Source organism: Protopterus annectens, chromosome 8.part0, assembly GCF_019279795.1.
Source record: "Protopterus annectens isolate FY-2018-M chromosome 8.part0, PAN1.0, whole genome shotgun sequence".
Classification (NCBI taxonomy): Eukaryota; Metazoa; Chordata; order Ceratodontiformes; family Protopteridae; genus Protopterus; species Protopterus annectens.
Genome location: NC_056741.1, coordinates 839,786,078 through 839,858,166, shown reverse-complemented (window position 1 = coordinate 839,858,166; position 72,089 = coordinate 839,786,078). Strand labels below are relative to the sequence as shown.

Sequence of the window (72,089 nt, the reverse complement as noted above, 5' to 3'; positions counted from 1 at the left end):
ATCTCACTTCTAATGGAACTGTGAAATAGAATGCTTTCAGGAACACAAGTCTAAAACAGCTGAGCGTGACAAATGATGCAAACCAAGTAAACAATAACATGTTGCAGGGGACTAAAGGGACAGCTGTATACTGGGTCCTGTACAGGCATGAAGCACTGCAGTGCTGGACTTCAACTAGAGACTATTTAGAGTAAAAACAGAGTAGTGTTGTGGTTTACTTCTGAGAGGAACAAGCACCCAGCTGATAAAGCATAACAAAAAGTAGTACAACTAGATGTTAAGTGAACAGCACAGCACAGCAATAAACTTCCCCTACCTTCAAGATGGTCCCACACTGTGATGTCCCAATCTCTTGTCTGCCTACCTAATGAGAAAGACGACAGGCATTCAGCAGCAAGTGAAATGGTGGATTATAGGAGGACATCTATAAGTATGAAAAAAGAAGTTTGTCATCAGAAGGGTATACATTGATGTGTACATTATTACCTTTTAACCCTATGACATATTCTGTCCTTGCATTTCACACTTTTGTCATATTTCACTTCTTTTATTAATCTTATATTATCTGTATCTCACATAACACACACACACACACACACACACACACACACACACACACACACACACACACACACACACACACACACATAATCACGCAAACACACACACACACACACACACACACACACACACACACACACACACACACACACACACACACACACACACACACACAATCACACAAACATAGATATGCCGACATACATGTTGAGGGTGGGAGGTTGGCATAACGGTTAAGGTGTTTACCTTACAGACACAAGGTGCAGGCTTTGATTCTCACATGGAGCAATTGGCTAGGCTTAAAATGGCCCACAAGGGCACTTAGCCTAGTACTAATCTATGAACCTATATATATGCAAATACAAAAGCTTATACATAATGAGCACACATTCACACACACACACACATGCACTCACACTTAGGTACATACACACACACACACACACACACACACACACACACACACACACACACACACACACACACACAAATTTTTCTTCTGTCTCCCATTCACATTACCAAGAAAAGCAAAGGGAAGATGACATGTTACGAACAAGGTAGGGCTGAATGGAAAGAACAGTGAACAGACACCCGGGTTGTGAGGGAGTATGTAGACAGGGACGGGGACATGAAGCAGAATGATCAGTTTGGTTATCTCTTAGGTTCCTCAGAGATCTGTCTACTGTGGTGGTAGATCCTCTGAAGGAGGTCTTTGACAGATCACTGGCCAGTGTGTAAAGAGTCAGAGGACTAGAAATCAGCACATGTGATACCCTTGTACTGGGGGAGGATTGAGACTAGTAGCATTTTTAGAAGAAAACGATCTTCAGGAAAGGAATCAACATGGCTTCATGATCAGAAGGAGCAGTCATTCAAACCTGATTGTCCAGGTTTATGGATTATGGGTGCATTTCACTGGGGAGGACCAGCAAATGTGGGCTACTTGGACATTTGACTCAGTCCCACAGAGGTTGTTGATAGAAACACTGGTGGGTATGTGCACAGGATGTGCACAGGACCAAGACTGAAGAAATTAACAACTGTATGGTGGAATGGTAGGTCACAGATAGCACACACACACACACACACACACACACACACACACACACACACACACACACACACGTGTGTGCGGCATGTGTGTGTGTGTGTGTGTGTGTGTGTGTGTGTGTGTGTGTGTGTGTGGATACATATATATATATATATATATATATATATATATATATACATACATATATATACACACACACACACAGACACACATTTATATATATATATATATATATATATATATATATATATATATATATATATATATATATTACATTTGGTCGAAAATTATTTCAGGCTGCCCACTTCACTGAAAGCTCATTTGATTGAAAGCTCATTTCGTCAAATTCCATTTGGTCAAAAATGGAATTTATCCCCTGCCCCACTGCAGTGCGACCCTGGAGTAAGAATATAAAGTAAGGGGGTGTGTGGGGGGGCACAGCCCCCCACATTGGGGAGTGTGGAGGGTGAAGCCCCCCCCCACATTTTGCAACTAGTTGTTACTGATGTTATATGTTTAAATGTATTTTTAATGGATACACATTTATATAATAGTGCATACATTGCCCTCCTTACTTTATATTCTCACTCCAGGGTCGCATTGCAGTGGAGCAGGAGCTATATTCCATTTTCGACCAAATGGGTTTTCAGTGAAATGTATTTTCGGTGCAGTGGGCAGCCTGAAATCATTTTCAACCAAATGTAGTTTGACTAAAAGCAGTAGACCCATATATATATATATATATATATATATATATATATATATATATGTAGGTAAGAAGTAAAATATCTGAAATAATACAATTATTATTTAAAAGTGGTTATTGGTATATCACAGAGGCCTGTCCTAAATCCAGTACCCTGAAGTTTTAGGGGGCATGATTGGGAGTGCATTACCAGCATTCAGAAATGAATACTGATATACTACAGTTCTGGTCATAACTGAAACTGAAATGTTTTTTTCCTGGTAATGTGATAGTTGCAAGCCACACCTTGAGTACTGTATGCAGTTCTGGGGCCCTAACTAAGAAAGGCACATCAGGTTGCCAGAAGGATTACAGAAGAAAGCCATCAAAAAAATTACAGAAGAAAGTCACCAGAAAGATGTGGGGTGGGGGAAGAATATTACCAGAGAATAGAGAAGCTAGAGCTCTTCTCACCAGAGATGACAACCATGATGTTAGTGCACAAGACCATGCTAGGGATATGCGACAGGGTTGTATTGAACAAGAAGGACAGAGGGAAAAGAAATAAAGAATCATATTTATCAGATTGTGGGAACTAAGTACATGGTGGACCTCTACAAATATTTTCTTTGTTTTTTTGCTGTTTTTCCACTGTTGCCTAGCACTCATACCTTCTTTTCACTGCCAGTTGGCCTTTATGTTACCCATAACTATGACAAAGGTCAGCTAAGAGGGGTCATCATTCTGGCGCCATTAGAGGTGGTTTGAGATTTTTCTTTCTTTTTCCTAGTCAGTAATAATACAAGCAGGTTGTCAAACATCTTCTGCATATCTGGGGCATCTAAAAGCTGAGATATTACACCATCATGTTAAACATTTTTGTTGAGCAAAGCATGTCTTCTCAATCCTACTCTAGACATAGCTGTTCTAGTGGAGGCCATTAGCATGTCTTCTCAATTGTACTCTAGACATAGCTGCTCAAGTGGAGGCCTTTAGCATGTCTTCTCAATCTTATCCTAGACATAAGATGCTCTAGTTGAGGCCTCTAGCATGTCTTCTCAATCCTACACTAAACATAGCTGTTCTAGTGGAGGCCACTAGCATGTCTTCTCAATCGTACTCTAGACATAGCTGCTCAAGTGGAGGCCTTTAGCATGTCTTCTCAATCCTATCCTAGACATAGATGCTCTAGTTGAGGCCTCTAGTATGTCTTCTCAATCCTACACTAAACATAGCTGCTCTAATGGAGGCCTTTAGCAAGTTTTCTCAATCCTGATCTAGACACAGCTGCTCTAGTTGAGGCCAATGCCACATCTTAAGCACATTCACTTGTGTGCATCAGCCTTATCAGCTACAGCTACAAATTCTTCCACTCTGTGTACAATGACAGAGTTTGGCAGCTCCTGGAGTGTATCTTGAATCTGATCATAAAATAGAGCTCTGGTAAAAGAACATTTGGATCAAATAATTTGCAGCCATAATAGCCACATTACTGGAGGTATATATCTTTTTAATATATTTATCTAACAACTCAGACTCTTTATTGAAAGGTAAAGTTACCATAGCTGTTTTGGGATGAAAAGGAAAGGACAGGTCAGCTTTATCTGCATTGTAAACTTCTTGCCTGTCCTTAGCTGTTTTATACATCCTACCAGTTCTTTTAGGTGTTGCTGGTTAAAAATCTGAATTTTGGCCATTATATTTTAAAATGGCTGGTATAATATAGAAGAGAGACTGTCCGACAGATATTGGAAGCCTCACTATTTACCTGCATCTTTTCTTAGGAGGTGAAGAATTCCTTGCTGTGAAATTGAAACACTCTCCCATTTAATAGTTCCCTGAAAGTAAAGTCCAGTGGAAGTGCCCCAGGAGATTATGAGGATGTGTCATTATTTAACTGTGGTTGATAAGGAGAATCTGTTTGGTTCATATACAATTCCTCCTCATTATTAGAAGATAATCCATCTTCCCAATCCATGTTAGACAGAGCCCCTCACTAACTCTATTCAAGAGAAATCTTGATGAGTGGATGGGAGATCGTAGGTTTACCCCGGGGGTCATCTCTGTGTCACTACTAGACAGAGGCACAGTAAACTAAACCCTAAATGGGCATAGTATTCTCATCCTAAGGGGTGGTGAAAGCCACACACACTCTGGCTAGGCTTATAAATGCCCTAGGGCAGATAGCCTAGTACGAACCTATGAACCTATAAAGGAAGCATCTTTTGTCAGTGTCTCTGAAGGTTCATGTCTTGCGATTGTATTCAAAGTTCTGAGATAGTAGACAGAGGATGCAAACATCAGACTTTGTTATTGCCTAGGAGCTTACTGAACTATATTAATACATGTTTTGGTAAATATTTTATCATAACAAGTGCCTAAGGAAAGATAGAAGCAGATGTAAACACAGTTGTAGGCATTACCACTGTAATACACTTTTGATCAGATGCCTCATGTATTGCAGATGTAATTCTTAGAGAGTTTGATGAAAGTACTACTGAAAGGGTAAAAAAATTATGCTGACTTTGTCTTTGTGTTATATAGCATAAGCACATGTGAGGTGTTAACTGCTTTAGTGACTGACTGTACATACTTGTTTTGGGGATCTGTTAGAGGGTGAGTACATGCCTTGGAAGAAGCTGAAGAGGGCTTACATTTGTTTTGGTCTGTATTGTAGCAGAGTGCTTAGATTCATCCCTTTCCTCTGAGCTGTAATTTCTGTCATTTTCCTGCCAGATTCCTAGTTTTGTGTATGTCTGTTAATTAAATGTATTTATTTGACATTTGTTAACTGGGTTGGTCCAACTGAGCCAGGGGCCTATTTTCAGTGGAGCCCAGAGGAGAAAAGCTCTAGAAATTTTACAGACATAAGAACAAATTTTAACATAGTTAACAATTAATCACAACACAATTCAAAAATCAGTAGTAATGCAATTACAGATAATTAAAATATACAGAAACAAAATGTGAACAAGATAAAAATACAAAGCATAGAATGATATTAGTTATAAACCAGAATAAATATTACATAAGGAACAGAATATTACCACTCTGTTCCCCGAGTGAAATCATGAATTGTGCCCAGAAATGGAAAAGAATAAATATTACATAGGGAACAGAATATTACCACTCTGTTGCTCAAGTGCAAATATTAATTCTGCCTAGAAACTGAATGTCCAGAAGAAGTAATGACACACACAAGGTATAGAAAATAATGGGTTAGAAGCAGTGAAATATATTAAAAAAAAGAAATGTTTGGAGATAGTGGACCCTGTCCAGATACAAACCTGACCGAAATAAGTTAGAATGTACAAGCATCCATCAGTCTCATTCGTCACTTGAGGAGTGAACAGCTGTAATGGGCAAGCACTCTGGGCTACAGATTGCAATGTATGCCTTGATGGTAATTACCTTATTAGGACTAAGGTTTGCAGGGTGCAGAGCAGCTATGTGATAATGTTTCTGCATTATATTAAAGAGAAAACAAGAACTGAATATATAATTAAGTAAATATTGCAGGAATTCCTAAGTATAACATTAGCATAGTAACACAGAAGAAAAAAAAAAACTCTACCCGGAGAATAAAGGTCCAGAAAGGGTAGTAACACAAAAGAGGCGTACAAAATAACCTGTTGCTCAGCTAAGTGTCGGCAAGAAGAACTGAGGTACAGAAAACTATGTTTTCCTGTATTGGACAATGGATATCAAATATTTCTGAGTTAAAAAAAGGGTCAAACTAACTTTCAAACACCTGAATCCTGAGTTTAATGAAATGTTGACAAATGTAATAGCGTATTCAAAAATGTATTCAGCTACTTAACAAAATAACACTAACTGGATATCACTGATGGTAATCTTTTGCGTTATTGTATACTACGAGTATGCACCTTATAAGATATAGAAGGAATTTGTATTCTCTGATGACAAGAATAAAACTTGGGTTTGTTACAGATTCTCATTTGTTACTAGCTCACAACACACTTGCTCGCTGCCACTTGCTCAAAAAATAAAAAGCAAGTGCTCGAACCCCCACTAGTCCAGTCTTGTTTCTATGTAGCCCTCCCAATGTCCAGCCCTATAAAACTGTATAGCCCTACCAAAGTCTTAACTCTAATCCTAAAATGCTTATCTGTTTCCTAACACAAGTCCTCTCTCCCTTATTGTAAAACTCCACTCCCCCTCCCTGACCCTAAAGTCCTGATCACTCCCTCAACCTAAAACTTCAACCCCTCTCCCTAAACCTAATTCCCCAATTGTTCCCTAAACTTAAAACATCCTTTCGACTTCCTAACCATAAAATTTCCCTTCTGCTCCCTAACCCTAAAATCCCCACCTGCTCCCTCCCCAATTCTGCTTACCCAAACTCATATTTGAGTTGGAGCATGAGCAGCAGTCCTTGGCTTCGAGACAATGGTTTTTGAGTGTTGGGAACTTGAGCACTTGTAGGAGACCCATCAAATTCTCACTGTATTTATTTAAAAAAAAAATGACAAAAAGTAGCACAGGCCACTATGCATGTGAAAAACTCTCCAGCATGAAAAGGTGGCTTATAGTACCAAGCATGCCTCTCAACTATCTAGAATTTTGCAGAATGCCCAGATTTGTGCCTCATATTTTTGGCCTGTTTCTCATAAAATTTCTGGTTTCTTGACAAATCATTGAGCACTGAAGTCATGACATAATGACAGACATTTGAATTTTCAACTTTATATCCTACAGAAAATGCATGCTAATGCAAAACCTGTTATTCTAGTTTTTAACAGCAATATTTAAAATATGTTCCTGATTTTGGGCCTTTGTTCCCCAAATTATTTTTGGCTTTGTCCAGAATTCTTGCTCTAAGAGGTTGAAAGGTATGGTACTATAACCTTGAGAAGAACTGAGCTAAGCATTGTGAAATGCTGCGTATATAAAAGTACTTCATGTATCTTTATAAGTGGCTGCATAAAAGTATTACATGTACCTGTGTAGGTGGCTGTAAACAAGTGCTTCATGCACCTGTGTAGGTGGTTATAAACAAGTCCTTCATGTATTTGTGCAGGTGGCTATATACAAGTGCTTCATGTACCTATGCAGGTGACTATATACAAGTCCTACATGTACCTGTGTAGATGGCTATAAACAAGTGCCTCATGTACCTGTTTAAGTGGGTATAAATAAGTGCTTCATGTACCTGTGTAGGTGGTTATATACAAGTCCTTCATGTACCTGTGTAGATGGCTATAAAAAACAGCTTCCTGTGCCTATGTAGGTGGTTATATACAAGTTCTTAATGCACCTGTGTAGATGGCTATAAAGAAGTTCTTCATGTTCTTGTGTAGGTGGTTATATACAATTTCTTCATGTATCTGTGTAGGTGGTTATATACAATTCTTTTGTGTACCTGTGTAGGTGGCTGTGTACAAGTCATTCATGTACCAGTGTAGGTGGCTATTAACAAGTGCTTCATGTACCTGTGTAGGTGGTTATATACAGGTCCGTCGTGTACCTGTTCAGGTGGCTATAAACAAGTGCTTCATGTACCTCTGCAGGTGGGTATAAACAAGTCCTACATATACCTGTGTAGGTGGCTATAAACAACTGCTTCATTTACCTGTTTAAGTAGCTATAAATAAGTGCTTCACGTACCTGTGTAGATGGGTATATACAAGTTCTTCATGTACCTGTGTAGATGGCTATAAACAAGTGCTTCATGTTCCTGTGTAAGTGGTTATATACAAGTTCTTCATGTACCTGTGTAGGTGGTTATATGCAATTCCTTTGTGTTACTGTGTAGGTGGCTACATACAAGTCCTTCATGTACCTGTGTAGGTGGTTATATGCAAGTCCGTCATGTACTGGTGTAGGTGGCTATTAACAAGTACTTCATGTACCTGTGTTATTGGTCATATACAAGTCCTTCATGTACCTGAGTAGATGGCTATAAACAAGTGCTTCATGTACCTGTGTAGGTGGTTATAAAAAAGTGCTTCCTGTGTCTGTGTAGGCAGTTATATACAAATCCTTCATGCACCTGTGCAGATGGCTATAAACAAGTGCTTCATGTACATGTACAGGTGGCTATAAACAAGTGCTTCATGTACCTGTGTAGGTGGTTATATACAGGTTCTTTACGTACCTGTGTAGATGGCTATAAAAAAGTGCTTCATGTACCTGTGTAGGTGGCTATAAACAAGTGCTTCGTGTACCTGTGTAGGTGGTTATATACAAGTTATTCATGTACTTGTGTAGGTGGTTATATACAAGTTCTTCATGTACTTGTGTAGGTGGCTATAAACAAGTGCTCCATGTACTTGTGTAGGTGGTTATATACAAGTTCTTTATGTACCTGTGTAGGTGGCTATATACAAGTCCTTCATGTACCTGTGTAGGTGGTTATATACAAGTCCTTCATGTACCTGTGTAGGTGGCTATAAACAAGTGCTTTGTGTATCTGTGTAGGTGGTTATATACAAGTCCTTCATGTACCTGTGTAGGTGGTTATAAACAAGTATCTGTGTAGGTGGTTATAAAGAAGTCCTTCATGTACCTATGTAGGTAGCTACATACAAGTCCTTCATGTACCTGTGTAGGTGACTACACACATGTCCTTCATGTATCTGTGTAGGTGGTGATATACAAGTCCTTCATGTACCTGTGTAGGTGGCTATAAACATGTGCTTTGTGTTCCTTTGTAGGTGGCTATATACAAGTGTTTCATATACCTGTGTAGGTGGTTATAAACAAGTGCTTCATTTACCTGCATAGGTGGGTTATATTCAAGTCCTTCGTGTAACTTTGTAGATGTTTATATACAAATCTTTCATGTACCTGTATAGATGGCTATATACAAGTCCATCGTGTATCTGTGTAGGTGGCTATAAACAAGTGCTTTGTGTACCTTTGTAGGTGGCTATGTACAAGTATTTTATGCACCTGTGTAGGTGGTTATATACAAGTTCTTCATGTACCTGTGCAGGTGGCTATAAACAAGTGTTTAATGTATCTGTGTAGGTGGTTTTAAATAAGTTCTTCATGTACCTGTGTAGGTAGCTTTATACAAGTCCTTCATGTGCCTGTGCAGATGGCTGTATAGAAGTGTTTCATGTACCTGTGTAGGTGGCTATATATAAGTCATTCATGTAGCTGTGTAGATGGCTATAGACAAGTGCTTGATGTACCTGCGTTGGTGACTATATACAAGAGCTTCAGGTACCTGTGTAGGTGGCTGTAAACAAGTGCTTTGGAAAACATGAGACCAGCATCAGTTCTCACAGTGGCTAAAGGACAGCTGTAGAAAAAATGTGGTCACATTAGAAATTGTACAGCAAGCAGACAAACCAAAATTTTATGATTTACTGCAGAAATCTGGCAGAGACACCATCTCTATTCCAGGGATAGGCTCCATCTCTGGGCATGAGGGACACCACTGCTGAGCTCAAAAAGTAAACCTCAGATGACTGTACCTTTAAACTAAGATGGAAGGAGGTGTGTTTTATAGCAGTAGAAGCCTTTATCAGAAGGACAGAGGACTTGCTGTATCAGCAGAAAAGATTTGTTAACTCTATATTTAAGTTACAATACATGAATATACCTGGCATATATGGTTTTCGGTACACATTTTATGGAATGTTTAATGAACATCTTATAAATAACCTAATAGAATTCTCAAATGAGAATATATAAATAACTCGAAAGAGAGAGAGAGAGCGAGATGGAGATATTTTGAATGATAAAAACAAATGCTAAGTTATGAATGAAGTTAATGAATCTTGCGACACAGATATTGCAGACAATTTTGCCTGAGTGTTGTGAGTAGGTCAGAGCTGCAGTGTGGCAGGGAGAACTAACTAACACAAGTCCTCTCTCCCTTATCCAGAAGTATTAAGCTAGCGAATATATAAATTTGAGTATGCCTATCTAATATCAGGCACTGGATAAAACAGCAGGAATGCAAAGTTTAACAGTCATAAAGTGAGTAACAGTCGGATTTTCAGCAATGCATCTACTGGCACCAATGAACTTGCTATGTGCTGTCTCCTGTCTTCATTAAATTGGAGCCCACTTACCTAGACCATTTTAAAACCATCCCTTTACACTTGTAGCCCATATAGGAACCAGGCTGATCAAGAAATAAAGGAAGTCTTAAAAGGCACAGAATAATAGGAAGTTTCATACCTCTCAACCTCTTAGTGCAAGAAATCTGGACAAAGCCCAACAAAATATGGGGACAAAAAAACAAAATTAGGGACATATTTTAAATATTGCTCTTATAAACTTAGAAAGTTGCTAGAGTAACAGGACTTGTTTTAATATACATTTTCTGAAGGATTTGAAGTCTGAAACTCAAATATATTATTTAGTGACTAACAATCCTCAGATCATCCCATAGCTCACAACCTCCTAGCATGAAAAATCTGGACAAAGACAAAAATAATGGTAGTACAAGGCTCCAAAAATAGTGAAAGTCTGGACAGTTGAGAGGTATGACTCATCATCCTCGGTGCATTAGTGCTTTGCAAAGGAAGTACAGACAGTAACTGTTCCTCCACTGGAAAATGACATGCTCCTTCACTTTCATGTCCTGTTTTATTTTTTGTATCTCTACTTATTAGTTTTATTTTGACCCGAAAGTACATTGTTCTGTAAGTGCTATCACACCAGTCAGGGTTTCGTACATTAACTCCGTACTTTGTTAACAATATCATAGTTTAATGTCAGTCCTGCGAAGGTCATTGTTTGTGATTCGGAGAACATCTGCACTCAGCCTCCCCTCCATCTCCTTTTTATGTCATATAAAACACCCCAGAAGCTTGGAGTTACTGCGTCTTCACAGGAGGGGTCAATGCAAATAAAAAACAGCATCAGGGAAAAAGGGACATGGAAGCTACGTACCAAACGCCACCAGAATTATTTCTAGTGCTGCTTCCTTCCCAGAGATGTTCAGAGCAGCACTGCCTTAATAAAGGATGTGTGGCTTTTTAGTAACAAGGATTGTTCTCATATTTTTCTGTGAGTAGCTCTCATTGTTACTAAAACACCAATATAAACCCTTCGGAAAAGCCTCTGTTAAGAGGCCACCATTGCCATTTTATTGAAAAAGTAATTTACTTGACTGGCTCGTATACTGCGATGCCAATTGGCTATAACTGCAATATATGAGCCAGTCAAAATTCGCAAAGTGGAGCCACAGCTGTTCAATGTGGAACAGCGGAACAGTGGCCTAAATAAATCCCAAATCTAGAGCATTCAGCACAATCTGGAGCACTTGGCTTCTCAGAGTACAGCAGTCCTGGAGTTGGGATATTTTGCTTGGGTGAATACTCATAAGTTCATAAGTAAGTACTAGGCTAGCTGCCCTTGCAGGACATTTTAAGCCTAGCCAACTTCCCTTTTTGTTTTCAAAATAACCTATCCCATTTAGTCATAGATTGGCCTTATCCATCCCATGGCTGATAATTATTTATTACCCCTAATGAGAATAACTGTGATCACCCTAGATAATTTGATGGGACCCATGGGATAAAGCATTTAGGAGCTGCATTTGTCCATTAATGGAGCTCCATCAGTCCATTAGAGGATGCCTTGTATGCCAGCCATAGATCACCTCTTAGCAGTCTGTAGGATACAGAGTATAGTGACAGGGCTTTGAGGTGATTCATGCAGGACATGCTGTTTAGGCCGTATATCCTTTTAGTAAGTTATTTCTGAGGGTGTTCCAGGTGTTGCATGTGTCTGAACAAATTCATACCAAAGGGGCATTATATTCAATGATTGACCTAATGAGGGGGACAATGACATCGCTAGATCTAGGCACAATCTCTTTGTTTATAAGCTGTGCAATATAGAAGGACTTTCTTACAACAACAGATATGTTGGTCAAAAGTTATGCTACTGTCCACATATGTTCCCAAATCCTGGACAACTGGATCAACTTTTAGAGCTGTATTGTCAATGTGGCTGTTGCCTGGGATAGATGACTTTCCAAATGTTACAGTAATACATTTTTTGGCATTTAGTTTCAGATCATGATTTTGACACCAGTTATTTATTTGAGGAAAAATTTCCTGCAGAATGGCTAAGTCACTTGGAGATTCATTGACTGCTCCTAGCTTGCAGTCACCTACAAACTTAGTCATAACTTAACTTATTTGAAGATTTTTTTGAAGTTCAGCAGTCCTGAAGTGGGGTTCTTTTGCTTGCGAGAACTTTTTACTTATGTGAAGAGATGTATTAAAGGCACAACAATTGTGAAACAATTATTTATGTGCAATAAGTTGATATCTTCTCAGTGTTATTTTTTACAGAAAAAATGGGGAGGAATGAATTATGGGTTTTTTTTTTGCCTTTCTCTGTCTCATTATATCTGTATCGTTTATGGTATAAATAATTACTAAAAAGAATCCACTGGACCTGGCCATTTACCTGGTTAAATGAATGGATGAATGAATAATAAAGACATGGAATGCATTCTGTAAATGAAATGAAGAGACAGAGAAAACATCAACCTGCTTTTGCCTTCATCTTATATCTGAAGACAAATCAGATGGCTAAGCATATGTAACCTTTTTTATTTAATCTGCCACTATGAAGCAGTTTTCTTTAAGAATTAACTTGGCAGGATCAGTCCTTGTCAAACTACAGAAAAGAACATTAATTATGGGGAGCTACTTTTATCTGCATTTGTCAGATGTAAAGAAATGAGTGGTAGAAAACAGCTGTAATTGCAACAGTGTATAAGAGAGAACAGTAATGAATTATCTGTTTGAACTCCTATGCTCAAAGACATTCTGGAAACCATACTATGGACAGTTTGCGTATAGTATACAACTGCTGATAATGTGCTGGTATTTCACAAATTCAGTACTAAACGTATTTAATGAATAAAACCAATGCACTGTTAATGACCCAACACTTTGTTGTTAAACATCACAGAAAAGCAGTTGGTAGCTAGCGCTACTTGAATCATAATGTACCGGTTCTAATGCATGATATTAAAATAATTATGCCAAATAAAAATCATACATTAATGCTATGTACACCTTTCAACTGTCCAGATTTTCAGAGAATGTCCAGATTTTTGGCTCTTATTTTTGGTATCTTCCTCATAAAATGTATTGCTTTCTGGCCAAATTGCTGAGGATTGAAGTCACTAAATAATGAAAACACTTGAGTTTCAGACTTCATGTCCATCAGAAAATGCATACACATTCTGTTTTATTCTAGCAACTTTCTAAGTTTAGAAGAGCAATATTTTAAAATATGTCCCTATTTTTTTCCCATGTACACCCATTCTTTCAGGCTTTGTCCAGATTTCTTGAGCAAGAGTTTGAGAGATATGATGCCACCCAACAGTGTGGTTAAAACAGCACATTTTAATCAGCTTACAAGTGATAGAATCCCAAGCAGCAATATACTGTTATTCAAGGGAGCAGACTTCTATAGAAAAGTCAGTAATCTAAAAGTTAATGTTGCACAAAAAAATAGCAAAATTAGAAGCAGCAGTGTACTAAATTATAAATTACCTGGAAAGTGGACAACGCTTAACTGTTTTCTTTTTTTTTTTTTACAAAGAAACAAGTGTTGATGTTTTAAAGTAAGAATAGTTCATAAACCATTTTCATTTATTTGTTTTACAACAGGTATTAGCAATAAAAAAATGTTTCATTATTAGATAAATTGCACAAATCATGTAAATGGTGTCAGATTTTCTTTATCTTCCTGTTAAAAAAGACATGAAAACAAATTAGTATAATTAAAAACGTGCTCAAAAGTAGCGCATATTGTCATCAGTATTTATTTTTTTTCTCTGAGCAGAACAAATAAATGTTTCATGAGCAATATATGCTACTTTTAGAATTCAAGGTTTTATTATTATTAGTGGTAATATACAACCTTTAGCTACTGCAGCAGCAAAACAGTACAAAAATCACATTCCTTTCTGTTCTTTGTTGTCACATCTTGAAGGCTGGCATGTGCTTCATTAGAAACCTTCGTCAGCAAGGACATAAAAAGAAAGTGAATAAGCTGGGATATTATTAATGCTAATACAAAGGCATCCCCTTTCTGTAACTGATCCCCAGGTTTCCTTACTTGGAAGAGTAGAATTCAGGCAGTTGTGTCAGCAGAAGAACTCTATAAAAGCAGGAGAAACACATGACTTGTACATGCCTCTGTATATGTGGGTAAGTAAATATTTGTAATGCTTATCTGAAATGTGTTTTTAAGTTAAAAAATATACTGTCAAGTAATTGCACGCTGATCTGCCTGTAGTGCTTGGAAAGAACGCTCATTTATTAAACCAAGAAGATAATAATAATAATAATAATAATAATAATAATAATAATAATAATAATAATATAATCTACATTTGCCTGAACTTGGCTCATTGTAAACTAAACTGTGTACTCAAGCCTGCAACAGTAATTTACGTCCATAATAACCTTCCTGAGGCATGGAAAATAACATAGAGACTATGATGGAAGCAATGTTCTGCACCTCACCATCCTGAAGACAGAGGTAGTCAATGGAATGTGAGTCAGCAACATTTTGGGAGAAATGTGTTCCTGCAAGGTATAATGCTACATAACTGTCTCCTTCTCTACCTTTCTCCCCTCATGCCAGTAATGTAAGGTTTTGAATCTAAAAGTGCACCCTACTTCTGCAGTAGGTGAACATTACTGCAAGTATTACTTCAACAGCATGACAAGCTAATAGGACCCAGGTAGGGGAGCTGCATGTGTCATTGTGAGGTAGGCTGTGGGGAACTGTGGAAAACCTCTTAATTCATGCAAAAAACAATCAAAATTATTAGATCCAGGTGAGAAGGAGGAATGTTTGCATTTAGTCATTTTATCAAGCAGGCAGAACTAAACACAAAGCTTTACACTCCTAATTTAAATGTTTGTTAAACCCTCAACTTACATTACAACCTAATGGTTTCACTATATGAATTTCATTATGAGACTGGTTTTATAATTTTGCTTGTCATACTCAGATGATAAATAATTTACTGCATTGCTTGCATATATTTTTTTCATTAATTACTGCTTCAGGAGTGATTCCTGTCCCTTATGGCAAAAATCACTTCAGGAATGAAATACTTATATGTTAGCGTGAATGTTTGTAAACTATACTGCAAAGGTAAACTTTATGTATTAATGCTTCTGCACAGGTTAGCGACCAGCGATTATTATAATTGAAGAGCAGTAGAATTACACGGGAATGTGGGCATAGTAGAAACACAGGACACTCAGCTTTGTCTTGTGCTCAAGGTCCAAGCTGGAGGAGTTCTTGAAACATGGGGACGTACATGTATAACAGTGAAGGTAGTATAACAATAAATGAAGGAATGTTTATTGTTTTATAGCACACCCTGTTTTGTACAGTGAATGTACAGACTGTAACTGTTTGATAAATTTACATTATTAGTCAAAGGGTTTGTAATAAGTGCAGTAACATCTGTCCACTTACAATACTGTAATAGGGATACACCTTATTTTTGGTGACATATAGTCAATAACTGTTTGATCACAATGACCATTCCAGATGCCCATGAAGCATTGCAAGCCACATGGGGAAGAGGGCTGAGGTCTTGAAATGGTATCTTCAGTTTACGGGGAGGCAGGCTGTGGGTGGACATGAACTACTGGCTGCAGTGAAGAAGGTGTACCATGGTGGTGGGGGGGCTGCAGGGACAGCATGGGTTGCTTGTACATTTATTAATACCACAAACAACCAGGAATTATACCTCCAAAAACATTTATTGTTACAGCAAGTGTAAACATCACATAAAACTTGAAAAGCACAGGATTAAATCTCTCTTAACGCCTTGGCTTAAAACAGCCTTTACAGAGTAAATTCATGTTGTAAAAAATCATGACTTTTACATAAAATCATACATCAATTAAATTCATTAACAATTATACAATTGAACAATTAATCAATTAAGTATATTCCACATTTTTAAAAATACATATACGTACTTCAAGGATTATTCTATATAACTTTTTCAGTTACATTCTTTATTCTTGCCCCTGGGATGTAAAGTGTTATATTTTAATATAAAAACAGATTCCTTCTTTCTTACTATATATTTAATTGTATCTTCACTCAAATAATCTGTTTTTACTTGTTCTAATATTATTACCTCTAGTTCACTAAAATCACCTTGATGTGACTAATTAAAATGTTCTGCTAAGGGACTTGTAAATTTATTATTCCTAATGTCTCTAATATGTTCTTTAACCTCTCACCAAGACTTCTTTTACTTTCTCTTATACAAAAATTATGGCAAGAACATTTTATGGCATAAATAATGCCAGTACCTTTACAGAAAAAAATTGCCTTGTGTTTGGAATTTAATTCCATTAATAGTATTAAAAGTTGATACTACATATTTACATATTGCACATTTCCCACAAGGCATTAAACCTCCCCATTTCATTCCTCTAATAATTAACTCCTGTGGTCTTCTATAAGTACTATGAACTAAAAAAATCTTTAAGACTACGGCCACGTTGATATGAAAACCTTAATGTGACTTCCTTTAAAGAAGAAACTTCACTTTTAACTATTTGCCAATAATTCCTCAGCAACTGTGCTTGCTTGTCTGAAAATAATGTATATTTAGAAACATAATATAACTGTTTTTCTGAAACTGACTTGTACAGTTCCTTCTTTTTTGTTATATTACTACTATGCCTATTTTCCTTATTTATCTTATTATTAAACACCATACTATAACTATGAGCTACCATATCTGCTCTATACCCCCTATTAACAAACATATTTGCCACTTTATTACCCTCTTCCTTGGCTTCACTCACATTATTACATAATCTGTTTGTTTTTAAAATTTCTCCATAGGGGATATTATTAAGTGTATACCTCGGATGACAACTTTGTGCATGCAACATATGATTCACTTGATTACATTTTCTAAAAATACTAGTTTTTATCTCACCAATTTCTTGACCTTCCAAAGTGATATCTAAATAGTTTACTTTAACACCCTTTTGTAAACTATCATATTTTATTTGATATTTATTTTCATTCATATATTTAAGAAATAATTGTATTTCATTATGTCCTCCCTGACAAATAAAAATAAGGTTGTCAATAAATCTAAAATATTTAATAACAAATTTTTGAAAAAAATTACTTCTATAAACATGGGTATTTTCAACCAAACCCATGAACAAATTTGCATACATGGGGGCAAAAGCTGCCCCTATTGCTGTTCCCTGCAATTGTCTATATAACTGACCATCAAATTCAAAAATGTTATTAGTTAAAGAAAAATGTATCAACTCTTTAATATATTGTGTTCTAGGACTGTCTTTCAAAAAGTGTTCTATGGCTTGTATGCTGAATTCATGACTTATACTTGTGTACAAACTGGTAACGTCCAGTACCAGAGAATACATATTTCTATTCCATTTTACATCTTTTATTTTATCAATAAAGTCAAATGAATCCTTTATATAAGAAGGTAGCTTAATTACTTCTTGTGATAGAAATTGATGCAAAAAATACCCTAAATTGTGAATAAAATACCCACAGGCTGACACAATAGGTCAGCCTGGTGGATTTAACAAACTCTTGTGTATTTTAGGTACACAATAAAATCTGGCCATAGTGGTATTTTTGTTTGAAAATTTGTTGGTAACATTAGATACAGTGAAGTAATTCAAACAAACACCTTTATGCAACAAACTATCATATTGCCTTTTACTTTGTGTATATACTTCCAGTCCAACTCTTTCATACACTTTACAGTTATTTAAATGATTCATACACATCTTAAGGTAATCATTAGATTTCATGACAACCAATTTTTCACCTTTGTCCGAAAGTTTAAATACAATACTATCATTATTTCTTAACTGCTGTAAACTCAACCATTCTTCCTTCGACATATTATATATAATATCATTTTGATAAAATTCCTCTACGTCCTTCTCTAATACATAAAGAAAAGCTTGATAGAATTTATTTATACTGTCATTCTTAAATGGCGGCATAAACACACTTTTTGCCTTTACCTTTGATGTGTCTAACTTGGATTCCGGCGTGTAGCTCACAAGACATTTCCCTGCGAGCTATCGCGAAATAATGGCTGCAGCACTTTGCCGTAGTGCAATTTGGCTGAAAAGCATAGCCGCTGCAGCTGTAATCTATGAACGGGCAGATACAGCCATACGGGATGTGTAACACATGCCTTTGTCTCATTCAAGGAATGCATTTATTTAATTATTTATTTATTTTGTTGTCAGTCTGACAACAAAATAAATAAATAAATAAATGTATCCTTTGAATGAGAAGAAGGAATGCGTTACACATCCCGTACGGCTGTATCTGCCCGTTCATAGATTTCAGCTGCAGCGGCTATGCTTTTCAGCCAAATTGCACTAGGGCAGAGTGCTGCTGCAGCCATTTGGTTTCGACGATGTGGCTTGCAGGGAACTGTCTTGCGAGCTACACTCCGGAATCCGTCTAACTTACTGTAGGCATTAATTTCAGTATCTGAGTTACAAGAATAGTAACTCTCCTCACTAGAGGAAGTAGTTTCATCATTAACAGTTAAACTAGACAAATTATTAATATTGAAAAAATAATCAGTGATATGCATTTTTCTTACCAGTTTGAATAAATCTCCTTTTAGTTCATGCAGTCTCGGTAGAATGGAGGGTATAAATTTCAACCCCCTCTCCAATATAGACATTTCTATTATGTTAAATTCATATCCTGACAAATCAACAACATAACCATCAGCTATACTTGTCATTTCAAATGTCTCATTAATATGTCCACTTACTGCGTTTGGTATAGGGACCGTAGTTCTGTTCTCTGTTTGTTTCCTGTCCATGCCAGGAACGTTTATTTGAACCTGGTTTTTGTTCCCCATTATACCGAAATGTTTTCCAAAAATTGTCAACATTATTGGGTCTAGGTAATGCTGGAAAATGTTCTTCTTTATAATCTCCTTCATCTGGTGACGATATCTCACTTTCTTCTGAGATGTAGTTACTTACTCGCCTCTGTTGGTCTTTCTGATCCATTGTACATGCTTGTACATTTATATTAGAGGTGACTTGTGAGCACATCAGCTAAAAAACAAAAATTACTGAAAGTGGAGCTGAATTATATGTCAGATAGTATAATCTGAAAAAAATGTTAAATACTCTAACCTGATTTATTTTATAAGATTTGAATGTTTAGTAAGAAAGTTAACATTCCCAAATAAGAGGGTGCATAGGTGAACAAAAGGATCTACCTGAAAAGAATAAAAGCTGAAAACACCGACAATGAGAAGACCGACACCTGAAGACCAACAACGTAAATGATTGACAGTCCAGAATCCCAATGCTGAAAACACCGACATGCGAAATGAGCGCAACTGTGTAAGTATGCGATAGTGACGGATTTTAGGGTTAGGGTGCGGGTAAGGTAAGTGTGCGATAGAGACGGACTTTAGGGTTAGGGTGCGGGTAAGTTAAGTGTGCGATAGTGACGGACTTTAGGTTTAGGGTGCGGGTAAGTGTGCGATAGTGACGGACCTTTAAGGTTAGTGCATAGATAGTTGTGTATGCAAGGTTTTTGGTGTGCTTGTGTTGTGTGTGTGTTTTTCGGAAACGGATTTGTTTTGTTTTGTTGAGTTTCGGAATTGTGGTTTGTCGGGCATTTAAACTTTTGGGTATTTCAACTTTCATTCTTCTCGTGTCGGTGTTTTTGTTGTCATGCTTTTAGCTTGTCGATCATTTCAGGTAGATCCGAACAAAGACGTGTAGTCAAGTGCTATGCTAGTCACTATAACTAAGTGATGCTGTTTTTTTTTTCATAGCTTCTATTTGATATTCACCATTTGGGCAGGGGTCGTTATCTGAATCCTTTTAAATAGTGAATTATGTTACTGGGGATAATCCATAGTTTATATGAATATAAATACCAGCTGCTTCCGAGAAGTAGGAGAAAGACAGTTAAAAATGAAGATATGGAATACATGGGCTATAAGACAGGGAATTAGCCTTTGACTGGGTTACTAAAATTAACAAAGCAGATTAAAATAGTTTTGTTCTGGTGACAGATTCATGCATAATGACAAACTTGAAGCACTAGTACCTAGCTATGAACCTATCTTCATTAGCACTCTTCAAGAAAAATCTTGATGAGTGGATGGGAAATAGGGCTCAACAGTGGCACAGGAAACCTAGTACCTACCTATGAACCTATGACACTTTTCCATGTTTGTGTTCTGATGAGAACACATCTTCCAATAGTTTGACTGTCCTAGATAAAGAAACAACAGAGTTTAGTAGCCTGCTTGTATCAGGTAGAACAAAAACTTAACACAGTCAGGGTACAGCTTAACTTTCCTACACAACAAACTGAGATGCCCGATTTTTCTCTGAAGTAAGCTGTCTACATTAGAGACCACCCTTCAGCTTTATATTATGGCACACTTTGAAGTGAATGTAAAAAACTTGGGAATTTCACGGTGGTAATAGAAAGGAAAGTTCTGGGATGGAAAGACATAGGACTTGGGCAGATCATGCATAGGGATATAAAATGTAAATATAAAATGTTGTCCATTAAATCATGGTAGTTAAGAAAAGAAGAACTAATATAGCAGCATTTCTTAGACAGCACATCATTCTTAGCCTTGCATAAATAACCATTTCTGCCTTATTTTATGCATGTTGTGTGTCTCATTGTGGATTTTATAGCTGTACATCCATATAACTTTTATGTAGGTATGTTTAATCTACATTTGAGTGTTTTTATGTTCAGTAACTGTAGCAGTGAAAACAACCTGGGAGGTAGGACAAGTGCTAAGTTGTGCATTACAACCATTTCTACATAAATCTGGATTATTCTGAAAAAGAAAAAAATAATGTCCTATCTAAGCATCATTTGAACCAGGGACTGCTCCCCATGTGTTTTGAGATGTCATCCAGAAGACTCATTTCATTAGGAATAGTGACCATGAATTCAGGACTAGTAGTCTCAGATACCGAATATTGTTATACTATATTCACAAACTGGCAGTGGAGGGAAGTGTCGAACATAACAACATGATTCAGTTTTTCACTTTCTCGTTTCAGGATTCTGGTGAACTTTCTCCTCCTGGCTGATACATAGAAGGTAAGTGACCTATATAAATATACATATGTAACCATCTGAAAACTGACATATAAAGATGAATGACTAAGATTTCAAATATAGTCAACCAGTACTATGTAGAGTGGTCTGTGCAGGTTGTAAATATATATATACACACACACACACACACACACACACACACATACATATATATATATATATATATATATATATATATATATATATATTCTTATATTTGTGTATGTGTGTGTGTGTGTGTGTGTGTATATCTACTTGTGGGTGTGCAGTGTTAATGGGCAAGTAGGTGGAGTTATTGCGTACTTTAAATTCTGAAAACATTCAATGAATTTTCTTTATTTATTGGTTTACCTAACTATCTATCCTTTGTTACCTGGTTTAATCCAACTAGGCTAGTTGTATCATTTCAGAGTAGACCACTACTAGGGGAGCTTGGTCAGGGTATTGAGGAAGTTTCCCTACTCTTTTCTATAGGTACCATGGGAGCTTTTATATCCACCTGAGCTACTACCAGCTCAAGCAATTGGGATTTTAGTTTAATGTCTCATTTGGAGGACGAAAGTTTTAGTGGCATTAACTGTACTAATTAATGGAAGCTTAGAGGATGCTAATGACTGGAGCAAAGTTTAGGGCAAAAAGGGATAGAATACATCAGGGGTGTAGGGGGACTAGCTCTATGCAAAAGACAAGTTTAAAGGAGAGGAGAGATGCTCAATATGTGCTTCAGTTTTTTGTTTTTATTTTATCATTCTGAGACTTGGCATTGCAAGTCCTGACATTTCAATATGGAGCCATCCTCAGGGGTATAGCAAGTTATACAATAATACCAATGACTGCAGAGATGTTTGTACTACATAAAAACATCAACTCTGCTGGAGATGTCCTTTAAAGAAACACAGCAGTATGTAACTGAGGAGAGGATGGATTGGGAGAGCAGAGATGATTAAAAGGAAAGTATCTCCAAACAGTCAGCAGTCCAACAGGGAAACATTGTAAGAAAAAGAGCTGTGCTTGAACAAGAGAACATATTTGAAGACAGATCATTATGAGCTCTAGGCCAGTGTGAACAAGCACTTTAAAAGTGGATTGTGGATATATGAAATCCACTTCAAAGAGAAGTTGTGGTGTAAAAAATAGTGACCTGTTTTGGGTGTAGTAATTATATAATGCAATTTTGTGGCAGTGGGACAGGAAGAAATATTCTGTAGATCTAATTTCCTGTTAATCCAATAGTTCTGATAGTGAGAAACTTGAAGGACCAAGCAGTCTTTATCTGTTACCACATTTTGTGGCTTTGTGAGGCCTTGTGTAAAGGTATTTGTGAAGCTCTTCCCATCACTGTTCAATGCTTACACCTTGTTAAGCATAATCCAGGGATGTAAGGTGTAATGTTGTCAGATTCTGTGGTTCTGTGTAAAAGTGTATGAGTTGCTCCTCTCACCTCTGGTCACTGATGCTACCTTGTTAGATATAATCCAGGCATGTAAGGTGTGAGGCTGTCAGATTCTGTGGTTCTGTGTAAAAGTGAGTGAGTTGCTCCTCTCACCTCTGCTCAGTGCTGCCACCTTGTTAGATATAATCCAGGTGTGATAGATGTGAGGCTGTCAGATTCTATGGTTCTGTCTGAAAGTATCTGAGTTGCTCCTCTCACTTCTGCTGGGATGGGAGAGCCATAAAGAAGTATGAGGAAGAGATAGTAGCAGGTGTAGTTTTAGATGCATTGGTGAGAACATTTTTGGCTCTGTAAGGCAACCCTGGTATTTGTTGAGTCTTTCTTATGCAATTTTGCATATGAAGGTCAAATGTAAGATTATCATCCAGTATCACCCCTAATAATTTACTATTAGAAGTGACTTCAGTGGTTGTATTATCAAGAGAGATGACTTTAAATTCTGTTTTTTCATGAGATAGGGATTTGGAAAAAAAAAGTAGTAGCTTGGTCCTTTTAGTTTGAGCATGAGATGTGAGTTACAAAGCCAAGTTTCAATGTCTGTTAAAGCTTTTTGAGTCATTGTTTGAGGTATACCATGTTTTCAGATGTGCAAATGATAGAATCATCCGCATATTGAATTAAGGTGGCCTGTTGAGTGGATGTATAGAGGGTGTTGGTGAAGATGTTATAGAAGAGGGGACCAAGGATAAAGCTTTGTAGTATACCGGTGATGACTGGGAGGTAAGGAGAGTGCGTGGACTGCCATTTTACTGACTGATACCTACTGGACAGGTAGCTTTTGAAGCACAGAAGGGTGGGCTGAGAGAAACTTAGTAAAGACATTTGAAGTAGAAGTTTGCTGTGACAAAGTCTAGAAATAAGGAAGAGTTTGCCATTATCTCTAGATTTCTTTACAGTATCTATATAGGTTAGAAGGGTAATTCTAGTACTATGGGAAGGATGGAAGCTATGTTGTGCAAAGGATAGGAGTGCTTCCTGCAGGAGATAGTCTAGAAATTATTGTTGAATGCATTTTTCAAGAATTTGGGTGATGGCAGGTAAGATTGCTATAGGTCTAAAGTTATTAATGTCTGTTGAATTTCCTCCTTTGTTTCAGGATAATGTGTGGTTTTTTCAGAGAGAGGGAATGTGAGGATCCCTGGATTGACAATATTATAGGGATTGACAGGATATAGGCAATTATTGCTGCTTGATTTTTGGTGCTTGGCTTGGGATCAGTTGAAGAGTTGCTGTTTTTAAGTTTTTTATTTAGTTTTAGATAGGATGTGGACATATATTTAGGTGGCTAGTAGGAGTGAGTAGTGGGACATAGGGTAGGAGGGCAGGAGGGGAAGGAGACCCTTCCTGGAAACTTGAGTTCTGAGATAAAAAGAGTAAAAGTGTGTTGCTGTTGATTGAGTGAGCAGAGTTAGTGGGAGAGAGGTTGGAGTTGGTATGAGTTTTGTTTTTTAAAGGATTTAGGGGATGTTTAGAAGTTTTTTTATACTGTATGAGAAAGTTATTATAAGTTTTTATTATAGTTTTTTTTTTACTTTTTTTTAACATTTTTTCAGCACATTGAAACATTTTCTATTATTTTCTGTTTATTGAATGTTTTATATTTTTGCCATTCTTTTTTCTAAAATGTGACAGTAGTAGAACAAAGTTAGACAACATTAAAATTTACAGGACATAATGTATTTTTGTGGTTAATAATTAAAAGAAAACTTTCAAAAGAAAACGTGTGAGCATGAGACATGACATGTAAAAAAGTGTGAGCAACTCAAAATGAAGTTGGGTAACAACAGATATGGTTCATATGGCTAGGCAACAGAACTAAATGAAAACAGCAAACTGAAAGAACACTTATATAAAAAAATCACTCATTATATTGTTATGTCAAAAAGGTTAGTGCTGAACTAATAAAGATTAAGCCATTCATTACACTGCCCAGCAGAAAGCAAGAAAAAAAGAGAAATGTGTTTTTTTTTTTTTTTAAAACCTGATACTATCGTAAGTACACCATGTAATCAACTGAAGCAGTAAATTTGTTTTAATTTTATTTTTTTTTTTTTTTTTTTTGTAGCCACTAAACAAAAAAAAGTGTTACATATTCGAAATAAAATACTTAAATCTTTCACCTGGTTTTATATTCTTTTCAGAAATCTGCAGTCATGTCTTCTGACTCTGAGATGGCCGCTTTTGGACCGGCCGCACCATTTTTGCGCAAGAGTGAGAAGGAGCGAATTGAAGCACAGAGCAAACCTTTTGATGCCAAGAACAGCTGCTTTGTGGTACATCCTAAGAGGGTGTATGCTAGAGGAATGATCACAGCTAGGGAAGGTGGCAAAGTCACCGTGAAAAATGATGAGGGTGAGGTAAGTCTGGAAATAAAAGTTTGGTAACTTACTCTCAGGTGACTCCAGAATGTAGAAATGTATAACTAACTTCATTTTCCCATTGTTTTTCAGTCTGTGACTGTTAAGGAAGACCAAGTCTGTCCACAGAACCCTCCCAAATTTGACAAAATTGAAGACATGGCCATGCTGACCCATTTGAATGAACCCTCTGTGCTGTATAACCTTGCAGATCGTTATGCAGCCTGGATGATCTATGTGAGTATTTGGTTATTTAATTTCTTTATCTAATGTGTGTTATATAGCCCCACTATGACCACAACCTGGGAGACACAAGTTGAGCAATAACAACACAAAAGAGACAGAATGATAATAATAATAATAATAATAATAATAATAATAATAATAATAATAACACATTAAGTGCTATGATATAGAAATTTAAGCAACTAATTTGTATAAGAGGGCATTAACTTAATATGTTAAATCAAATCACATACAATTAATGGCAGTGTGGAAATGTGAAGTTAGCGACACTGAAAGAAGAAGGTGATATACTGCCTCTAAATATTTGGTAAATACCAGAAGGATCAGTTAAAAAGAGTAAAGTAAGACTGGGGGTATACAAAGAGCTCTAGCAGCTTTTGGGATGGGTAATAACAGCCACGTAATGTAGGAAATTATTTTTGTAACTTTGATGGTCTGTTTATTGCTGTGCATTGCTCGGGTCTGATTCTGCAACAATATGGCCATTGCAAGTGTAAGTGTGTGTGTGTGTGTGTGTGTGTGTGTGTGTGTGTGTGTGTGTGTGTGTGTGTGTGTGTGTGTGTGTGTGTGTGTGTGTGTGTGCTATACATCTCAGAATCAGAATCATATTTATTGGCCAAATATGCGCACTTACAAGGAATTTAACTCTGGTTTCATTGACTCTCCATGTATGAATTACATAAATGATATACATACAACTATTAAAAACAAGACAAACGACATACATACAACTATTAAGAACAAGACAAAAATGTAAATATACTTATACCTAGAAAATGCAAAGTGCAACTCAGTGCAAGACATACTGAAATAAATTCCAAAAGAAACAAGTATTAACAATAAACCTTTGGAGGCTTGGGTAAAACATTACCCAACCTAATAAGCTGAGTTAATCGTTTATGAGCTTGATGGCCTGTGGAAAAAAATGTTCATATATTTGCTTGTTTTCATGCGTTTTAACCTAGAATACCTGGCCAATGGTAATAATTCAAAAAGATGATGGCCTAGATGTGAAGGATTGGTGATGATTTTCCCTGCCCTTTTCATGACTCTGGAATATTACAGGCCCTGTAAGGAGGACAAACTCGCACCAATGATATTTTTGGCAGACCTGACTATTCGATGTAACCTATTTTTGTCATGTTTAGACACAGATCCAAAACATGCTGTTATGGATGAGCTGAGAACAGACTCAATGACTGCTGTGTAGAACTGAATCAACAGCTCCAGTGGGAGGTTGAACTTCCTCAGTTGTCGCAGAAAGTACATTCCCTGTTGTGCCTTTTTTATGATGGACCCCACATTGGTCTCCCACTTCAAGTCCCAGGAGATTATAGATCCCAAAAACTTGCAGGTTTCCACAACTGACACAGCAGTATTAAATATAAAGAGGGGGGATAATATTGTAGTACTACTCCTAAAGTCCGCTGTCATCTCCAAAGTTTTAAGAGTGTTCAGCTCCAGATTCTTCTGACTACACCAAAGGGCCAGCTGCTCAACCTCCCATCTGTATGCAGACTCATCACCATTCCTGATGACCCCAATAATGGCTGTATCATCCACATATTTAATAAGTTAGACAGAGGGGTCCTTAGAGGTGCAGTCATTAGTGTAGAGGGAGAATAACAGTGGGGAGAGCACACATTCATGGGGGACACCTGTACTGATTGTGCAATAGCTAGATGTAAATTTCTCCATTGTTACCTGCTGTTTCCTATTGCTCAGAAAATTGGTGAACCATTGACAGGCGGAGGCAGGAGTTGAAAGCTGGGAGAATTTCATGTGAAGATGTTCTGGAATGATTGTATTAATTACAGAGCTGAAGTCCACAAATAGAATCTTTGTATATGGCCTATATATATATCTATCTATCTATCTATATATATATATATATATATATATATATATATATATATATATATATATAGAGAGAGAGAGAGAGACAGTTAATATGTATAGCTAATCTATATCTATACCTACAGCTATATCTATATAAATACACACACACACATTCACACCTGAATATTTTTTTTTCTTTTTGTGCTGTTTTAATTCCAGACATACTCCGGCTTGTTCTGTGCCACTGTTAACCCCTACAAGTGGTTGCCTGTGTATAACCCAGAAGTGGTTGCTGCCTACAGAGGCAAGAAGCGTCAGGAAGCTCCACCCCACATCTTCTCCATCTCTGACAATGCCTATCAGTACATGTTAACTGGTAAGAGGGAACTCTTCTAATCTAGCCTTATTAATTCCTGTGGCTTACTGTTCACTGAACGTTTCTTTTCAACTTCTTACAGATCGTGAGAACCAGTCTATCCTGATCACGTAAGTATAACTGACAGGGAGGGGGGTATGTGCAAACATGTGACTGATGCTTCTTGGGAATATGAAGTCATTTTTAACATTTGTTTATGACTTTCATTATACCTGAAGTGGAGAATCTGGTGCAGGAAAGACTGTGAACACAAAACGTGTCATCCAGTACTTTGCAACAATTGCAGCTCTGGGGGACAAGAAGAAGCAAGAACCACAGCCAACTGGCAAAATACAGGTACACGGGCAGTTAATGGATTCTGTAACTGTATTAACCAAACTTTATTACAGTAATTATAAATAGTTTATGTAATTTTTTAGGGAACTCTGGAAGATCAAATCATCCAGGCTAACCCCCTGCTAGAAGCCTTTGGTAATGCCAAGACTGTGAGAAATGACAACTCCTCTCGTTTTGTAAGTTTTGTAAATCTGTGATCATATTATATACTTGTCATGAATAAATTAAGGAAAGACATATTCCTAAGCTAAATCAATCTACTCTATACCTAGGGTAAATTTATCAGAATCCACTTTGGAACTACTGGAAAACTGGCTTCTGCTGATATTGAAACCTGTAAGAATGATACATTTTCCTCAGTATGTTTTTGATGCAATATCTGAATGTACTTTTTTATTAAATTTAAATACCTACTTATTTCACAGACCTGCTTGAAAAATCCAGAGTAACATTTCAGCTTCCCACTGAAAGAGGTTACCACATCTTCTATCAAATCATGTGCAACAGGAAGCCAGAACTTATTGGTAATAATGAATTATTTTTGGAAATGGTTAACTGACAGTATTAATTAAAATATAACACCCAGCACTGTGCTTTTAAAAACATGAGTATGTTTCATATTTACTACACATCTAATTAAGGTGGTATTACACTGATTATGAGTCATTAACTTTCGGACCACAAATATTAAAATATTTAGTAGCAGTAACAGTTAAAGTATTAACTTGACTGGCAGTAGGACTTATTGGGTTAAGTCACAAAGCTGCAGACAGACTGTATATTTTAGGTACTGGTGGGACAGATGGATAAAGGTAAATGTGAGTTACAAATATACAGGAGGGTAGGTATAATCTCAAATGGTTTACAGTGACAACTATCACATTTCAAAAGACATTCTGTGTTTTTACATCTTTTATTTGTTTCCTACAAATGCAAACAGACTTACACATATTGAAGGTATGGATACACCATTAGGTAGTGGTATAGCACAGCATAAATATAATTTGTGGAGTTGGATGCCACTCCTAGGAAATGTCTTGTCTACTTTTTGTTGTTCCCAAGGAGGGCTGAGCATTTTTTGCTATCATTAATGTTATTTTCTGCATGCTGCTGCTGTTGTAATTAAAATTTGCTCTGGTGTCTTATTTAAGATGGTGTGCAGATGTAAATTTGTTAGCAGAGAACATATTTGCTTGTGTTTATTTCCTAGAATATGAGCTACCCTAGAGTAGTTTGAACTGTTTTTCCAAAATATATTATATTATAATATATTATATTACATTATTGGAATATCAGCATGACCGTCTGTTCTTTACTGTCTGCAGAGATGTTGTTGATCACCACCAACCCATACGACTTCCCTTTCTGCAGTCAGGGTGAGATCACTGTAAAAAGCATCAATGATGAAGAGGAGCTGATGGCTACCGATGTAAGTAGGACAGAAAATAGAACACAATTTAGAAAATAAACAGTACTTTATGACCATGAGAGTGCAAATTGTATTTTGCATTAGTTTTGTAAGGTACACCATCACCTTTGAGAAGCTATCTTGAAGGCACATAGGGAGAGAACCCTAATGCAACTGAACTGAGTCAGATTTGATCAGAAGACCTGATCTTTAAGAAGTCAGCTGTATTTTGCCAGCTCACCTTTCCTAGAGGAACTCAAGACTTTTCTTCTCAGGACTATAGTTCTTATTGGGAGATTGGGTACTCTAGCCTGCAGCACAAAGTTTAAGAGTGCAACAGCAGTTTGTCTGCAGACTAGTTCTGCAAAGGCATCCTTGTGCACTGGACATGGAAAGGGACAGTGGGTAAGGCATAAATGGAAAAAAAGCCATCTGCAGTTGTCACAGTGGCAACATACTAGGTCTTTCTGCTCTGCCCTCCACCTGCTTCTCAAACTTAGACTTGAATTTCCCTTCTTAGTGGGGTCCCAGCTGATGAAGGGGCAAGCCAGGAGGGTGCTGAAGGTGTCATTGTAACAGACTGAGGAGGGGCTGTGGCAGACAGCGAGGAAAACAAACAAAAAAAATACATCACATCTGAGAATGCTGCGGCATACAGTGTTGCATGCTAATACTTTAGTGTACATTGCACTTGTAAAAAGCCAATACTGTAAAATTTAAAAATCAGAAGAAATGCATCTATGTGTGTATTTAAAATTAAATTCTCTGTACTTTCAATAAGACAGCTTTTTGTTTGACTGAGGATGCCCTTTTTCTACTGCTGTGTCTGTCATCACAAAACATTTATATGCACTTTAGGTGTACATAATGATTGTATGTGCTTTTGTCGTTTATTTGAGAAATGTGACTCTACTAATATCTAAATTATAGTGAACATATTTTTTATTTTATTTATTTTTGTCACCTAGAAAGTTTATAACTCCTAATACTTTTGTTTTGTCTCTTGTATTTTCCTGGGTACAATGGACCGAATAATAATTCTGGACTGGAATATACACAAATTAAAATTTTTCCTTAGCTCCCATGAAAGCATGATTATCTGTGTAAATATACTCATAACTCATGTTTTGTCCATGAGTTAAAAAAAAAAAAAAAAAAAAAAAATATATATATATATATATATATAATCGAAATTACACTAACGCGAAAGTGCACTTCAATGAAAGTGCACTCAAGTCAAATGGGACATTTGACAGACCTTAGGGTTAGGGCTTGGGGGAGGCAATCCACTATCCTTAACCCAAGTCCCAAACTAAGGTCGTCCCACTACTCACACACGTAGTAGTAGAAATCGTAACTACTGCTCAGTATCCACTATCTATAACCCAAGCCCTAACCCTTGTTCTAGTGACATATATATATATATATATATATATATATATATATATATATATATAATAGGTCTAATTCAAAGCATCATAATTTCATAGATTCATAGGTTCATAGGTGTTTACTAGGCTAACAACCACAAGGAACTTTTTAAGCTTAGCCATGCATCCCAAATCTCTGACAAGTTCTGATAGATTCCCTTAAAGTAAGCATGCATGCCTGAGAGATGAACCATTTAGGTACCTGTTGTTTGCATCAGAGACATAGGTGCCAAACCAGGGATGAATTTCCAGTTTCCCATCCAGTTGTCCAAGTTGCACCTGAACTGGATTAGGGAGGAAATCTGCTTCACATGCATGGGGAGCCTGTTCCATAGATGGGATAGTCTCTGGGATACATGCCTTTCAGAATATCGAACCTTTGATTATTGAAGACCAGAGAATCAATGTTTTGAAATAGAAAAAAAAAAAAAAAAAAAAAAAAAAAAACTTTTCTGCAGCCCCCACTACTTAAATATAGCAACTCCGAGATAGCACTGCAGTGAAGTTAACGGTAAAGTTCCCATTCTACACTGTACTGTGATCTCCTTTCACAAGGCTCAATATTTCAAAACTTCTGTCATCTGGTCTTCACAGATCAGTGATTCGATGTTCTGAAATTTCGATCCTTTGAAAGGAACCCATATAAACACACACACACACACACACACACACACACATATATATATATACACACACACACACACACGTGTGTGTGTGTATATTTTTATGTATGTGAAATAGCTTCTAGCTAAGCAGAAAAGATTCCTTTACAGTTGAGCAGGAGAGGGCAGAAGTAAATATTAATACTGCTACTTGAACATTTCGATGGAAGCTTGGCATAATGGCTATGGTAGTTACCTCATAATCACAAGATGCAGAGTTTGATTCAGGCCTCAGGTTAGTGGTGGTGGTTAAAATGGCAAGTTACCCTAGTTTTCACCTTTGAAGTTTATGTGTATACATAAATAATAATTTTAATGAGCTTTAATGGATCATATTCATTTTCTGTAAGGGTATCAGCCACATTTCTGAGGACACCTTTGGTTGCAGGAACACTTATAGAATACTATTGTGGTTACAAGTAGATTCACCTATCTACATGTGACATGAGTTAGGATGAGAAAAACTGTGAACAAAATGTATTCTATACAGAGTGACATAATAACCTCTGACTAACGACATTTAGTTTGTGTGCTCATTTTAAGAGCATATATATTCTATAATTTTGTTCTTTTCTTGCTTTTGTTATTACAATAGGAAGCCATTGACATTTTGGGCTTCAATAATGATGAAAAAATTGGCATCTACAAGATGACCGGTGCAATCATGCATCACAGCAACTTGAAGTTCAAGCAGAAGCAACGTGAGGAGCAGGCAGAGCCCGATGGCACTGAAGGTTGGCACTTGTTTATGGCTATCAAAGATTACAATGTGAGCTATTTGTTACATGAGTTTATGGAATGAGTCACTCAGGTAGCTGGGATTTTGTGAATTTCACACTGGCAGCTCTCCCCAATATGTCTCTCCTCAGTGGAGGTGTGCCGTATGGCGTCTAGCCATACCCATGAGCAAAAAGAAGTGACAGCAGTAGGATCCTGGAGGGTGTATACACATGCCATGGCCATGCATGTCATATGTTACACTTGAGGTGGAAAGGCTAAAGGGCCAAATAAATACAGCAATTTCACACCATAGTGACTTTCTGTCTGCCCGCCTCTCTTATTCCCAGCTGACATTTGAAAATATAGTACTCTAACATGATAAATCATTCATCATATGATAATTAATACAACAAACATGATCATTCATTCCTCATATAATATTCCTTATTATTATTATTATTATTATTCCTTCCTCATAAGAAATGTCTCACCTGGAGGGGGTAATCCTGTCTGTTTAGAGTGACAAGGTTTAGCAGAGAGCCAACAGGACCTCAGTGAAGGGAGACAAACAAACAGATGTAATGCTGTCTGAGGGCAACATCTGAGAAATAAATTGCTATAATACATTTACTGACTTTAACAGTTCAGTTTCTGAATACTGAAAATAGATTTAGACCTCCAATTGCTTCTGTAAGCATGCTAAATGTCACTTTACAAAACACATTTCCAATGCAAAATGGTGACATGCCATAGTTGTATGTGCTGTCTGTCATGAACACTCCATGTCAGTACAGATTCTCCTTAAACTCAGTCCAAACACAGAACTCTGAATATTTAACATTATCACATTTACTTACTCTTCGTATCAGTCATGAATTAGTCATACAAGTAGTTTGAGTTCCATACAGATAAAAACTACAGTCATAAGCTATAGCTTTGTGTATAACACAATCCATTTAATTGTGAAAACTTCAACAGAAAGAAACAGTCTAAGGGTCTTAGTTTAGTCAGAGAAAACTCAGGAGATAATGTTGCTTTATTTCTAAATTAAGGCTCAGATGACAACAGTACACAGTTTGGAGTATGAACTTCCTTACTTCAGGCAGTATTTAAAGAATTATCCAAAAATATGTTTGGCTTAACTATAAGTTTCTTCTTAAACAGTGGCTGATAAGATTGCCTATCTGATGGGCCTGAACTCTGCAGACCTGCTCAAAGCCCTCTGCTATCCAAGAGTAAAGGTCGGAAATGAATTTGTTACCAAGGGACAAAGTGTTCAACAGGTAAAGGATTAGCCTTTTTCAGTTAAATGTACTGTCCTGCATTTACCATCTGTTGCTTGAAGATATAATCAACAAGTTTGCTCACTTTGTTTAGGTGTACAATGCTATTGGTGCCCTGGTTAGGTCCGTTTATGAGAAACTGTTCTTGTGGATGGTGCTGCGTATCAACCAGCAGCTGGATACTAAGCAAGCAAGACAGTTCTTCATTGGTGTCCTGGATATTGCTGGCTTTGAGATTTTTGATGTAAGTTTTATACATTAATGATACAAGCATGATCACAAAGATACAGCATGCAAAAGTCGCTTACATCATTTCTTTGTCTTCTGCACGCAGTACAACACATTGGAACAGCTGTGTATCAACTTTACCAATGAGAAACTGCAACAGTTTTTCAACCACACCATGTTTGTCCTGGAACAAGAAGAGTACAAGAAGGAAGGCATTGACTGGGAGTTCATTGACTTTGGTATGGACCTGGCTGCTTGTATTGAGCTGATTGAGAAGGTGAGTGATGCTTTCATCCGAAATAGTGTTTGTATTTGGAAAACTGCAATTTCTAAATTTATAATAGTAATATTCTCTTTTCTAGCCTATGGGCATTTTCTCCATCCTTGAAGAGGAATGCATGTTCCCCAAGGCCACAGACACTTCCTTCAAGAACAAGCTCTATGAACAGCATCTTGGAAAGTCCAACAACTTCCAGAAGCCTAAACCTGCCAAAGGAAAGGTTGAAGCTCACTTCTCACTGGTGCACTATGCTGGCACTGTAGATTACAACATCACTGGATGGCTGGACAAGAATAAGGACCCACTGAATGAAACCGTTGTGGGTCTCTACCAGAAATCTTCCCTAAAACTGCTTTCCTTCCTCTTTGCAAGTTATGGAGGTGCTGAAGGTAATTATACATTAATGTAGTGATCTGCTGTGTACTATAACTAGAAATCCTTTAAAAGATTAATTAACTAAAGCACCTGGCAATTTCTGACAACTACAACAAATCCTTGATAGAAACAGATAACTAAGCTGATGGAAGAAGACTTTTGGTCCTCTGAGTTCACTCAAGTATTGCACAAATCCGTATGTAGCTGTTCTTCCATTTATTCTGCTCTATACGTTCTTCCATCTTTTGCATTCAGACAGCCTTGAACCTTACTGTACTACTCCTTCCAGGAAACAATTTCAGAGTTTCACTAGTTTCTGCAAAAAAAAAACAATACAATGTTAGAGGACATTTTATAGCTCACCCTTTCAGATGGGGTTCTTCTACTTTTCCATCCTTCTGTTGTACTTCCTCAGTTCCACCCATATGTATACTTGTTCCCAATGACTCATTGAGCTTGTATTTCATTCCTTTTCATATTCTCTTTTTCTTCCCTGGTGTACACACACCCACCATTTGAAAGTGTTACCTAGATTGCCCTCACTTATTTTCACCATGCTATATAAAAAATGGTATTACATATCATAGGAGCTGATTGATCTTCCCCTATGTGGCTTCCATATTGTTAGATATTATTTCATATGTGGCTTAACTAGTACCTTGTATAATAGAAAGGTGACATCAGCATCCTACGAATGCACTTCTCTCACTGATTTGTCCTAAAATATTGCCTTCTCCTTAGCTCTGTTACATTCAGTTCTATGATTTGAAATCATACAGTAACTTTTTCAGTTCCTTCCTTCAGATCTTACTTCCCTTTTATTTCCCTCTGTCTATGGTTACTCACCTCCAGCATCCATGTTATTCCTAGATTCCACACACTAAATTACATAAGTTTGTACATTTTGCATTAAGCCCCAATTACCAGCTATCTCCTTCCTTACCAAGGCACTACACTTCTGTTTTTGAAGGCTGGTTCCATAAGTACTGATGGGATGTTGCAATCATTAGTGATTGGAGGATGAGTTAACATTAACTATACTATTACATCAAATATCAATCTGCTGACCAGAATTCTCCTACCATCCCTGTGTACCAGTATCACCACTTTGGTGCCAGGAACTTATAAGATAGTCCCTTTATTAAAAAAAAATACAGCAAACTGCTTTTGGACAGATTGCTGTCTGCTTTTAGACAGATCAGTCCCTCTTCATCTCACCATTACCCTGCTATTTAGTTTGTCTCCATCCTTCTGTGTTGTAAAACAACAAAGGTCCTACAAAGGTCCTACAAAGGTATTAGTGTATCACAAGCATGAGGTTTCCTTTGTATTTCTTGAAAGCAATGTAATTATATACTAAATTAAATTATGCCACAAAGTTATGCTTTTGTTTATTCTCAAGACAGTATGGAAAGACCTCTTCCAGCCTGCCTGCATTTTTCTTCTGCCTTCCGTACAAATTAAATGAGACTGATGTACCTGGGTTAACTCCTACCTGAACTTCCCCTTTCACAATGGCATCATTATTACTATCGGTCAGCCTTCTAGCATTACTTTAGCTTCTAGAAAAGGAGTACAGTTTCATTTCTACTGAACACGTTTTCCATGTATTTTGAAAATCTAAGAGGTGGAACGTTATCCAGGTGATGTGTCTTATTGTTTAGAATCTATGTTATTGAAGTGTGTTCCATACATTAATCTGGTCACAAATCTGGTCATGTATCCCAATTCATGCCTGCCCTAGTCACCCAGGCTAGTACCCTGCACTCCATTTCCCTTAAACATTTAAAAGTGAACAACTCATTAGTATTTCTGCTCATTTCCTATCTTTGTTACACCATCTTATCCTTTTCCAAAAACTGTCTCAGATTATCACAAGAATTTATATGCCTTTCCTTTAGTCTTCCAGTAAGCGGTGTAAAATTACATATAGTCAGACATGAGCACAGACACACACACACACACACACACACACACACACACACACACACACACACACACACTCACCCACACCCACACATAGGTATTTGGAGAAAAAAAGTACTAGTTTGTTTTTTGGGGGCGTTTGAGCATGAGTTGTGAGTCACAAAAACATGTTTCAGTGGCTGGTAAAGCATCCTGAATATTTTTTGGGAGGTGTGCCATGTTCTCTGAGTGCAAATGAGACTGTAATCACCTGGGTATTATATTAAGATGGCCTGTTGTGTGTATGTATAGACGGACTTGGTGAAAATTTTCAGAAAACACCTTATTTCCCCCCTAAACAGCTCAACATGCAACTCCTTAGCACCTGGCTGATATATTCTAACACTTTTCCTCTATCCACTATCCAACCTCTTCTTTAAAACTCCCACAGATGCACTACATATTATCATGTTACTTACCAGCTCACTGCCTCCTACTCCCCACTGTCCCTTCTATACCCACTAACTTTCCCCTAGACCAAGTTGAAAAGCTTTCCCTTAAAATGTCAGTGAATTTCATATGAACTTGTCTATAATTCTCCTCCTTTGACAAACTGGCTAGTATTTTTAGTTTTTTCTTTCTTCTCTTATCTTCAGTACATCTTCAAGATTCTCTCTAGTAAACATACTATATGAACAACAATCATATGTTACTAGCTGCTATATTTTTAATTGCATGTCTAAACCGCTATGCTTATGTAAATATCTTATGCAATCATATGTTATCTGCTATATTTTATAAGGTTGTGTAAACTACAATGCTCATGTAAATTCCTTATTATAGAATGTTAGCAATTGCTCTTGAGCTTTTCTCCCTAAGCCTCTACTGAAAACGGACAACTCTGCCCAGTCGGATCTCCCCAGTAAGCAAATATAAATAAATAAATAAATAAATAAATAAATAAATAAATAAATGAAGAGGAGGGGACCAAAAATAGAGCCTTGTGGTACACCGATGGTGACTGGAAGGTAAGGAGGGAGCATGGAGTGCCATTTTACTGACTGATACCTATTGCACAGGTAGCATTTGAACCACAGAAGGGTGGGCTGAGAGAGACCTAGTGAGGACATTTGAAGTAGATGTTTGCTGTGGTAAACTGTGTCAAAGGCTTTAGACAATTCTAGAAATAAGGAACAGATGAGTTTGCCATTATCTCTACCTTTATTGACAGTATCTATAGAGGTTTTATTCTGAGTGTTACACAATTCATTCTTAGATGTTCTTTACAAACATCATTATAATATAAACATATGGTTTGATGAGCTTGAATTGATTGATTTGCTATATTATAAAATTCCAACATTAAAGATGAATAACTAATCTGGACTAGGGTTATATGATTATCTATAGAGGTCAGAAGACCTGTGCTAGTACTATGAGTACGACGGAAGAAATGTTGTGTAGGGGATAGGATTTCTTCCTGCAGGAGATATTCTAGCATTTGATTTTGAATACATTTTTCAAATATTCTCGTGACAGCAGATAAGATTGCTATAAGTCTAAAGTTATTTATCTCTGTTGAATTTCCTCCTTTGTGCAGAGGGATAATGCATGATTTTTCCCAGAGAGAGGGAATGTGGGACTCCTGGATTGACCTATTTATACGGATTGAGACAGGATAGGCAATGTTACTGGCTGTTATTTTAGGTACTCACTTGGAAGGGCATCAGCAGAAGAAGAAGAGCACAGTTTAAGTTTGTTTAAGAATAGTTTTATATAGGATGTGGGCACAGGTTTGAAGGTGAAAGTGTATGTGGTGATATGAGGCTATTGGGCAGGGCTAGGATTAGATATTGAGGAATCCTTGGTTAAAGATGTTATATTATCTATAAAATAAGAGCTGAACTGTACTGCAGTTTTGAGTGGTGAGTTAATCGGAGAGGGGTTTGGATTGAATTTTTGGCAGGAATATAAGATTTCTTTAATAGATGCCCAAAACTTTTTTAGGGTTGTGTTTAGTATTATTCTGAAACATGTTATACTATAGTTTTTTTGTCTTCATGTTTTTGCTTTTTAGTAAGATTGCAAAGCATTCTGAAGTTTTCAGGATATTGTGGTGTTTTATATTTTTGTCATTCTTTCCATGCTTTTTCTCTATCTTGCATTAGCATTCTACTCTTTTTGGATAGCCAAATCATTATTTGTTTTTAGTTTTTCCTTCTAGAAGATACAAGGCTATTTAGGATATTTAGAAAAGTTAAAGTTTAGAAATGATAACTGATGTAACATTTGAAGCAGGTTGTTTGTCTAAGTTGAAATGTTATAACACAATACCACTAGTGGGAGTCAATGACAACTCTCCTGATTTCCTGTTTTATCTCACTTTTACTGGGATGTTCATTCATCCATAAAACAACTTTTATAGCCTGCTCGTTCCTCCACTTGTGCCATCCATGTGTTTATCTTGTCTCCTAACCTAAAACTATGAGGGTACCCTGCCTGTGGAGAGGTTTCTGTGGCACTATCAGACTGATAAGAAGGCTCACTTATTGTCTTTAAGCTTTCGACTGCCATAGGTGAGGTTGCCATAGTGCAGCAAGCATGACATCATACTTTATCCCTTCTGAATGCAACTGCAGTGCAATGGGCCTACATGGGGTCTTGCACTGGCAAACATTTCAAGCCTTGAGCTGCTGATACTGTGAGAGACCTTAGTACTCTCCATAAAGAGAAAAGGGAGCTGTCCACAGGCTGCTTCATCTCTCCTTCCTCCTCCCATCTGGAGATACCAGTGCTCCAGATTAGTTACCAAATATAGGTCACAGGAGATGTGACTGGACACCATGCCCAGCACCTCAAACCCTTCTGGGGTGAATGTAAAGAGTTTATGCTTTGAGAAACCTGGGGTACTGTTTTTCTGGCCAGGCAACTTCTGTGTAACATCAGCCCATAATGCTACAGCTTAAAATTAAGGGTATATACAGCTGATGTGTATTAATATTAACTCTATTAATTGAAACATCAGTATTATGCTACCTTCTTGCATACAGTTGTGTCAGGAAAATACTGTATTGATGTGTGTGATAGACACACAGCCTTGTAATAGACTTGTTTAATGTTGCTTATCTACTTTTATTGTATTTCAGAGTCTGGTGGAAAGAAAGGTGGTGGCAAAAAGAAGGGTTCTTCTTTCCAGACAGTGTCTGCTGTTTTCAGGGTATGAATGCATGTACAAAGAAATGTTTCACATTTAACAACTATGTTCTACTTGCAGATACTGCATTTATCATATTAACTTTCTATGAAATTGATTTATAACAAGTGAAGATTCACATTCTATTTGCTTTTCATTACTGAACTACAGGAAAACTTGAACAAGTTGATGACTAACCTGAAAAGCACCCACCCCCACTTTGTGCGTTGTCTGATTCCCAATGAAACCAAAACACCAGGTAACTGCTTGCACAGATATCTTTGAAAGACTATGACCAAACAAAAAGCATTAAAGAAAGATTACTGATAAATATGTAGCTGACGTTGTGATTTGCTGTTTTAGGTGTCATGGACAATGAACTGTTACTGCACCAGCTAAGGTGTAACGGTGTTCTGGAGGGTATCAGAATTTGCAGGAAAGGATTCCCAAGCAGGATTATCTATGCTGATTTCAAACAAAGGTCTGCAGTGCCTGTCCTATATACTCTTCTTACATGTAACTTAGCATGTATTTAATAAGTTATATAACTAGACTTATAGACAAACTACTACTGCAAAGAGTTTAATACAGAATGGTAATAACAGCATTATATACACTTCATTAATGCAAACCACAGGGGAAATGTATGGACATTTTTATTGAATGATTCAGGAAGAGTGAAAATACAACTAGTAATATGAAAATAAAATATAGTCATAAAAATACACATTTCCTCCTTATCAAAACTAATCAGTGTGACATAGTGGAATACTGACCCAGACAGGGACCAAACTGTTGTACACATGAAATCACATACACTGCCTTGGCATGGGAATGCTTTGAGAGTTAAATAACGGGAGCAAAACAAAAGTATAAATTCTTTATAAAGGAAATACTTTCTTCAAATTGTACCCGACATATACATATAATTTAGTACAGCTAACTTTACATCTCCATCACCATGACTGGCTTATCTAATGCCCAGTGCTGTTCTCCATACTAGAAGCACTCAACTCCATGTTAAAGAGCAAAAACAAAAAATAAATAAATAAATAAAAAGTCTGTTCCCTGATCTGGTGCTCCTTTATTGAGGATCATGGTCCATTCTCCCTGACTTGCACTTCTCGGCTCTAAGTACATTGTAGCAAGCAGTTGGTTACACTTACCATTTCATCCACTAACATCTTCAGTGCTTCAGCCCTCAGCTATGATGCCACCAATGACAGTACTGGCATTCATTACTGCCTTCTAGCATTGTAATAAAGCCCCATTGACAACTGTCGAATATAGAGTCTCACATCTTACAACCAGGGTGGCTGCAGCCTTTGCCCTGCCCTACTTATGCTTCTGATATACCCCATTACTGCAAATCAGCATGCAGATTCTGTATTTATTTTGATGGAATAAGTCAGGTGAAACGAGTTTACATAAAAGTGCATTTTACTAGGTTTATAGCATGAAAATATTTCCCTCATGAAAGCAGCATGTTTTTATTTACTATACATTCAATAATGCTGCAGTTACCTCTGAATTTAACTGTAGCAGTAATATGACCTGGAATGGCATATGACAAGCAGTATCATTGTGGCAGATGACTTTATCTCATTTAATACATTTCTACAGTAATTAAATATGTGGAATATTATATATATTTTGGGTTTATCATATCAAATGTACTAACTTAATTAAATTAAAAACAAAAACAGATACAGGGTTCTGAATGCAAGTGCCATCCCTGAGGGTCAGTTCATTGACAGTAAGAAGGCATCAGAAAAGCTTCTGGGATCCATTGATTTAGATTACACCCAGTACAGATTTGGACACACTAAGGTAAGAAATGTTGTACATCAGATAATGTTAAACACAAGTACACATAAATTCTTGAATGTTATACAAACCACTGCAAAAGCTAAAACAGTACATTCCTAAATTACTTCATGTTATATAGGTATTATTCAAAGCTGGTCTTCTGAGCACTCTTGAGGAAATGCGAGATGAGAAATTAGCAATGCTTATCACTCGTACACAAGCTGTATGCCATGGTTATCTGATGCGTGTTGAATTTAAGAAGATGATGGAGAGGAGGTATTTAATTAATTAAATATTGCTGACCATTTCTAGTTGTTCAGGAATATGAGTCTGTGACTAATGCATGTTCTATTTATTAAACAGGGAATCCATTTATACCATCCAGTATAACGTCAGATCATTCATGAATGTCAAGACCTGGCCATGGATGCAGTTGTACTTCAAAATAAAGCCTTTGCTGAAGAGTGCAGAGTCTGAGAAAGAAATGGCCAACATGAAGGAAGAGTTTGAAAAGACCAAGGCCGAACTGGCAAAGTCAGAGGCCAGAAGAAAGGAACTAGAAGAGAAAATGATTGCCCTCACACAGGAGAAGAATGACCTTCAACTATCTGTTCAATCGGTAAGCAAATCAGAACTTTTTATGGCAACTAAAAATAAAGTTAATTTTTTCTGAGAGCAATTTAACTGAGCATATATTATAAATAACTTTAACAGGAAACTGAGGCCCTAACAGATGCAGAAGAAAGATGTGATGGACTCATCAAGAGTAAGATTCAGCTCGAAGCCAAAGTCAAAGAGTTGAATGAAAGGCTGGAAGATGAGGAGGAATCAAATGCTGAGTTAACAGCCAAGAAAAGGAAACTGGAGGATGAGTGCTCAGAGCTTAAGAAAGACATTGATGACTTAGAACTCACTCTGGCAAAGGTTGAGAAGGAGAAACATGCCACTGAAAATAAGGTATATTATATGTTAGAAACTCGTAGGGTACACTCATTTGCTGCATTTTGCTTTCAATTCTAGATATTTTAAAATAGGAGAATCACATATCTTTCTATCTAAAATAGGTAAAAAATTTGACAGAAGAACTAGCAAGCCTTGATGAAGGCATTGCTAAGCTAAATAAGGAGAAGAAGGCCCTTCAGGAGGCTCACCAGCAGACCCTTGATGACCTCCAAGCAGAAGAAGACAAAGTCAACACTCTGACAAAGGCCAAGACAAAGCTTGAACAACAAGTTGATGATGTAAGTACCTACTTGTTAAACAGGAAACATAGTTACAGCACATTTATAGTAGAATGCTTAATGAGGTTCATATTTGTGCTTATAGCTTGAAGGTTCCCTGGAACAAGAAAAGAAGTTGCGTATGGATCTTGAAAGAGCTAAGAGAAAGCTTGAAGGAGACTTAAAACTGGCGCAAGAAACTATTTTGGATCTTGAAAATGACAAACAGCAAGCTGAAGAAAAGCTTAAAAAGTTAGCAAGAAGTAATTTTAATTGAAATGCTTAAGAACTGGGTTATACATTTTACATTTTCAATATAGTCTCTAATTTCCATTAATAGGAAGGACTTTGAGATAAGTCAATTGCAGAGCAAGATAGAAGATGAACAAGCTCTTGGAACACAACTGCAGAAAAAAATAAAAGAACTTCAGGTATAACCTGCAGAATTATAAGTATACTGACCGCCAGTCTAGCTCTATATTGTCATTTAAATGTAATTCTAACAGATTATATTTTCTTAATGTTTCATTTTAGGCTCGTATTGAAGAACTTGAAGAAGAAATTGAAGCTGAACGTGCATCTCGTGCAAAAATAGAAAAGCAGAGGTCTGATCTTGCCAGGAAACTTGAAGAAATTAGTGAAAGACTTGAAGAAGCTGGTGGTGCAACTGCTGCCCAGATTGAGATGAACAAGAAGCGTGAAGCAGAGTTTCAGAAACTGCGTCGTGACCTGGAAGAAGCCACACTGCAACATGAAGCCACAGCTGCAGCTCTCCGTAAGAAGCAGGCTGATACTGTAGCAGAACTTGGGGAACAGATTGATAACTTGCAACGTGTGAAGCAAAAACTCGAGAAGGAAAAGAGTGAGCTGAAGATGGAAATTGATGATCTTGCCAGCAACATGGAATCTGTTTCAAAATCAAAGGTATGTTATGCAGTTGAAAAATTAGGTAAGTGATGACTTTCAAAAGAACTATTTTATGTAACACTATGTCTTGCTATAATTTGCAGACAAACCTTGAAAAACTTTCTCGATCACTGGAAGATCAACTCAGTGAGGTTAAGACAAAGGATGATGAGCATGTACGCCTTATTAGCGATTTAACTGCCCAGAGAGCACGCCTGCAGACAGAAACAGGTACTATAATACTGAAATATGCCAAAATTTGTAATGTACACTATATATGCATGCATGTATATTCATGTTTCCCCTTGTGTATTCACATTCACACACACACACACACACACACACACACACACACACACACACACACACACACACACACACACACACACACACACACACACACACACACACATCATACAAGACCTACTTGTATAACAAAGAATTAAACTTATGTTATAACTTAGAACACAGAAAGCTAAGGTTGTCCCACTGTCATACAGGCATCATATCTGCCTGCAAAGCTGGTAACTCAGGTTCAAGCAGCCATCCTAGTGCCAGAAGGCAGCCAGTGGGTAGAAGAAAATAAATGGGTTTGGCAGAATTTACTCTTACAGGAGAGGATGAGTTTTCCTGATTTTTAAATGCAGTGCACAGCCTGGTAAATACTGGAGGAATATAATCATAGACTTAGAAAATGATTGGAGGTAGCAGAATCTCTGCTGTGCTCTGCTTAGGTAACAGAGCTCATGTAGAAGTGCAACTAACTCCCATTTGGGGCGATTACATACCTACTATTGGCAGTGTAAGGTAGATAGGTCAAACCCCTTCACCCTACAAAGTGTAGGTGCTGTGACCTCCTCACTTGGAGAATTCTTGTATGAAAAGGAGTGAATGGGATAACATGCTAGTGAGGGATGTCACATTTATTGGTGTTCAAAGGGAGAAGACTTAAAAGAAAAAATCTTATGATATTATTGTGCAAACATTTTAAAATGGTTTTATTTGCAGGTGAACTTGCACGCCAACTTGAAGAAAAGGAATCTCTTATATCACAGCTGACAAGGGGTAAACAGGCCTTCACTCAACAGATAGAGGAACTGAAGAGGCAGCTGGAAGAAGAAGTTAAGGTAAAATATGTGATATGTAGGCAGTAAGCAAGGTTGATAAGTTGCTTTTATTAAAATAACAAGCTATCATTTTTCTGTGCTAAATTTCAGAAATTAAACCAGTGGTTGTTTTGAATTTCAAGTAATGAAAGTGATTTCATTATAATTTTGAGTGGATCTGTATTAAGTACAATAAAAGCAGATTCTAAATATTAAGCACTACAAACAGGGAACAGTACAGGTATTAAATATAAAAGGAAATCCAGATTCTGTTGCAAATGTGATTTCATATGAAATGTTTAATTCCATAAAATCCTTATTTTCACCAATATTTAACAAGTCCAGATTCTGGAATTTTACTGGATTTTCTTAAACAAGCAAACACACAAATAAAAAAGCAAACCTTGGCAGTGAGGCATGGCAGAGAAAGTATTATTGTGTAATAATTTCACATTCAGGCATGATCAAAGCAGAAAGTTAAACTGATTGTATTGATCTCACTGAAGTGCTATCCACAAAAGATGGAGTATCTAAATGACATTTAACAATAATTAATTTCTAATAATAATATCTGTTGTCTGTGTCTGAATTGATTATAATGATGGCATTCCACAATATGATCACTTTGTATTTCAGTAGCCAATCAAGTATTGCAGATTTTTAATAGCTATTGTATAAATAAGGACTAAGACAAGATGGATCATGATTTTCATAGGACACTGTCATACCTCGAGGTGCATTATGGGACATGAGATACTAGCAGATAGATTACTCACTGAGACATTATGATATCCAGTGTTAAAACATATCAGGGAAGTGCTGTTCTAATAATAAGCCAGACTCACTGCATAAATAATAAAACAGTGAACAAATTTAATTGCAGCAGTGGCAACAGCATGAATTATCATCATAGCTTCAGACCAACTATATCTTAAAGACTTTTATTATCCATTTTATAGTTAGACATGTTGCCTTGTAACTATATAGTAGATAAAGACTATATAGTAGATGAGATTACTCTGTTATTAACCTGATCAAATGTAAACTGAATCTCATTTTTAAAATTCTTATCTGCTTGGGTTAAGTTTTTTTCAATAAACTTTTCATAAGATATATGTATACTTTAAGCAAAAAAACAACAAAAGAAAAAAAAAACAATTCTACATCTCTGAGTCATAGCCCCAGTTAAATGCTATTTATTCACTACACACTTATAAAGCACACATTAATATTGTATTACACACATTTTAACCATAGGCCAAGAATGCTCTGGCACATGCCTTGCAGTCTGCCGCCATGACTGTGACCTGCTCCGTGAACAGTTTGAGGAAGAACAGGAAGCTAAGACTGAGCTTCAGCGAGCCATGTCCAAAGCAAATAGTGAAGTTGCCCAGTGGCGAACCAAATATGAAACAGATGCAATCCAGCGCACAGAAGAACTTGAGGAGGCAAAGTAAGTCCGGTTGCTAATTGTGAGTAATTGTGTGCTTACATGTTAGACCTGATTTGGTAACATTAATACCTTTTTATTATTATTAGGAAAAAGCTTGCTCAGCGTCTGCAGGAAGCTGAGGAACAGATTGAGGCTGTGAACTCCAAATGTGCTTCCTTAGAAAAGACCAAGCAGAGACTTCAGGCTGAAGTTGAGGATCTGATGATTGATGTTGAGAGAGCAAACTCTGCAGCTGCAGCTCTTGACAAAAAGCAGAGAAACTTTGACAAGGTAAAGTGTATGACATTATATTACAATCTGTTTGCCTGATGGCTTAAGGTGACAATTAGCCTACAAACTCTCCCCTTTGAGTGCATTTAACATTCTACTTCCTGTCCTTCTCTGCTTTCTATTTTCATCTGTCTTCACCTGTTCCATGCCATGTTGAGTGCCTCCATGGATTTCTCCTTTCACCACCTAGTTTGTTGTTTGGTAGTCCATTTCATGGCTACTTATCCCACTCTAAAAAGAACCAATAAGGCAGCTTCAGTGAGTAGTTGTCCCCACAGTGTATTGATTTCACTATCCTTCTTACCTTCATATTCAGGCTGACCCCCCTTCCCTCTACCTGACTTGACCTTGTGCACCCATATCAGGTGTCCTTATTCCTTCTGGTCTCTAGTGAGAACAGCTCCAGTTGCTCTACTCTCTTGTTGTACACTTTCCCCTCCTGTACAGTGGGGAACAATTACTTATTTTCAGCTGAAGTCAATTCCACAATATTTATTTATTTAAATCAGGTTAGTCTCACTAGGGCTGAGGCCTAATTTCAGTTGAAATTTTTACAGAATGGATGAGTTTGGGCATGATCCTCACAAAATTTCCCTGATTATTTGGATAAGTGCCGTGGGGTCTTTAACATTTACATAACCTACCAGCAACATAGATAAATGGGACCATGTTTTTTCATGTTATTTGAAATAATATCACCTTAAGAGAGTAGCGCCCCCTAATGTAGCACTGTAGCACTTCATGAATCAAGGTGCATGGTATAGGAACAGAACTCCTGGCTTTGTAATCTTTCACTCATCAAAGACTCATGTACAGTCTATTGAGCCACTAATGCTGAACAAAGCATTTCAGCATTTCCTTTATTGATGACATGGCCTGCTAATTCTGCTCCTGATGGTCAGATAAAAGTATGTCAAACAATTTCATATCATTTTGCCAACATTAGATCTATTCTCCTCAACTGATACTTTGCAACTCTTCTTCAGTGACCTAATTGTAACTGTTTAAAATGCCAAATCCTATATTCCTGTCCATTTATTAGCTTCTCAAATCCTATCCTTACCCCATGCTGTTGCACTTATCATCATGTTGTCCAAAAAGAGCATGATAGTTTGCTGCAATTCCTTGGGTATCCCTGAAATAAATAAAATTGATTCTACCTGATGCAGAACCAACCCCTGAGATACTATACTTGTCACTCCTGTACTCTTGACAATGTCTCTCTCTTCACAAAATTTTGTATCCTACCTCCCAACCATACTGGTGACCAGTTCCTCATTTTCAGTCCCAACTACAATTCCTGCAACTTTTCTAACAGCTGTTTTTGTGGGACTGAGTCAAAGGCATTAATGAAATCTATGTAATCCACATCTTCAGGTACTCTTCTGGCAAGTTTTTCTGTATCTCAGTGATAAAACTGGACTGATTTATGAAACTATATTAGTTTTTGTTCTGGAGATTGTTGCTTCACAACCAGCCTTACTATAAAGAATTTCTACACGAGTTTGCCTGTCACTATTGGTAGAATAACAGGCCTATAGTTCCCCAGATTCCATCCCAACATAAGGATACTAAGTCCTGCCAGCTTCCTGTCCTGTACTTTTGCAGTGACAGGAATCCATCTGTATACTGGCCAGAGTTCTGACAACCCTGGAAGGCATCCCATCTGGTCAGTTTATACTGTGTTAGGCTAGCCAGTTTCTTCTCTTCCTGTTCCCTCTCTGTCCTGATATCCATCCAGTAATGTCCACACTCTGCTGTAGTTCTATCCCAGTATAACTTCTGTCCATCCCTTTCATTCCTGAAGAGCTAGGTGAAGTGCTCCTTTAATAGCTGTGCTTGTGCCCTGTTTTCCATAATCTCCCTGCCATCCTAACTCAGCCTTGCCAGATCTGTCTTTGCCAATATCATTACTGCAAATACACAGAAAAAGCCTTTGTTTTACTTACTGATCATGACTATTGTCCTTGCCCGAACCTTTTTTGTTTTTCTGCTGCCTATGATGGTATTTTGTTCTACTGAATTCCTGATCTGTGCATTTTTCCTGAAGGTTCTGGCAGAATGGAAGCAGAAGCACGAAGAAGGTCAGGCTGAGCTGGAAGCTGCTCAGAAGGAATCCCGTAGCCTCAGTACAGAAATCTTCAAACTCAAAAATGCCTATGAAGAAACTCTGGACCAGCTTGAAACTATGAAACGTGAAAACAAGAATCTGCAACGTAAGCATAATAACATTTTGGCAATTAAACACTAAACTTTTATCTACCATGCTAAAGGAAGTACTGATGAACTCTTTGATCTTATGTTAGAACAGGATATATTGTTAAAATAAACTTGAATTGGATAAGTTTAAATACATACTTTACCACTCTTTTTGTACAGAGGAGATCTCAGATCTAACTGAACAAATTGGGGAGACTGGAAAAAGCATCCATGAGCTGGAAAAAGCCAAGAAGCAGGTTGAGCAAGAGAAGAGTGACCTTCAGGCTGCACTTGAGGAGGCAGAGGTACAGAGTGCTGATTTAACAAAAGGACATACTGCTGCTGCATTTACACTTAAAACACACATGCTCTGTATTGTTTTTATGTGGAAAAACTTACAATGTTCTTTTACTTTGTTACTGAAAAGGGATCACTGGAACACGAAGAAGCCAAAATACTCCGTATCCAGCTGGAACTGAACCAAGTAAAGTCTGAAGTAGACAGAAAGATTGCAGAAAAGGATGAAGAGATTGAACAGCTTAAGAGAAACAACTCAAGGGTGGTAGAATCCATGCAGAGCACACTGTATTCTGAAGTCAGGAGCAGAAATGATGCCCTTCGTGTCAAAAAGAAGATGGAAGGAGATTTGAATGAGATGGAAATTCAGCTGAGCCATGCCAACCGACAAGCTGCTGAGGCACAGAAACACCTTAGGAACATACAAGGGCAACTCAAGGTAATCATTTTAAATTAATCTTTGCACAGATGTAGAGTCACAACGTATGCACTTATCATTGCATAAAGGTTGTTGTAGTATTTGAAATGCACAATAAATCCAAGGCTTAAACGTCTTAGTAAAAATATATTTTAATCAGACAGCTGTACTTTTGGACGTGGAGCAGATGTAATGATCTGATTAACTATAATAACAATAGTGGAGAAAAAACACAGACAGTTCTTAGAAAATGTGTGCTGTTTTCTGGTAAAGTCAACTAGCTAAAAAGTGATTACTTTAATGATGACCTGGCAGATGGAATTATTAAATTGAATTTCTTAGTCATATAACATAGAGGACAGAATTGAAGAGACTACATCCAGATTTGATAGGTATACCTAGTCATTACTTCAGGATCCTCACTGTGATATAACCAGAAATAGAATGCTAGAAGTATAAAAACACTGTGTGTAGTAGGAAAATAGTGTACAAGCTTTAAAATATTCTAGACATAAAGGGCTTAAAATCTATGACAATCAAATTCTTGACTCTAAATTAATGTTTTCACAGGATGCTCAGCTACACCTTGATGATGCTGTCAGAAGCCAGGATGACCTGAAAGAGCAGGTAGCTGTGATTGAGCGCAGGAATACATTGTTGCAAGCAGAAGTTGAAGAGATAAGAGCCGGACTTGAACAGACAGAGAGAGGCCGCAAGGTTGCAGAGCAAGAACTGCTAGATGCAAGTGAGCGTGTGCAGCTCCTGCATTCCCAGGTAACACAGCATAGCTATTTGTATCTGTGTTGTGATTTTAGTTCCAGTTCTTTAACAATAGGTGGTACTAATTAAATGTTACAATGTATCTCTTTTGTAGAACACCAGCCTTATCAACACCAAGAAGAAGCTTGAGAGCGACATGGCCCAGCTCCAGTCAGAGGTGGATGAATCAGTGCAGGAAGCAAGGAATGCTGAGGAAAAGGCAAAGAAGGCCATCACTGATGTAAGGACATATTTCTAAAATAATAAAAATGTGCACGCAATACACAATCACAAATAATGTGATATGACTAAGTGTTTAAGCTACGTCTAAAATTCAGTACAAAATAAATATATAATTTTATTAACTTCTGAAAGGTGTACATTACTGTTGTTTTTTTCTAATCAGTTATATTTCATAGAGTGGACCACAACCTGGTATAGACCATGTTAACTGGCAGAATGCGTTTCCTAATCTGCCTTTTTTTTTTTTTTGCCTTTTCTGAAATTGTTGCACATTCACTTTAGGTATCCATTTTAAATGTATATTTGTCCATTCTGTCCACCACATAACTTACTGATCTTTTTTTTTCCTTTACCATTGGTTCAATAGGCAGCAATGATGGCTGAGGAGCTGAAGAAGGAACAGGACACCAGTGCCCACCTTGAAAGGATGAAGAAGAACCTTGAACAGACTGTGAAGGACCTACAACATCGTTTGGATGAGGCTGAGCTGTTAGCAATGGAGGTGGAAAGAAACATCTCCAGAAACTGGAGACTAGAGTATGTGCTTTCAAAATGAATTTCTCTATAGTCCTATATGGATAAGTCACATATAATAATGATTTATTTTCTGATGTATCAGGTACGTGAACTGGAAAATGAGCTGGAGGCAGAGCAGAAACGAGGTGTTGAGGCTATTAAGGGTGTCCGCAAATATGAAAGGAGAGTTAAGGAGCTCACATACCAGGTATGCTGTACCATGATTCTAGATTTCAGTTGACAGGTGTGTTTAATTTCTGAAAAAATGAACCTAAGATATAACTATTTACCTTATTTTACAGTCTGAGGAGGACAAGAAAAATATACTGAGACTTCAGGATCTGGTGGATAAACTTCAGCTGAAAGTCAAAACCTACAAGAGACAATCAGAAGAAGCTGTAAGTCCTTTCTTAATTGGCTTTAATATCAATAGTTTTAAGGACAGAAGAACGAGCTGAGTTTGAGAAGGGGAGAGGCATTTCCATAGCAATAACTATGAACTATTATCATATGATATAAATAAATTTATATATATATATATATATATATATATATATATATATATATATAGGTTTACTATTGTTTATTCGAACGAATAAAACATTTTCCGTTCAAATAAACGAATGGTAATACCAAAAGTAAAAACAAATACTTTTCACAATGTCGAACCAAATGCTCGACGCATTTGACTCGACATTGTTGTTGAAACCACCACATGATAGCCGTATAGGAGCTGATGTAAATCAAACTCCTATATAGCTATCAAGTTTTTGCAGGGGGGCAAGCCCCCTTGCACCCCTCACCCCACCCCTACTTATATATTCTAACTCCGAGATCGCACTACAGTGGGAATGTGGATGAATTTCCACTCCTCACCGTACTGTGATCTCCATGCAGATAGTCAATTTCCACTTATGCAAATGCAGTTGTGCATTCGTATAAGTGGAGTTGACTATCTGGTGCAAAAATGCTTGTGCGCTCGACATTCTGTTTTTCTTCACATTGCAGCCGATAGAATGTTGTTCACACAAACAATAGTAAACCATATATATATATATATATATATGTATATATATATATATATATATATATATATATATGTATATATATATATATATATATATATATATATATATATAAATATATATATATATATGTATATATATATATATATATATATATATGTATATATATATATATATATATATATACATGCTTCTATCATGCTTGCATTATAGTATTTCAATCAAAAATGGAATCATTTTCACTATTCATAGGGGAATACTTGGCTAACTGCCTTAAATGGCTATTTTAAGCCTAGCCTATTCTTGAGGTCAGAGTCAAACCCCTTACCATGTGTCTATGATGTGAAGACCTTAACCATAATGTCAAACCCACATCTGCACTATGCTTATGACTTGACATGTTATATCATGTGCTTCACATGGAAAGAAACTTACTGAATTTGTTACTGAAGCTGGTTGCCACCCGTACATACCTAGAAGCCTACATGAGGTTGGATGCTTCATAAATAACGAGTAGATAAGCCCATATACAGGACAAATCCACTAATCTGAATTAGGCTTCGGTCAATTTGGCTGTACCTAATTCACCAAAGATGATTCCTGCAAAGAGAACATTTCTCCTTTCTTATCATTGTGGTGTTACAAGGGCTTATTATCTGGAAATTAGGGGCTGCAGTAAGCTTTGACCCTATTAAAATAATCTTAAAGTTTATAAGATAAAGGACTTTCAACCAAATGGCTTCAGCTGAAAAATCTATTAATTTTGTGACTTTTATCTAATGTTTGGAAGCTGTCATGTAGTATCATCTGCAAAAAAGAAAGTTCCAGTCTAACAGCCAAAAAAGACATTGCTTGCTAGTTGAGGAGTTAGTGCTAGAGAAGATGTGAAATACTCCTATGGGTAAGTAAGAGGTATTAATAATTTAATGTGGAAGTACTGGTTAATCTCCACTTGTGTAATTATTTTCTTAGTTAATTAATGGCAATGAACAAGATACATAAACTATATTTTGTGATGAAATATTAAGCAGGATTAGGACATATAATTCATAAGACTCATTCCCAATGACTATTGCTTAGTACAGTAAGTCATAAAATACTTTGATACATGGAGCATGCTGACTGTGCTCTGAAATGTGAGAAAAATAGCCCAGTGATCTTGAGTTCATTTCTTAACAACATGAACAAATCCTTTATGGCCAGTCACCTATATATGTTATTGTGCCAGAAAGTAACATGTAATAGTGGACTGTTGATGGGCACATAGCTGTACGGCCAGTCAGGCCTCTGGGGTTCATATTAGAATGACGAAAACGCATTTTAGAGAATGCGTTTTCATTTACACATGTAGGGCGAACAGGCAAAACAGCGAAGCGGCTGTTCAGCGAATTCTTTCCCTGGTAAAGAAGTCGCTTGACCGCTTTGTTGCTTTGCCTGTTCTGAAGTGTAGTGTGGTCCCTTGTCCAGTATAGCTCCCGAGCGTGATTGTGCAACAGTTACTAACCTTAGGGTTAGGGTGTGGGTTAAGGTAAGTGCATACGTATGAAAGTGTTTACTGTTTTTTATTTTGCATTAGATGTATGGTTGAGTTACGTGTGTATGTGTTTTCAGCTATTTACTTTTGTTTTGTGGGGGTAAGATTAGGGTTAAGGTAAGTGTGTATGTGTTTGGAACTGTTTATGTAAATGTGCTAGAGTTACTGACCTTAGGGTTAGGGTGTGAGTTAAGGTAAGTGAATATGTTTTAAAATGTTTACTGTTTTTTTTTTCGTTAAATGTATGGATGGGTTACGTGCATATGTGTATTTAGTTGTTTACTGGTTTTTGGGGGGGTGTAATTAGGGTTAGGGTTTGTGTGTATGTGTTTGGAAGTGTTTAATTTTTTTTTTTTATTTTATTTTTTTTATTTGGGGGGTTGGAACAGCAATTTCTCTCTCTAGGAAAGAAATCACGGTTCTGTGGTTTTGACATTTTCAGCATTCGGTGTTTTAATATGAACCCGGCCTCTGTCCCTTCTCTCCATACATTTATTTTTCTTTATTTGTATTATCCATATAGTATTTGCAACACTGTTTAACTTTCACGAATTCTGATTCTTCAGATAGTGCATGTTAACGCATATCCTGTTATCCTATCAACATCTCAACTGAGTAGCAACAGTAAAAGTTCCCTGATGTATGGTCGTTGCCCCTGATTTTGTTTAGCTTTGTCCATGATCCGTGATGTGATAGGTTGAGGACTATGCTGTAACTTGCTCTCCTGTACCTGCCACATCTACAGAAATACATGCAGCACTTTCCTGCAAGTCTACACAATGACAAGCCAGCAGAATGCTAATCATATCTGCTAATGATATTATAAGGGTAAACATACGCAGCTAATTCATGAACTGCATGACTATCCCACAGTGAAGTATAACATCACCTAGTATTCCGGTACAGAATAAGACATACTACTATCAGCATAAACATTCATTCTGTTAACACCTGTGTACAGTAAGTGGAAGAAATGCTATCCTAAATGTTAGCACCAGAGAAGTATTTGACAAAGGGGGAAGTAGGAGAGGGGTTACTAGATGTGAGTATTAATTAAAATTACTTTAAGGGGGCGGCAGAGGTGCCAGTCTTAGACATAAGCTTGCTGCCAACAACAGTGCAGATACTGGGAAAATGGAAGGTTTGCATACACATGAATGATTTATAGACAATACACTTGAGTTTTATGCTACAGGATGTATACCTGCCCTAGACTTGGGTAGTCTCTAAATTTAAAGCTTTAATAGGCCAGTGGGTGAGTGGTGGGTCCTAATGCAGTTTCCAAATGTAAATGTGCATCAGGGAACATTATCCCGTTAGACATGAACACTATTTAAATTTACACCTGGAAGGAATGGTACTCTGTTTGAAATGAACGTCAATTAGAATTTGAATTCTGCTTCCATTAAATTATTATAATAATATTAGAAAGTGAAGTAAAGAATATTTCTTATTTGATTCTGTTTTTTTAGGAGGAGCAGGTCAATGTCCAACTTTCCAAGTTCAGGAAGGTCCAGAATGAGCTTGAAGAAGCAGAGGAACGTGCTGATATCGCCGAGTCCCAGGTCAACAAGCTCAGAGCTAAGATCCGTGATATTGGTGGCAAGGTGAGATATCTTATTCTAAAATTATACTGAGATTAATTACCAATACATATACATAGCAGCAGGTACAATTAGATAGATACATAGACAGATATTTAGATAGATAAATAAAGACATTGACAGATAAAAAGATGGATACATATTTTTACTAGACATTCTATACTATTTCGGTCAGGCCACTAGCTTTACTATATCATATGCTGAAACGTTAACATATCAGCTGTGATTAACTGGAAGTATAACACTGTGGTGTGGTGTTTGACAACTTATAAAACCATTAATTCATTTATTTCCATTTGTTGACTGAAATAGCTCAAATGAACATTAGTAGTCCCTTTTTAGCAAAGTTTATTATTTTATTATTATTATTTTATTATTATTTTACATTTGTTGACCGGGCTAGTCCAACTGGATATATGTCCATTTTCAGTGGAGGCCCGGGGAGAAAAGCTCCAACAAACACAAAAAAAAAACACAATATCATTTATAATATGAGACATTTACAAATACAGCTAAATTTACAGATACTCATCTCGTTCATTACATTTTGTTGCATTTCTGTAAACAGGATCATGGTACATTTCAGCTATAGTCAGCCATTCGAAAAATTTCCTAATAAAAATTTTATATAAGAGAATACCTTTTTTTTTCTTTTCCATGTGTCATGCTTATGTAATTAGAATAAGAATGGTACAAGTAACCAGTGGAAAATTCATTAAAAAATCCACTATCATACATCTAGGACAAGTGATGACAATTACGAAAAAATGTTTATATACAACAGTTAATTGAATATATAGTACTATAGATATATACTATAGTATATGAATACTGTAGTATAGAGATCATCTGATATTTATATTACCTTACTGCTGTTTATAAAATGAATCTTGAAGCAAGCACATCAATTACCTCTCACTTAAAGCAGCTCACCAAAAGCTGTTTTTGACAATATCTGGCAATATCAATCCAAACACCACACATCTGCTTCATACTTTGTATTAAGTCTGAGGAAGCCGGAAGCCAATGAAACAGAAATAGTTGTTCTTTTTTCTTTAAGAATAATGAATTATTTCTACTTCCCTGAATTTTAATGTATTGAGTCATTAGTGAAAACAGCATCTGGTATGCAGCATTGGGCCGATTTGTTTTCCATATTATTCACTTTGAGGTTTTATTTCAGACATAGCTACTAGACTTGCAGTCCAGGGGACTATTGAGGAGACTAGCCCAAATTACCAGTTTCCTTCAAGTACTCTCTAGTGAAGTGATTATGTAAGGACACACAGTAGGCAAATGAAGGCTGAGGGAATCAATCCATATACCGCAGTCATTACAGCGTGCAGCCTTTATAAACCGTCTGTGCCAAGTGCTAGTCCAGTTCATTTCACTGCAACACAGTTGTGAACTTCCAAGCATTATAGTACATAATCACACTGAGGAAGTTAATTATTTAAATTATATTAATAAAGTACGAGTTTTATGTGGCCATTTTCAAACATGAAGACATAAATAGCTCTTGTTCAAACACAGTCTTCAGTTTTGTGGTACAGAGCAGTTAGTGCAGGAGGTAATTAAGGAAAAGACAAAAAGAAAGACTTACTTTACCCAATGCATAAGCTGCCACAAAGAAAGCAGTAGCATGCAGTATTAATAATTATTTGTGAATGTGTTAGTGACACTCGAGTATCCTGTAATATGGTACCAAAGAGAATGCACACCAGGCACACTCTTACACAAACACCTGTCTTTTTTATCTGTATAGCTCTATTTCTGACTGTCTTATAATGACAATGTCAGCATTCTTTGTAGGTTTTCTTTGGATTTCTGTTTTTTTAATATGAATTTCATTCACACTGAATATATGATCTTGCATGTTTAGGAACATCAGTCTGAAATTACTCTGTGCGGTTGTTAACATAAGAATAAATGCCAGCCTTGAAACTTTATTATTACTGAGCAGTCTCTCTGAAAAACATCACAACACAGGTTTATGTCATGAACGATTCTATTAACTTAGTACTTTCAAACACTGACTGTATGTTCTTTGCTATTTGCTAGTTTTCTGGTTCAAGTTGCTCTCAAAATATTTCATAGAGAGTAACTGTTGTAGTAGTCAGAGCTTGACCATATTCAAGTAATCCATGCTGCATACTGGGCATGTGCGACTTTAGATTAGAACATGCAGTGGTCCTGTGTTTGATTCCCGCAGCCTCCATTTCCCTACTGTATGACTCATAGCAAGTCACATAACCAGACATTGCCCCCACAACTGCCCAGTAATTTGCAATAACCCTCAAAGCACATGATCAAAGATAACTCATTTGTTTAGCAGACATGATTAGCTGTGAAATATACTACTAGCTGTACAATAATACATTTGAACGCAATATTTTATAGACTTTCTCAATTCCCTCATATAATATGAGTCTGTTTTCATCTGTATTTATACTACCTCAAGAATTTATTTAATAAAGTGTTAAATGACCTGGGAATTGGTGCACAACTATGGGAAATACTTTGCCTAAGATGCATGCCTGTGACTCCCACCTTATGTTTTACTATTACGTCAGTGTGCTTAACTTTATACACATTGCACAACTCCTTTCTGAATCCCATCTGGTGTAGCTCACTTACTCACTATAAGCCTTCACAGAGAAAGCAACAGAGAAAGGAAAATGGCTGGTCACTGTATTGAGGGTTGAGCTGAGAAGGGAAAGTATCACAGAAAAGGGGAACTTGTAGGTCTCAGTAGTGAGGGAAGGAATGAGGGGAAGAGACTGGCAGATGGAGGAGCCAGTAGTAAGTACAGGAGTTAATAGGGAGAGATAGTGAGAAGATCGGGGAAAGAAAGGTAAGGTGAATTTAGTGCAGGAAGCTGAGATAGAGAAGCTGGCTGAAGAAAAGTGGAAAGTAGTAGTAGTTGCTGGCTTACCCAGGGGAAGTGCAAGAATATATATATATATATATATATATATATATATATGTATATATATAAATTATATTTATTTATTTATTTATTTACACACACATATACAGACACACACACACACACAATTATTTTTCAAGCTTGCTATTTCATTATTCTAGGTTACTGCATTACTGCGTATAAGAAACATTACATGAATAAAATGCACATTAAAAAGAAAATGTTGCCCTTTACAATTTGTGGACTGTTTTTTTTTTTTTTTTTTTTTTCAGAAAGGAGAGGGTGAAGAATGAACACTTACAACTTACAAGATGTGAAGAGAAGAATGAAGCAAAATGTGGATTTCTTTAACTCACTTTACCATTGTAGATAATTTCTCATATGTGCAAGTATTTTATGTTTTAATAAAATGACATTCATAACATTTTCTTTGTATTGCAAGTCATTTAGCTAGGACTCTGTAATAGTACAGAATATAATACAAGCCATATTTGTGATATGTTTAAGACACACTGAGGCCCTGCAAACTTTACATAAATTCTACAGCTGCGTTCATTACAAATTAAGACTGGCCATAAATTGCCAGAGAGCTAGAGTCAAATCTCATGGCAGACCATGGTTCTGCAAGTAATTAAACTAATACCACTGAATATAAATTAATTATAATTTTTCATTATTTATTACTTGTTTTTGGCACCTATGTTAGCATTTTATGCCCCTTTCCAAAATAATATTTGACCTACGAGGTACAAATTGATAGCGTATAATGTAAGTTATAAATCATAGCAATTTAAAAAAAAAAGTTTGTGGATTAAATTTAATTAATTTTATCCATGATATCAACTCAAGCTACAAAAGAGGAGTACAAACATGCTGCTAAAACATTATTTATTTATAGCATGATGACCAGATAAATCACACTGGAGTAGTAGCCATCTCTAATGGTGGTGGCGTAGGGGGATAAAGTCCTAAGTATGTGCCAGGCAGCCTAAGTGTAGTCATTGGCTCGGATACATGATGGAATTGGCAGGAAAGAATGTATGCACTCATCGTGGCAGGAAGCAAAGTGGACTGGGGCTCTCTAGTGGCACAGTCCCTCAAGGAATGGTGGCACTGCAAGAGATGGTTGAAGGAGTGGGCATTCAGTTGCCAAATTGCTTCAGTAGTATCAAAAGTGCATGGAAACATGCACCCATGTTGGGAAGGGCATTGTGGTCTCTGCATTGAGGTTGGTCATCCATTCTCCCCACCCAGGGAGGGGTTAGGCTTAAATAAATATATCAATGTTTTGGGTATACCTGAGAGACCACACACCACTGATGAGGTTGGTTGTATCATGGCATCCCTTGGCCAACTCCCACCTCACTGGGGTACACCAAAGATGTGGGAAAGAATAGGCATAGCTGATAGGGGGGCTTGATTGTTGGCAGGCACAGTGGTGAAAGACAGAAAAACGATAAAACTGGAGTGCTCTTAGTACCTTAAAAGAGGAAATCCAGAGAAAATAGCTTGAAATGTAAATGAAGCACATAATGTGAAGCAACTAGCATCAATGTAATAAGCTTTAGCATAAGCACAATAAGCACTAATATTAATACCCTGTGAACTAGAGAAGCAACTAGCTAACAGAGTAAAAACTTAACTAATTGATATAACCAAAAGCAGACTGAGGTCATTGTAAGGTAGGCAGGTCAAACTAATACTCCTTTACTCTGCTTGGGAGATAATTACTTACTGATTGTGATCTACAGAAAGATTACTGACACTGATATCAATGTAGATGCAACAGACTGCATGACTGAAGAGAAATGCTCACATACAATGCCCAAATAGAAGGAAGGCCAGATGTTGGACATAACTGAAACATGAGCAACTACATAGTTGTATTAACTTCTGCAGAATTATTTTCAAATGTTTAGGGACAGGGGACTCGTATCATAGGACTGAAGGACAGATCATCAAAAGTCAAACCCTGAAATGATATATTGTAATAACAAATCTCAATTAAAATGACGCTATTACCAAAAAATTCTGAAACCATTAACAAAGCAATGTTTTTGCGTTTTTGTGTGTTTGTGCGTGCGTGAGTGCATCTGTGTGTGCGTGTGTGTGTGTGTGTGTGTGTGTGTGTGTGTGTGTGTGTGTGTGTGTTGGGGGAGCAAGTTCCCCAGTGTTTCTACAATCCACTCAATAAATATATCAATTTCATGAATACAAATTGTGAAGAAAATATAAAGACAATTTACAAAGAAAATCTGGCCAGCTTAACATCTGCAGCATTATTATCCACAAGACATGCATGTCATACTACAACCACATTTCACACACAAAAAAAGAAAAAGTAAATCTGAGACTTTTATAGCTAGACAACCACCCAGACTAACCAAAAGTTACACTGAATGAAAGCTCTCATTTAAAAACATTGAATACAACAACTATGTTTACTGAAGCTTTCCTTTGATGTATTTGCATCTGTTAGATGTCTTTTGATAGAGACAGTGGTTGTCCACAATGTTGGATATGAATGTTATCCTTCTTTTTTTATTTTTTGACTCCTGTCAAATCTGCGACTAGCATGCTCCCTTCTCCTGTACGCCCATTTGATTCTCATGACTTGTAGCATCTGAGGACACCTGAGATGGAGGTGAGAGAGGGAATGGTGATTGTCAGCTATTATGGGGTTAAGAGGATTTTAGATGCTAGTAACTACCCACCAGTGGCTGAGGAAGTGTAAAGTAATGTTTGTTGCACTGAGCTTATGGTTCTGTACATCAGTTCTTCCCACCCAGACTGCAGTGCACTTGTTTAGCATGCTTTTGGGCCTCTAAGGTTAAAAGTGTAGGAGTTGTAGTTAATGGCCTTGCCAAAGATGGCAGACAGAACAAAGTCAATGATATTAAACCCATTCCAAATCCAACCTGTGATGAGTCAGTCATGGGCAAATGCAAGCCTACTGTGTTTGTCTGAGGAAAAAGAAGCAGCCAATTCACAGTCTTGTGAAGTAGATTTTTTATGATTGACCACACAGGTCAGAATGTAGAGTCTAGTGACCACTTGGGAAAGCATAGCTAGTTGAGTCCTCACAACGAACATCTCACAAGACATTTAATATGCCTTACTACAAGAAGTCTATTACTACTACCTAGAATACTGCAGGTTTATTGCCAGTTTGTCTTCCAGAAGGCAGATATACCTCTATCAACACTCCATGCTTCACTTTCACTCAGCTCAGAGTTGTGCCATAGCTCTCTCACAGCAACATTATTAGAGTGTACTGTTGCAGTTATAAGCTGATTTTTCTTAGTGACTAACAATTCTAGTTCATCCACATTGCATTTCAACAATAGATAGACAAAAACATGGCATAAAAAGTATTTGAGATGTTAGATAAGTTCCTTAACTTGACCAGCTCAAAACCAGGAAGAATAACACATGCTAAATTTGTCAACGTGGTGGTTGGAATAAAAAAAATGCCAAAAATATTGATTATAATCCCTGATCAGGTATCCATGCCAAGCTAAAACACACAATATCCACTAAGTAGCTGTTTTGATGTGCAGCAGAAATAACAACTTGAAAGAATCCAAGCCTTCTCATACTAAATGCAAAGTCACTGGTATAACTTAGAAATCATCATTAGTCTAGATGTTGAAATCTCCAACACTAACCCATGTTGAGCGAATCAATGAGTCAATGAAGTCAGTGAACATCTGCAAGGAGGCCTTCCTGCTGTCTGGTGGACAGAAATCAACAATGAGTCAATGAAGTCAGTGAATACCTGCAAGGAGGCCTTCCTGCTGTCTGGTGGACAGAAAATGAGAAGAAACCTACAATTCATTTCTGCCCTCATTATACACTTAGTGGTTTAACCTGAAACATACCAAGTTAAGTGCTGATTTAAAACATATAGCTACCCTGTAAAACTGCTACTTTGGCAGTATTCTAAGACAGTCACTTGGAGGCACTAAGGTTGCTAGCTAAGAACCAAAATTAGAATCAAGCCAAACCTCTGTCAAGAATGCGAGGTTGTCATGCAGTATGTTTCATTTTCCAGCCATTTTAAAGGACCACTCATAGTGCCTAGTTTGAACTTTGGACCAACTCCCACCATACTAAAATAATAGCTGTTATACAGTTCCAGTCCATGGCTGAATCAGTATCTTTCTTGACTTTTCAACAAAATGATGCCATATTCAAAGACAGCAGACCAGTCACTATACAAGGTGGAGGAATAGCTCCCTCTTTATACAAAGAAGTAGTCCTTAGCCCAAAACTCTTTGCCATGTCCAAATGTACTTCCAACATTGAACCCAAGTCATCATCATCATCATCAGACCCCTTTTTCCCATTTTTTACATGGGGTCGGAGTATTGTGTTAACTGTCACCAGCTCTCGTGATTCAGTGTCACACTCCTGCCTTCTTCAACACTCATGCCTGACTGTTGCAGATTCACACAATCCATCCACCTCTTTGCTGGATGTCCTCACTTCCTCTTAGCTTCTTACTGTCTGTCCCAAATCTTCCTCACCAGAATGTCTTCTGCTTTTCTATGCATGTACCCAAACCACTGTAATCTGTTCTCTTTGATCTTTTCTGCAATTGAAGCTACTTTGGCTTCTGCTCTTATGTCCTCATTTCTTCGTCTGTGTCAGTGTGCATCCTATCACCTTTTTCAGGCACTTCATTTCCATCACCTCTTGCTTCTTCAACTGTTCCACCTTTACTGCCCAGGTTTCTGTACCATACAGTAGTACTGGTCACACCACTGTCTTGTACACCTTACTTTTCAGCTTCTTTGGCATTCTTCTGTCATAGACTACACCTGATACTCTTTGTCAGTTGGCTGTAGCCTCTCTGATTCTAGCTTTGACCTCTTCATTCAGACTACCCTTCTCAACTACTCCTTCCAGATACTTGATTTACCTGTTCCACTATCTTCCACTATCTTCCCTTCTATCTCTATTCTCAGCTTCTTCTGATTTCCCAAATTTGCTGCCATTGCCACCAACTTATCTGTGCTTAGTTTCATCCCATGTACCTTCAGATTTGCATTCCATTCTCCTATCCTTTGCTGAAGTTCTGGCTCAGAGTCTGCCTGTACTACCACATCATCTGCATACAGCACCTTTGTTGATCCATCCCCTCCAACCTGTTTGCTAATGTAGTTCATCACCAGTATGAACAGCAGTGGGCTCACTGCTGAACCCTGATGTACATCCACATCCACTGGGAACCCCTCTGTGAGACTGAACACTGTACTTGAGTCATTGGGTCCTTGCACATAGCCTGCACTAATTCTACCAATGTTTCTGGGACTTCAAACTACCACAGTACTGCCCAGATTAGCTTTCTTGGGACCTTGTCATATGCTTTCTCCAAGTCTAGGAATGCCCAGATGGACTCTCTCCTCATTTCTAGCTTCTTCTCAACTATCTGTCTCAATGCAAACATTGGGTCAGTTGTGCTGCATCCTAATCTGAATCCAAACTGCTCATCTCCCATCTTACATTCTACTACTCTGCGTATCCGTTTATCAGTCACCCTCTCCAGAACTTTCATGCAGTGTGATTGGAGTTTGACGCCTCTGTACTGCCCACAGTTGTAGATGCCCCCTTTGTTCTTGTACAGTGGCACAAGTATTCTTATTCTCCAGTCATCTGGGATACACCTTTCTCTCCACACTGCTATTAGTACCCTCAGGAGCCATTTCTCCTGTATCTCACCCAGCATCTTTATCTTATCTGCTGTGACCTCATCTGAGCCTGATGCTTTCCCTGACTTCATCTTCCTTAGTGTTGTTCTTACTTCTTCTAGGGTGGGCTCCTCTTCTTCTCTCATCGTAGGCTGTTTCTGGGGCAGTACGGCTTCTGTGGGGTTTTCTTCATTCAGAAGCTGCTGGAAATACTCCTTCCATCTGCTTTTGATGTCCTCTGGGCTGGTCAGCAGGTTGTTGCTAACATCCCTTATGAAGGGTGTCTGACTATCTCCTTTATCTTTCTGTCTTTTTCTTGCAACCTGATAGTTTCTTTGTGCCCCTTATTGAGTGACTTTCCAGAAGTTGGTACAGTGCCTCCGATGCCCTATTCTTTGCTACTGCAACTTCGTTCTTAGCTTCTTTGTTAGCCAACCAGTAGTCCTTCCTAGCCTGGTCAGTCTTTTCTGCCTCCTACTGCTTCCTGCACTCCTTTTTTCTTTTGATGACTTCCTGGACTTCTGCATTCCACCACCAGCCTTCCTTATGTACCTTATTTCCATACCTGGTTTGGCCACATATATTTTCTGTATTCCTAACACATGCTGTTTTAGGCGCTGCCATTCTTTTTCAATTCCACCTATTTCCTCCTCTTCTTGGGATGCTAGAGCCATTAGTAATTCCTTGAACTGTTGTACTTTCTCTCCAGTCAACTTCCAGGTCTTCAGCCTGGTGTCTGTTGACCTTAGAGCCTTCTCTGACCACAGCTTGCAGCTGATTGTGGCAACTAGTGGTTTATGCTGTGGGCCGACTGTTTCACTGGGGATGACTTTGCAATTATGGATTCTGCCCCAGTGCCTTTTTTCCTTACTAGGGGGAAGTCTATCTGAGTTGCATGTTGACTACTCTTGTATGTGATCTGGTGGACTGTCTCTCTTTCTGAACCATGTGTTGGCTACTATGAAGCCATTTGCCAGACAGAAGTCTAGAATGGCTTCTCCTTCTTTATTCCTGTTGCCCCACCCACGTGGACCCAGGCAGTCCTCATATCCTGTTCTGTCTGTCTCAATATGTGCATTCAAGTCACCCATTATCAACACCAATTCATGTTGTCTTGCTTTATCTAGTAGGTCCTGCAATTGCTATCTAAATGCACTCTTTTCCTCACTATCACAACCCTGCAGTGGGGCATAGGCTGAGATTATGAATACTGCCCTATCATTACACTGGAGTCTGACTGCCATGAGTCTGTCATTAATTCTGATGATATCCCTTACTGCCTTCTGAAGCCTCTCTCTCACCACAATACCTACACCATTTCTAGCCTGCCCTCCACCTGAGTAGTAGACTCTGGATCCCAAGCAAAGTGGCTTTGCTGCACTGCCCTTCCATCTCATCTCCTGGATACATAGGATGTCCAGCTTCCTTTGTATCATCATGTCATCCACTGCCAAGCTGCATCCTGTCAGTGAACCTACATTAGGAGTAGCAATTCTCAGTTTATGTTTGGGAGGTTGGTTGGTTTTACGTCCAGCTTTCACTCAACAGAGCTATCCCAGGTAACCCAGGCTGGGCAACTAGACAGAGGCCAGCCAGTAGCTTACTGACCCGGGGCTGCTGGGCTTTATGGCAGGCACACACTGGCCAATAGGGGTGCATATATACCTCCCACCGTTAGCATGGGTCCCTGGCGTGAGTCAGAGTAGGCCGGGTCCTCAACCCACTTATCACCTGTAACTACTCATGCCCATTTTTGGCGACATTAGTCAACATGACCGAATCACCTAGACCCATATTTCAACACAGAACCCAAGTGACTATTGAAAAATATTTATATTTGTTATGTATATACTATCCCTCTCTTCTATGGATGCCTTTAATGCCATGCTTGAACACATTATCAAACACATGAAGCACTGCAAGCTTATTATTCTTTGTGAACTTAACATTGGTCGGCAAGGCCAACACAAAAATGACATCTCTGGGCTTTCCTCAAGTTACCTTAATCAATTAATTAGAGGAGGAACTAGGCCATCCTACTCAGCAAACATTACTCCATTGGACATCATTCTAGCCAATGCAGCAGGAAATCTGCGTACTTTGCAGATACTCTCTAACACTCTGAGTATTATCCTATTATTACTTACTGATCACCTAAAGATAAGAAATTACTTCCAGCAATTTTACCCATTAGGAATACCCCTGACTCACTTGTCATTAACTGTATACAACCTGTTGTTGTGTCTTTCGGCTTTTCCCGGTTAGGGGTCGCCACAGCAGAACTCCGGTCCGCTAATGATTGGCAGTAGATTTTTACGTGCCAAGTTGCCAGCTCTGACGCACAACCTTCAACGAAGGTACACCCATTCACGCGTGTCTCCACACAGAAGACGCTCTAGCTGAGAATCGAACAGGACAACGTCTTACTGTGAGGCAACAAAGCTACCGCAGCACTACCACCGCAGTGTATTATCTGTATATAACTACATACAGTAAATTATAGTGCACTGACAGCTCTTCAGATTCCATATTTGCATTATCAAACTTATTTGATTCTTTCTTTTTTTTCTTTATTGCCACCAATCAGAATAAGTTATTTCTACTCAGAAATATCAGACAAAACCATCCATTGGCTTACCACTGAGTAGCAAGCTAGAGTTAAGCATGGAAAGACTGGAAGGCAGAATCTGTCAATGATAAACTTAGAATTCCAAAGGCTATAAAAATGTAAGAAAGAGAATTAATACCCTGAAAGCAAAGTATGTCAGGGTTATGCAGGAAATGCATCTTATTCAACTTAAACAATTCTGCCAAACAGTGAGAAACACAGCCACTAACAAGCTTGCTTCCAAAATGTGGTGCATCTACTTTTCTTTACAACAACCTGATAACACATCGTTAAAATATTTTTTCTTCTCTATCCACTGTCACAGCACCCATGCAAAGCAACAAACAGCTGGTGAATCCTTCTATTTCTCCGCATAACTACCTGAAATACCTTAAATTCCATTACAAAAAATGATTACCTCACAAGTCCACAGTCTTTTAGATAAATATGTCTGCACTTATATGTACAGGCCTAGATTTCACACAACCCACTCCAGACGACTAGAACTTTGCAGTCATAGTTTTAGTTCAACCCTTACTTAAGTCTGCAGCCTGACTGTTCTGGATTGTTATATCCTGTACAGCTTTAAGCATACACTGATTATTCCTCTGCTTAATATTCCCTCCTCTTCCAATGCATTAGAATTTTGACCCATCCCAAACCTTTACTCATTGGTTAAAATTCTGGAAAAAGCAATATATGATTAAATTCAAGTTTACGTGATCAGATATGACATTTTAACAAACACCATGGCTTTCATCCAAATTACAATACTATTACTTCTATATACTCCCTCACCAGTGAAATTTACAATAATATGGGCAAAGGAATTGAGTACCAGTGCTAGTTATTGAAAATGTGAAATGGACGTTTGAGACAGTCCAAGCCAGACTACCATTAAAGATATCCACCTGTTCTTTGAGGAAGTAAATTTATGGTTTAAATTATGCATCAGATAGAACAGTTAGAGTAATAGCTTATAGTGTTAAAAACTAATATCTATGGCCCAGCAAGGTCACCATTTATAACCCCAAAGCAAGGCACATTGTGGTAATCAGGACAGCATGACAAAAGGCATTTACCATTGTAGGAAGGTCCAATTAAGGCTTTAAACATTGTGGTAATCAAGACAGTATGACAGAAGGCATTTACCATTGTAGCAAAGACCAATTAAGGCTTTAAACATACCATGTTCTCCCATCCCTAAGCTATACTGTATAACAGCTCTCCTAGCAGATTCCTCTATATCTTTTGATACACCCGAGCCTGTAACACAAAAGCTCACAATATTTGCTCATACTGATTAACTCAAGTACTGAGAAATGTGTAATACAGATACTTGTACTCAAAAACAAGATGAGCAAATGAAATATTTTTCAAAAATTTAGTTTGCTGAGGGGTAAGCTCTTCTGGACATCCCACAAGGGAATCAATTCCCCCATGTCTCCTAAACTTTATTATTCTCCCTTTGACATAACTATACCTTGGAGAAAAAATGATTTCTGACAAGTAGAGTAAAGTCTGTCTTACCTTTTCTATGGGAGCCTGTGAAATCAGACCATTTATCAAAAAGACCCACACAAAAACATAATTTGATTTTATATATATATATATATATATATATGTATATATATTTATATATATATATATAGTTTCACTTCATATACTCAAAATGCTGAAATCCCAAATTTCAGCATTCTGAATAGCAAAAGTGCATAAGCGTGAATGTGAATATGTTGAATCTGCACTTATGCAGTGATGCTATGTTACGGGAAGTGTTTATATGGGATGTTTGTGTTTGGACTTTCAGGTGAGTGAGTGAGTGAGTGTATGTGAGCATTTTTGTAATGTATGTGTATGTGTGATGTGTGATGTGTGATGTGTGTGTGTGTGTGTGTGTGTGTGTGTGTGTGTGTGTGTGTGTGTGTGTGTGTGTGTGCATGCGTGCGTGCAAGGGACTGTAGAATGTGTATGTTTGAGTTTTGTTGTTTTTCTCTGTTTGTGCGATCTCAGAGTTAGTATATATAAGTAGGGGGGTGTGGAGGGTGCAGGGGGTGCTTGCCCCCCTGCTTCTGTTTAGTATAGGTATGTGTGGTGTTTTGTTGTGTTTTTGTTTTTTGTGATGTAGGTGTTGTGGTTTGAGTGTGGTGCAGTGTATGTGTGTTCAGGTGTGTGATTTCGGCTTTCTAGGGTTTCGGTGTTGTGATGGTTTCGACTTTATGCACTCGAAATGCTGAAAATTGGGATTTCAGCATTTCGAGTATATGAAGTAAAACTATACATATATATATATATATATATATGTGTATATATATATATATATATATATATATATATGTATATATATATATATATATATATATATGTGTGCATATCTCAAAGAAGTGTACAACACTTGAAGACATGAACTATTATGCTGAAGTAACTGCAATGTGAGCGCAGATAATCTGAGAAACTAAATGTAAGCCCACCTGCAAGTGTGTCCAGGTGTCTTGCATATTATGTCTCAACTTCTTTACTTTAGAATTCTAGATAAAACCAGACATAATGGGTAGAGGGGTCAACGCCCCAAAATCAGGGCCAGTATTTAGATATTAATTTAATCCATGAAAAAAATAATAGATTTTGTCTCCACATGCATTTTCTGAACAATAAGAATTATCAAAATCTAATGTCTGGCATATCTGTTGACTATAATTCCCAGTAATTTAACAGAAAATCAAAAACAATACTGGGGAAAGGACAAAACTACGAGGCAAAATCAGGGACATATTAGAGGCATGGCAGCTTTTATACTGGTTGTTCAGCTGCAGCCCTCCTAAATGAAAATAAAATCGTATTTATATGTTTCACTTAAAAACATTTGACTTAACAATTTTTTTGGACTTGGGATGCTGTGCATGCTACTGATTATGCAGAGAGTTCCAATTTCTGTTTAAGAAAAAGAGTATGCATAGAGTTCAAGTTTCTGTTTAAAAAATGACTTACTCAACTGGTCTGTTGTATAAAACAGACTAGCATTAAACCAACTCCAAATGGAGAATAAGGTAACTCCTTATTACATATCTTGCTATTTTGGGTAGGGCAGTTGAGCTTGGTGGCTCTTTTGAAGGTTAATAATTTTCTTCCCAAAGAGGGAGTGGGGGGAAAAGGACCAAAATCAGGCAAAATATCATTCTAATTCACATAAGAAGATAAAAGAACAGCAGTTTTTTTACATAAGCATTCATTGTATGACCAGTAAAAACTATGAAACTCTAATTTTTGGCATTATTAACTGACTGGCTGACTGACAGCAAGAGATGTCTACCCACATCCAGCAAAGGGGCTGTTGTCCTCCCCTGAATCTCTCTCACCATATCTGCAAAATTAACTATAAATAACACAATTAAGTGCTTTCCAGTTCTATAGTGAGCAGTGGATTGGGGTGCCAGTCCTCTGATGGAAGTTAGGGCATGTCTTCTTCTTCAGTCTTCACCTCAAGAACAGCAGGTTTCACATGAATATGTACCTTTTGAACAATAAGAAGTGTGGAATTATAATGTTCGTCACATTACTGACCAGAAAATCAAAATGTCTTACAAGAGCCAGGAGAAAATGAAAAAAAAAAAAAAAAAAAAAAAAAAAAACAGAGACACTTGAAAGGGATACATGTTCTATGGGAAAAAAGAAGTTATGTACTCACCATAACGTTCCATCTGAGTAGGTAACTTCATTTGTCAGCAACCTGTGGGTATCGGATCCGACCTGGATCCAAGCCGGCAGCTTTCCAAGCTAGAGATCCGAGCTCCAAGCTCCTCCCCCTTACCCATAATACCCTGCTACCTCCTTCCGATCCTCAGATCGCGTTTGCCCACCTATATAACCTCACAACGACAAAACAACAACCTGAAGAATCCTAACCTAAGGATTAACAAATGACCTGAAAAACCATCCTAGGGTTCAGGTAATCAAAGAACCAGGTTAGGGGTAAGGAGGGAGGGTCAGTTGCTGACAAATGAAGTTACCTACTCAGATGGAACGTTATGGTGAGTACTTAACTTCTTTATCTGAAGTAGGTAACGTCATTTGATCATCAACCTGTGGGACAGTGTCCCCAGCTACCAAAAACTTGGGAGGTCCTCAAGGAAGGATATTCTGGAGCACTGCAGAGCCAAAAGCCGCCCTTCCTCTAGACACTAAATCCAATTTATAGTGAGAGATAAAGGTATGAGAGGATGCCCAAGTAGCCGCAGAGCAAATGTCATCTAAGGGAACTCTCGACCAAAATGCAGCAGATGTAGCCATAGAGCGGGTAGAATGAGCATGAACCCCTATAGACTCTGGCAGGCCAGATAGTTTGTATGTGAGCAGAATGCAATTAGAAATCCATCTGGCTAGAGTCACTTTTGGCACTGGCTTACACAAGAAGGGTTTTGCAAAGGAAACAAAGAGCTGATCAGATTTGTGGAAGTCAGCTGTTCTGTGTAAATAAAAACGTAACTGTCTATGAACATCTAACAAATGAAGTTTGTACTCCCCTTTGTTTTGATAGGGAAAAACCTGGGAGATTAATGGACTGATTGATGTTTGCCTCGGAGGTCACTTTAGGTAGAAAAGATAGGTTAGTCCTGAGAGAGACCCTGTCCTTATGGAAAACAAGATACGGGGCTTTAATACATAGGGCCTGAAGCTCCAACACCCTTCTAGCTGAGGTAATAGCTACCAAAAAAGCAGTTTTCCAGAACAAGAATTTCAAATCAACTGAAGCTGCAGGTTCAAAAGGTGGTCCAGTCAGAGCCTGAAGGACCAAAGTTAGATCCCATGGAGGGATGGAGTTCCTAATAGGAGGTCTCAAGAGAAACGTACCTTTCAGAAAAGTCTTACAAATTTTGGTGGAAGCAAAGGGATTGAGATTGTCTCCAATGTGAAAATGGGAGATGGCAGCCATTTGAACCTTTACAGTAGAAGAACTAGCCCCTTGCTGAAAAATATGAGATAGGAAATCGAGCACTGCTGGGATGGGAGCAGTGAAAGGGTCCAAATTCCTATGAGACGCCCAAATGGAAAAACGCTTTCATTTACTATTGTAAACCTTCCTGGTCGAAGGCTTATGCGGCGCTACCAGGATAGATCTAACTGCAGACGAGATACTGAGAGTCCTAGCAACTAATGGAACTGGATCAACCAAGCTGAGAGCTTGAGATAGACCAGATTCGGGGGTTTCAATCCCGAAGGATGAGATATCAGATCCGGAATGGGATCCAAGATCCAGAGAAGAGCTATAAGATGAGACCGTAGGCACGGGAACCAGGCTTGATGAGGCCAGAATGGGGCTATGAGGTTAATCTTGTTCCCCAACCGATGAGCTTTCTGTAAGAATTTTGTTATCAATGGAAGAGGAGGATAAGCATAAAGAAGACTGGGTGGCCAAGCATGAACTAGAGCGTCTCTGGGGCTTTCCCCCGGAAGAGGAATTAGAGCGAAAAATTCGCTGCACTTCATGTTGGAAGGCAACAGGAAGAGATCGCAGCAAGGCTGACCCCACTTGCAGAATTTCTGTTTCGCTACAAAGGGATTCAGAGACCACTCGTAAGGTGAGAGGATAGTTCGACTCAGTTTGTCCGCTAGAATGTTGAACCGACCCGGAATTTGCATTGCTAACAGAAAACGGTTGGTGGATATCGCCCAATTCCAAACTCTCATGGCCTCTCTGCAGAGAGGGTAAGACCTGGTCCCCCCCCCCCGTTTGTTGATGTACCAGACCACTGACATGTTGTCTGACTGAATCGCAATAGTCCCTGGAGGGAGAAAGGCATGAAGGGCTTGCAACGCTAGAAGTACAGCCCTCATCTCCAGAAAATTGATATGCAGAACGGTCTCTGTCTGAGTCCACGTACCTTGGACAGTACTGCCCTCGTAATGCCCCCCCCACCCAAGGCGAGAAGCGTCCGTGGTCATCGTGGCTTGGGGCTACAACATAACAAACGCTCGTCCTTCCCAAAGCACTC

At 37.7% G+C, this 72,089-nt stretch overlaps 1 pseudogene; it reads left to right on the top strand.

Annotated features, from left to right (window-relative positions):
• The first annotated feature begins 25,025 nt into the window (after nt 1-25,025).
• LOC122809093 lies at nt 25,026-58,135 on the top strand (annotated as a pseudogene).
• The last annotated feature ends 13,954 nt before the right edge of the window (nt 58,136-72,089 follow it).